The sequence below is a fragment of the Pelobates fuscus genome, chromosome 9, assembly GCF_036172605.1.
Source record: "Pelobates fuscus isolate aPelFus1 chromosome 9, aPelFus1.pri, whole genome shotgun sequence".
NCBI classification, from domain to species: Eukaryota; Metazoa; Chordata; class Amphibia; order Anura; family Pelobatidae; genus Pelobates; species Pelobates fuscus.
The window spans coordinates 10,067,261-10,132,283 of record NC_086325.1 but is presented as its reverse complement, the minus strand read 5'-3'; the positions used below and the strand labels follow the sequence as shown (position 1 = coordinate 10,132,283).

The 65,023-nt window shown below is 43.5% G+C and overlaps 1 protein-coding gene across 3 annotated transcripts; it reads left to right on the top strand.

Moving 5' to 3' along the window:
- Positions 1-7,169: 7,169 nt before the first annotated feature.
- Positions 7,170-51,622, top strand: LOC134572271 (cytochrome P450 2F2-like). 3 transcript variants are annotated; one of them, XM_063431138.1, is made up of 10 exons: positions 7,170-7,202; positions 10,063-10,246; positions 36,174-36,336; positions 37,111-37,260; positions 37,508-37,668; positions 48,520-48,696; positions 49,016-49,163; positions 49,265-49,452; positions 50,367-50,508; positions 51,322-51,622. In XM_063431138.1, exons 2-10 carry the CDS (start codon positions 10,070-10,072, stop codon positions 51,501-51,503), a joined length of 1,488 nt encoding a protein of 495 aa, XP_063287208.1. In that variant the 5' UTR covers positions 7,170-7,202; positions 10,063-10,069; the 3' UTR covers positions 51,504-51,622. The 3 variants fall into 3 exon arrangements, with proteins under 3 accessions (XP_063287208.1, XP_063287209.1, XP_063287207.1); XM_063431139.1 differs by lacking the exon at positions 7,170-7,202 and adding an exon at positions 8,447-8,468; XM_063431137.1 differs by lacking the exon at positions 7,170-7,202 and adding an exon at positions 9,740-9,793.
- Positions 51,623-65,023: the final 13,401 nt, after the last annotated feature.

Sequence of the window (65,023 nt, the reverse complement as noted above, 5' to 3'; positions counted from 1 at the left end):
ACCAATCCATCCATCTGGCCCATCAATACTCACTCTCATTTCATCAGTCCATAAAACCTTAGAAAAATCAGTCTTGAGATATTTCTTGGCCCAGTCTTGACGTTTCAGCTTGTGTGTCTTGTTCAGTGGTGGTCGTCTTTCAGCCTTTCTTACCTTGGCCATGTCTCTGAGTATTGCACACCTTGTGCTTTTGGGCACTCCAGTGATGTTGCACCTCTGAAATATGGCCAAACTGGTGGCAAGTGGCATCTTGGCAGCTGCACGCTTGACTTTTCTCAGTTCATGGGCAGTTATTTTGCGCCTTGGTTTCTCCACACGCTTCTTGCGACCCTGTTGACTATTTTGAATGAAACGCTTGATTGTTCGATGATCACGCTTCAGAAGCTTTGCAATTTTAAGAGTGCTGCATCCCTCTGCAAGATATCTCACTATTTTTGACTTTTCTGAGCCTGTCAAGTCCTTCTTTTGACCCATTTTGCCAAAGGAAAGGAGGTTGCCTAATAATTATGCACACCTGATATAGGGTGTTGATGTCATTAGACCACACCCCTTCTCATTACAGAGATGCACATCACCTAATATGCTTAACTGGTAGTAGGCTTTCGAGCCTATACAGCTTGGAGTAAGACAACATGCATAAAGAGGATGATGTGGTCAAAATACTCATTTGCCTAATAATTCTGCACGCAGTGTAAAGGAGAATGTATAAACTTGTACTGTTTTAGAATGAAGGAAACAGTATCACAAGATACTTCAATTAGAGAAAAAGATACATGTAACAAGTTGGATAGAGAGCAGGAATTATACAATAGTCTTACACTTCAACCGTGGCAGCAACGCTCTGATTGGCCTGATCTCGCGAGACACATGGTCTGCAGCAGCTCTGCACACTGCGGAGCTGCAGACAGTTATCCACGATTGGAGCTCTCCTCCTGGTAGACTGGAGGGGTCTCGCATCCTGCAGCATACAGAGCAAGCCGCCTTGCCTACTCTTGGTGTTGGGTCCTCGGTCACTGACACAGTCTGCCCTAAGGGGGTTTAGGCAGCCACGAGGCCCCAGACAGCGCAAGGCCTTAGATGGACACCTTAACTGCCTAATTAAAGAGCCACCCATGATTAGGGTGTGCCCTGGCACACCTGGCACACCCCGTGCGCCCGACTATACTTGTAGAGGTACAAAAAAGAAGAGAGGGGGTGGGGGGGTAGGTAAGGATGATGGATAATTCCAAACTATCCCCTACACACTCTCCTCCCATTGTACTCGTTCAAGGCAGTCCCCTTAATAAATCAGTCTAGCCTACTAAATTATCCCTTATGCTCACAGCAGTGAGACAAAATGCGTTCTAAATGTTAAGAAAAATCCCCCATTCCTAATCGTGCAAAATAAAGTCAAAGCGATAAGCCCATCGGCACAAAGGCTTGACACACATTTCGGCATTCTAGCACGCCTTTCTTAAGAGCATGTTTTAGATTTCAGTATCATCTATATGTCAATGAAATCAAAATATACCTATGTGGCCGAACCAGCCTCGCCACTGGGCATTGGAGAAGACTGATTGCCAGCCTCCTGCCATGTGACTATGGCCCCTGGGATGTATTGCCTGCTCTCCTGTACTGCTGAGGATTGCTACCAACTAGGTGGAATTGGCTTTGGAGCTTGTGTAGTGCCCTCTGTTGGTAGCAACAGTAATATGCACTACCTGAATAGCACGACTGGTAATTTGCATATTCGGGTAGATTTGCATATCGCTAATTCTGCATGCACCCATTTATAAAGATGTAATTATGTTATAATAAGTCACTGTATATTGCCTGCTATGATTTGACTGTTTGTAATTTTATTGAGTTTTCACAGCAATGTTACTGTAAGACCATATGGGCTAGCCCCAAGTAAAATAAAGTTTTAGATAGTTCTAATTCACTCTCAATCTGAGTCCTGTCTCTTATTGGGGGAATCTGCTACAAGGGATTGCTATGCTCTGCATACTCTCTTGATATAATCACTACTGAGCTCTTGTAAGAGCTTGTTCCTGTCTTGCTCTCTGGAGGAGTCTACGGTGGTTATGGTGTCTGCTGCAGTGCTTGGAGTCCTCAGGAAGCGCTATGAGCATCCTTCAATGGAGGTACCCAGTCGGGGTGCCAGGTGAGCCCTGATTTCTCTCCCTCCTGTCTGTGTGTCACCAGCTTCCTTTCTTCCATCTCCAAATGGTTGTCTTCTCTCTTGCTAAAACGCAATCTGTCTAAAATTGAGCTTTTTATCTTCCATCCATAAACACTAATCCCCCACTGTCGCTCTCCTTGCAAACTGATGGTATGTGCATCACCCCTAATTGGTCTCTCCATAAACCATACTGCCTCTCCATTGACCACAATGAATGCTGCCGCCAGATTTAATTTCCTTTTTTCGTTGCCCCTCTCACATCTCAGCCCTTTGCCAATTGTGACATTGCGGTATCTTTTCGTGGGCAGCTCCTAGAACAGCCTGCTTCCCCATCTGTCTTTCTCCTATTCTTCAATCTTTTAAGGCGTCCCTCGAAACCCATCTCTTTAGGCTAGACAAAGGCCTCCTTCAGTAATTTCCATTCCTTAAATCTGTCTGCCCCCTCTCTAACATGAGCCTTTATTTAATACATTTGTATACGAGTTTCAAATTATTTAATATTTTTGGATACACTTTTAAAATATTGTTTTTCAAAATATCAAAATATCAAAAAAATATAATTATATAAAAATAAATGCAATCACCAGAATGAATACATTAAGCTGTATACTCTATATTAAGCTGTAGTTGTTCTGGTGACTATAGTGTCCCTTTTAGTGGCAGCTGCCAGTAACTTCCTGGCGCTACTGGTAAAATGTTGTAGCCAATAAACCGTTGCCACTCACTAACAGTAGTTACAGATTGTGACGAGAGCAGTCTCGCCACATTGCATTGGAGGAGCCTGGTTGCCCGCCTGCTGCCTTTGGATTATGGACCGGCAGTTAAACAGTTAATTTTACTGTGCAGAAAGATTTATTCCTTCCTGCACAGCCGTTCGGTAGATTCTATCTACCGAACAAACAGCCTTCTATCAGCCTCCCCAGAGCCGTGGGAAGCCGGCCGGCGCCGTTAATTGGCCATCCAGAAGCTGGAGTGTGCCCTCAATTTACCTCCCTGAAGCTGCGGTTAACCGCAGCTTAATTGACTGTTACTGGGTGGCCGCGGTTACACGTAGCGGCCGCTAGGTGGCGGTGTTATGGAGCTCCCCGGACGGCCAGCGGTGCTCAGCCCGGAATCAGTGCACTAAAAGCAGACACTTTTACGTGCAGCCCCCTGGTTCCTATTCGGGACAATTTAGCCGAATACATGTTAATTCGGTAGTTTGTATATGTGAATGTTAACCCAGATAGCACAGCCATGGAGCCAATTAGTGTAATTAAAGACTTTAGCTCCATGGCAATTGAACTGTGCGAATAGGATATGAGCGCTATTCGGTAGTTATGTGTGCTCAGATCCCAGCTATCTGGGGATATGTGACATGTCTGTGTTTTATGTATAAAATGTGATTTTGTGTATTTTATGGTGTTTTACTGTCTTTGTGTCCCCACGTGTATAATGGCGATTTGCCTTTGTCCTGGGAGTTAATTGAATTACTTCTCAATTATCTCCAGGGCAGAGGAGAGGAAGCCAGGATGCATTGTGGGAAAGTATTGTGACTGTATGTCCTAAAATGATACATGTCTGTCTTTTGTTACAGTTTCCCATTTGGTCCCCTAGGGGACCAGGTGGGAGACCTGCATAAATACTGGGCGGGTAGCCCTCATTAAACAGACCACTGCTTGACCCACAACACGGAGGCTTGTCTCGTTATTAGGGGGATTCACTGTATGCTGTTAGAGACTGACTGCCAGGAGTGTAAGCCGATTGGGAGCTTTTCCTGTTCGTCTGCTAGCAGCTATTCGTGAGGTTCCAGTTCGTGAGTTTGGAGTGCTACCTTATTCCCTTGCATGCAGTTCGGGAGTTTGGTGCATTCACTTGTATTCAATTCGTGAGTTTTGGTGATTCTACAGTAGCTGTGCCTGTCTCTGAAAAGGGAATTATCGCCTAAACGATTTTAACCCCTTGTCTGCTGAAACGGTCCGTTACACAGATACTTTTAAAATAATGGCGAGCCAGTAAAAAGTAGTCACAACTTTGGAAGGGAGTCCTAAGTTCACGCTTTGTAAATGCTAATGATAATAAGAAGAATTGTGAATGTGAAGACATTAAAAAAAATAATAGTCTAAAGAGAGAAACAATGGTTGTAGGGGGAGTAGAATGGGGTCAGTTGATTTCGCAACATTTTAGATTATTTTGTGACCTTGTGATAACAATTTATAAACCGTAACAGAAAACAACTAGACCAAAGTATCTTATTTACACAAGTATGAAGAAATTACAGCAAACCTGGTCCTGCCAACTACATAACACGTGTAGGACGTCAACGTGACAAGCCATGCCAGTATTAACGGCTATGTGAGGATGAAATGTTGGGTTGTAACTCGATTATCACGATACACTTTTCATTCCAATTAAGGAGAATAAATATATTATTACATAGTTAGACTGATTTCTAAATACATTTATTGTAGTTTAACCCCTTAAGGACCAAACTTCTGGAATAAAAGGGAATCATCACATGTCATGTTGTGGAGCTCTGTGATATAATTATACACATTACTGGGAGTTTAATTGTCGGGGAGCTCTGTGATACATTCATACACACTGCATTTTTCTGGGAGTTTATTGATGCAGAGCTCTTAGATATAATCATACACACTGCACATTACTGAGAGTTTAATTGTCATGGAGCTCTGTGATATAGCCATACACACTGCACATTACTGGGAGTTTTACTGCTGTGGAGCTCTGTGATACATTCATACACACTGCACATTACGGGGAGTTTTACTGCTGTGGAGCTCTGTGTACAGTCATACACACTGCACATTACTGGGAGTTTTACTGCTGTGGAGCTCTGTGATATAGTCATACACTGCACATTACTGGGAGTTTTACTGCTGTGGAGCTCTGTGATATAGTCATACACTGCACATTACTGGGAGTTTTACTGCTGTGGAGCTCTGTGTACAGTCATACACACTGCACATTACTGGGAGTTTTACTGCTGTGGAGCTCTGTGATATAGTCATGCACTGCACATTACTGGGAGTTTTACTGCTGTGGAGCTCTGTGATACATTCATACACACTGCACATTACGGGGAGTTTTACTGCTGTGGAGCTCTGTGTACAGTCATACACACTGCACATTACTGGGAGTTTTACTGCTGTTGAGCTCTGTGATATAGTCATACACTGCACATTACTGGGAGTTTTACTGCTGTGGAGCTCTGTGTACAGTCATACACACTGCACATTACTGGGAGTTTTACTGCTGTGGAGCTCTGTGATATAGTCATGCACTGCACATTACTGGGAGTTTTACTGCTGTGGAGCTCTGTGATACAGTCATACACACTGCACATTACTGGGAGTTTTACTGCTGTGGAGCTCTGTGTACAGTCATACACACTGCACATTACTGGGAGTTTTACTGCTGTGGAGCTCTGTGATACATTCATACACACTGCACATTACTGGGAGTTTATTAGTGCAGAGCTCTGAGATTTACTCGATATACTCCTGTGGAGCACACCAGGGCATGTAATGAGGTCATAGAAACATACAGAGTAGCACAGAGTGATATTAGACATAACAATTCCCCTGAGTCTAATGAATTAAAATAAGGTAAAATGTCCATCTTGATCCCCACTAATGATGCAAGAGGGGAAAAAACCTAGAATTCTCCTACAGCCAGAATCCTATCCATATTTTTATCAATTTTCCAGATTTTTATAAAACATCCTCTCAGCATAGATTTCTATATTACTATTGCTCTTACTGTAAAGTTTGCTCTTACTGTAAAGTTTGCCTTAAATTTGCAATTTACTGTGATTTCCTGATCATTTTACTTTAGTATACACTGATCAGCTACACCATTAAAACCACCTGCCTAATATTGTGTTCACGTCACCTGTCAGTGGCTGATCAGTGTTTATAGATTTATAAATATACATATTTATTTTGTCCACTGTACCACTATAGAGAATGGGTGTCCGGGCACACACAGGATGTCCAAAATGCAGGCTTTATTAGACACACAGGATAGATATTTGAAGGAAGTGGTATGGGCTGTTCCTGTTTTGCATTTTGGGCCGTGGTACCACTGTGTGACACATTGAGGAATGGGTCCAAACAATGAAACTCAGTGAATGATAATGGTAGAGAAGTTTGAGGGTAAATGTAGGTACTGCCCCAACCAGTGACCTTAATGCCTCATTAAACAATGAACCACAAAGCTAATTAGTAGAAAAGGGGACTTCCATGTCCCTTTTATTTCATCACAATAATGAGTGAAGAAGGGGCTTGTAAACAAATTTAGTCGCGCTCCTTAATTACTCTAATGCCACAACTACCCCCTTAATAAGAAAGATCTATGGTTAAATGCCTCAGCTCTCAGGATGTCTATTGAAAAAAATAGACTAACTACGGTATGTTGACAAAGTTTGGATTTGGCGACCACTATGAAAGTTATTCAAATTGGAAATCGTTTAGCTTTGAAACAGGAATGCTTGACCTCGGTTTATGACCTATATCTGCGAATTGCATGTGAATATTGAAGGCATATAGAAGGCTTTGCTAGATCTCTACTAACTACTTAAAATTAGATCCAATTAAAGTTAAAATAAAATATTGAATTACAGACTGGCCCTGAATAAATATTGTTGGTTACGTTCTCCAAATGATTTCATATTTTTGGTTTAACTTTTAAAATGTTTCTTTTAACATATTAGAATACCAAAAAATATAACGTCTATAAAATTAAAAAATATTACAAAATATTTTTCATAAAATTAAACATTTTTAAAGGTTTATCCAAAAATATGAAATCATCTGGAAAGCGTGTCCAATATTAAATTGCAGACCTTAGATTTTATGTTGCATTGTGAAGCTATGCTGAAATGACACAAAGCGTCTCAAGTGCAATAAATATCACTGTTAAGAGTTAAATCTGGGTGGGACCTTGGGGCTGGAAAATGTAAAGAATAAAGAAACAAGGAGTTGGTTGTTCAAACAGCTATCTGATCCACATCGCAACTGGCAAAGATAAGCAGCTGCAGGTAGGATCTATTACAATGATTAAAATTTTTCAATATGAGCTGCCTTCAACACTGAGATAGCCTCCACTCGTCTAAACTTAGAAACCCACCATGCATCATCACTGAGAAACCCACCACTCACCTAAACTGAGAAACCCACCACTCATCTAAACTGATAAACCCACCACTCATCTAAACTGAGAAACCCACCACACATCATCACTGAGAAACCCACCACTCATCTAAACTGAGAAATCCACCACACATCATCACTGAGAAACCCACCACGCATCATCACTGAGAAACCCACCACTCACCTAAACTGAGAAACCCACCACTCATCTAAACTGATAAACCCACCACTCATCTAAACTGAGAAACCCACCACACATCATCACTGAGAAACCCACCACTCATCTAAACTGAGAAATCCACCACACATCATCACTGAGAAACCCACCACGCATCATCACTGAGAAACCCACCACACATCATCACTGAGAAACCCACCACTCATCTAAACTGAGAAATCCACCACACATCATCACTGAGAAACCCACCACACATCATCACTGAGAAACCCACCACTCCTCTAAACTAAGAAACCCACCACACATCATCACTGAGAAACTCACCACACATCATCATTGAGAAACCCACCACACATTATCACTGAGAAACACACCACGCATCATCACTGAGAAACCCCCACACATCATCACTGAGAAACCCACCATTCATCTAAACTAAGAAACCCACCACACATCATCACTGAGAAACTCACCACACATCATCATTGAGAAACCCACCACACATTATCACTGAGAAACTCACCACACATCATCACTGAGAAACCCCCACACATCATCACTGAGAAACCCACCACACATCATCACTGAGAAACCCACCATTCATCTAAACTAAGAAACCCACCACACATCATCACTGAGAAACCCACCACGCATCATCACTGAGAAACCCACCACACATCATCACTGAGAAACCCCCACACATCATCACTGAGAAACCCACCACTCATCTAAACTAAAAAAAAACACCACGCATCATCACTGAGAAACCCACCACTCATCTAAACTGAGAAACCCACCTCTCATCTAAACTGAGAAACCCACCACACATCATCACTGAGAAACTCACCACACATCATCATTGAGAAACCTACCACTCATCTAAACTGAGAATATTATTGGATTTCTAAGAAGGTGGATTGACCTTCCACATGTGGAAATTTTCAGGAATTTAAACATAAAATGTCAGGCTGTCTGAGTAAATGGGCAGATTCTCATTGTGAATGTATATTGTCACAGGCTCTCAACATGAATGAATGGGCAGATCCCCCAAGTGAATTCCCCAGGTTCTCAGGGTGATTGGACAGATTTGTAGGAACTCAGGATAAATAGGCAAATTCTCAGAGTGAATTGTCATATTGTCTGGGTCTAAGGGTGAATGGACAGATTCACAGGGTCTCAAGGTGAATGGCCAGATTCTAAGGTTCTCATAGTGAATGGGCAGATTCTAAGGTTCTGAGAGTGAATGGGCAGATTGTAAGGTTCTCAGAGTGAATGGGCAGATTTTAAGGTTCTGAGAGTGAATGGGCAGATTCTAAGATTCTCAGAGGGAATGGACATATTCTAAGGTTCTCAGAGTGAATGGGCAGATTTTAAGGTTCTGCGAGTGAATAGGCAGATTTTAAGATTCTCAAGGTAAGTGGACATATTCTAAGACTCTCAGAGTGAATAGAAAGACTCTAAGATTATATGAGTGAATGTGCAGATTCTAAGATTCTCAGAGTGAATGGGAGGATACTAAGATTATCTGTGTGAATGGGCAGAGTCTAAGATTCTCAAAGTGAATGGACATATTCTAAGAGTCTCTGAGTGAATGGGCAGATTCTGAGGTTTTCAGAGTAAATTGACATATTCTAAGAGTCTCTGAGTGAATGGGCAGATTCTGAGCTTTTCAGAGTCAATGGGCAGATTGTGTGGTTTCAGAGATGTGCCTTCTGATGCCATAACCCATTTTGATGTAAAACCTGGACAATTACTTCTGTGACAATAGATTATACCACAATGGTAAAAATAAAGGAAAGTCTTGGTGTGTCTCACTACAGTTGGAGTTGAGTAGTTGAGTAGTTTCCTTATTTTGTGGAAATTGAGGTGGGATGGAATAATAGGATGTAAATAGTGTCTGGTGAATGTAAAATAATTGGGCTATGGGGGCTTTTCTACAAAAATCAATCTACGGTGACAAAACTGTGGGTTTTTAAAATATAACTCAGGGATCCATACATTACTTTATTTCACAATTTGACTTATCCAATAATCTGCTAACAACTGTTTTACTATTTACTCTGTATAACAAATACCGGGTCATTACTAACTATGACTCTATCTGCAAACATTTCTTTAAAAATGATGATTAATGATTACATTAGATGTCTATGTTCCAGCCAAACAGTTCTCCCCTTTCCATTCGATGCCAATGATCTTCCACACTCTCCATATATCTACCTTGTGAGTTAGCAGTCCCAGTCGTTATTAGATTGCAAGCTATTGGGCCAGGCTCTCGTATGTTTCTGACTGTGATTGCTAGTGAGTAAATAGCAGGTTGAAAGAATAGATTTGAAAAAAACTAATATTTTTGTGATCTAGAAGGTTTTTTCCCAATTCAAAATTCATTTTTGACTGTTTTTAACAAGTCACTATTTAGTAAATAGACCCCTATGTTATATTCTCCCTTTCTCAAGTCATTACGAATATTTACTAAATATATCACACCAGAAATTACCCCCCCCTCTTGCTACATGTAACTTCCTGAGCTGTGATTTCAAACCAGGACATACGTTGTGACTCTCTGGCAGGTAAAGGATGGACGGATTCACTGTTACGCTTCTCTCAGCCTCGTTCTGTGTAGCCTACATTATAATGTGCTATGTGAAGATATTTAAAGAGAAGTCAACGCTTCCTCCCGGTCCCTTCCCCCTACCCCTCATCGGAAACCTTCTGCAAATCGATACCAACAATATTGTGACATCAATGAATAAGGTAAGAGAGAGGATCAGATACTCATAGAATCACAGTGACCAAATGACAGTGACATGTTTAATGGGTTAAAGGGACAGTCCCATGTAGGAGCAAAGTGACCTAATGACAGCGACATGTTTAATGGGTTAAAGGGACAGTCCCATGTCGGAACAAAGTGCCCTAATGACAGTGACATGTTTAATGGGTTAAAGGGACAGTCCCATGTAGGAGCAAAGTGACCTAATGACAGCGACATGTTTAATGGGTTAAAGGGACAGTCCCATGTCGGAACAAAGTGCCCTAATGACAGCGACATGTTTAATGGGTTATAGGGACAGTCCCATGTCGGAACAAAGTGCCCTAATGAAAGTGACATGTTTAATGGGTTAAAGGGACAGTCCCATGTAGGAGCAAAGTGACCTAATGACAGCGACATGTTTAATGGGTTAAAGAGACAGTCCCATGTAGGAGCAAAGTGACCTAATGACAGTGACATGTTTAATGGGTTAAAGGGACAGTCCCATGTAGGAGCAAAGTGACCTAATGACAGGGACATGTTTAATGGGTTAAAGGGACAGTCCCATGTAGGAACAAAGTGACCTAATGACAGTGACATGTTTAATGGGTTAAAGGGACAGTCCCATGTAGGAGCAAAGTGACCTAATGACAGGGACATGTTTAATGGGTTAAAGGGACAGTCCCATGTAGGAACAAAGTGACCTAATGACAGCGACATGTTTAATGGGTTAAAGGGACAGTCCCATGTAGGAACAAAGTGATCTAATGACAGCAACATGTTTAATGGGTTAAAGAGACAGTCCCATGTAGGAGCAAAGTGACCTAATGACAGTAAGATGTTTAATGGGATAAAGGGACAGTCCCAAGTAGGAACAAAGTGACCTAATGACAGTGACATGTTTAATGGGTTAAAGGGACAGTCCCATGTAGGAGCAAAGTGACCTAATGACAGCGACATGTTTAATGGGTTAAAGGGACAGTCCCATGTCGGAACAAAGTGCCCTAATGACAGCGACATGTTTAATGGGTTATAGGGACAGTCCCATGTCGGAACAAAGTGCCCTAATGAAAGTGACATGTTTAATGGGTTAAAGGGACAGTCCCATGTAGGAGCAAAGTGACCTAATGACAGCGACATGTTTAATGGGTTAAAGAGACAGTCCCATGTAGGAGCAAAGTGACCTAATGACAGTGACATGTTTAATGGGTTAAAGGGACAGTCCCATGTAGGAGCAAAGTGACCTAATGACAGGGACATGTTTAATGGGTTAAAGGGACAGTCCCATGTAGGAACAAAGTGACCTAATGACAGTGACATGTTTAATGGGTTAAAGGGACAGTCCCATGTAGGAGCAAAGTGACCTAATGACAGGGACATGTTTAATGGGTTAAAGGGACAGTCCCATGTAGGAACAAAGTGACCTAATGACAGCGACATGTTTAATGGGTTAAAGGGACAGTCCCATGTAGGAACAAAGTGATCTAATGACAGCAACATGTTTAATGGGTTAAAGAGACAGTCCCATGTAGGAGCAAAGTGACCTAATGACAGTGAGATGTTTAATGGGATAAAGGGACAGTCCCATGTAGGAACAAAGTGACCTAATGACAGTGACATTTTTAATGGGTTAAAGGGACAGTCCCATGTAGGAGCAAAGTGACCTAATGACAGTGACATGTTTAATGGGCTAAAGGGACAGTCCCATGTAGGAACAAAGTGACCTAATGACAGCGACATGTTTAATGGGTTAAAGGGACAGTCCCATGTAGGAACAAAGTGACCTAATGACAGGGACATGTTTAATGGGATAAAGGGACAGTCCCATGTAGGAACAAAGTGACCTAATGACAGTGACATGTTTAATGGGTTAAAGGGACAGTCCCATGTAGGAGCAAAGTGACCTAATGACTGTGACATGTTTAATGGGTTAAAGGGACAGTCCCATGTAGAAGTAAAGTGACCTAATGACAGTGACATGTTTAATGGGTTAAAGGGACAGTCCCATGTAGGAGCAAAGTGATCTAATGACAGCAAAATGTTTAATGGGTTAAAGAGACAGTCCCATGTAGGAACAAAGTGACCTAATGACAGTGACATGTTTAATGGGTTAAAGGGACAGTCCCATGTAGGAGCAAAGTGACCTAATGACAGCAACATGTTTAATGGGTTAAAGAGACAGTCCCATGTAGGAACAAAGTGACCTAATGACAGTAACATGTTTAATGGGTTAAAGGGACAGTCCCATGTAGGAACAAAGTGACCTAATGGCAGTGACATGTTTAATGGGTTAAACGGACAGTCCTATGTAGGAGCACAGTGACCTAATGACAGCGACATGTTTAATGGGTTAAAGGGACAGTCCCATATAGGAGCAAAGTGCCCTAATGACAGTGACATGTTTAATGGGTTAAACGGACAGTCCTATGTAGGAGCACAGTGACCTAATGACAGCGACATGTTTAATGGGTTAAAGGGACAGTTCCATATAGGAGCAAAGTGCCCTAATGACAGTGACATGTTTAATGGGTTAAATGGACAGTCCCATGTAGGAGCACAGTGACCTAATGACAGTAACATGTTTAATGGGTTAAAGGGACAGTCGCATGTAGGAACAAAGTGACCTAATGGCAGTGACATGTTTAATGGGTTAAAGGGACAGTCCCATGTAGGAGCACAGTGACCTAATGACAGTAACATGTTTAATGGGTTAAAGGGACAGTCCCATGTAGGAACAAAGTGACCTAATGGCAGTGACATGTTTAATGGGTTAAAGGGACAGTCCCATATAGGAGCAAAGTGCCCTAATGACAGTGACATGTTTAATGGGTTAAATGGACAGTCCCATGTAGGAGCACAGTGACCTAATGACAGCAACATGTTTAATGGGTTAAAGAGACAGTCCCATGTAGGAACAAAGTGACCTAATGACAGTGACATGTTTAATGGGTTAAAGGGACAGTCCCATGTAGGAACAAAGTGACCTAATGACAGTGACATGTTTAATGGGTTAAAGGGGCAGTCCCATGTATGAGTAAAGTGACCTAATGACAGTGACATGTTTAATGGGTTAAAGGGACAGTCCCATGTCGGAACAAAGTGCCCTAATGACAGTGACATGTTTAATGGGTTAAAGGGACAGTCCCATGTAGGAGCAAAGTGACCTAATGACAGCGACATGTTTAATGGGTTAAAGGGACAGTCCCATGTCGGAACAAAGTGCCCTAATGACAGCGACATGTTTAATGGGTTAAAGGGACAGTCCCATGTCGGAACAAAGTGCCCTAATGAAAGTGACATGTTTAATGGGTTAAAGGGACAGTCCCATGTAGGAGCAAAGTGACCTAATGACAGCGACATGTTTAATGGGTTAAAGAGACAGTCCCATGTAGGAGCAAAGTGACCTAATGACAGTGACATGTTTAATGGGTTAAAGGGACAGTCCCATGTAGGAGCAAAGTGACCTAATGACAGGGACATGTTTAATGGGTTAAAGGGACAGTCCCATGTAGGAACAAAGTGACCTAATGACAGTGACATGTTTAATGGGTTAAAGGGACAGTCCCATGTAGGAGCAAAGTGACCTAATGACAGCGACATGTTTAATGGGTTAAAGGGACAGTCCCATGTAGGAACAAAGTGACCTAATGACAGCGACATGTTTAATGGGTTAAAGGGACAGTCCCATGTAGGAACAAAGTGATCTAATGACAGCAACATGTTTAATGGGTTAAAGAGACAGTCCCATGTAGGAGCAAAGTGACCTAATGACAGTGAGATGTTTAATGGGATAAAGGGACAGTCCCATGTAGGAACAAAGTGACCTAATGACAGCGACATGTTTAATGGGTTAAAGGGACAGTCCCATGTAGGAACAAAGTGACCTAATGACAGGGACATGTTTAATGGGATAAAGGGACAGTCCCATGTAGGAACAAAGTGACCTAATGACAGTGACATGTTTAATGGGTTAAAGGGACAGTCCCATGTAGGAGCAAAGTGACCTAATGACTGTGACATGTTTAATGGGTTAAAGGGACAGTCCCATGTAGAAGCAAAGTGACCTAATGACAGTGACATGTTTAATGGGTTAAAGGGACAGTCCCATGTAGGAGCAAAGTGATCTAATGACAGCAAAATGTTTAATGGGTTAAAGAGACAGTCCCATGTAGGAACAAAGTGACCTAATGACAGTGACATGTTTAATGGGTTAAAGGGACAGTCCCATGTAGGAGCAAAGTGACCTAATGACAGCAACATGTTTAATGGGTTAAAGAGACAGTCCCATGTAGGAACAAAGTGACCTAATGACAGTAACATGTTTAATGGGTTAAAGGGACAGTCCCATGTAAGAACAAAGTGACCTAATGGCAGTGACATGTTTAATGGGTTAAACGGACAGTCCTATGTAGGAGCACAGTGACCTAATGACAGCGACATGTTTAATGGGTTAAAGGGACAGTCCCATATAGGAGCAAAGTGCCCTAATGACAGTGACATGTTTAATGGGTTAAACGGACAGTCCTATGTAGGAGCACAGTGACCTAATGACAGCGACATGTTTAATGGGTTAAAGGGACAGTCCCATATAGGAGCAAAGTGCCCTAATGACAGTGACATGTTTAATGGGTTAAATGGACAGTCCCATGTAGGAGCACAGTGACCTAATGACAGTAACATGTTTAATGGGTTAAAGGGACAGTCCCATGTAGGAACAAAGTGACCTAATGGCAGTGACATGTTTAATGGGTTAAACGGACAGTCCTATGTAGGAGCACAGTGACCTAATGACAGCGACATGTTTAATGGGTTAAAGGGACAGTCCCATGTAGGAACAAAGTGACCTAATGGCAGTGACATGTTTAATGGGTTAAACGGACAGTCCTATGTAGGAGCACAGTGACCTAATGACAGCGACATGTTTAATGGGTTAAAGGGACAGTCCCATGTAGGAACAAAGTGACCTAATGGCAGTGACATGTTTAATGGGTTAAACGGACAGTCCTATGTAGGAGCACAGTGACCTAATGACAGCGACATGTTTAATGGGTTAAAGGGGCAGTCCCATGTATGAGTAAAGTGACCTTATGACAGTGACATGTTTAATGGGTTAAAGGGACAGTCCCATGTAGGAGCAAAGTGACCTAATGACAGTGACATGTTTAATGGGATAAAGGGACAGTCCCATGTAGGAGCAAAGTGACCTAATGACAGTGACATGTTTAATGGGTTAAAGGGACAGTCCCATGTAGGAGCAAAGTGACCTAATGACAGTGACATGTTTAATGGGATAAAGGGACAGTCCCATGTAGGAACAAAGTGACCTAATGACAGTGACATGTTTAATGGGTTAAAGGGGCGGTCCCATGTATGAGCAAAGTGACCTAATGACAGTGACATGTTTAATGGGTTAAAGGGACAGTCCCATGTAGGAGCAAAGTGACCTAATGACAGTGACATGTTTAATGGGATAAAGGGACAGTCCCATGTAGGAGCAAAGTGACCTAATGACAGTGACATGTTTAATGGGATAAAGGGACAGTCCCATGTAGGAGCAAAGTGACCTAATGACAGTGACATGTTTAATGGGATAAAGGGAAAGTCCCATGTAGGAGCAAAGTGACCTAATGACAGTGACATGTTTAATGGGATAAAGGGAAAGTCCCATGTAGGAACAAAGTGACCTATTGACAGCAACATGTTTAAGGGGTTGAAGGGACAGTCCCATGTAGGAGCAAAGTGACCTAATGACAGTGGCATGTTTAATGGGTTAAAGGGACAGACCCATGTACGAGCAAAGTGACCTAATGACAGCAACATGTTTAAGGGGTTAAAGGGACAGTCCCATGTAGGAGCAAAGTGATCTAATGACAGTGACATGTTTAATGGGTTAAAGGGACAGTCCCATGTAGGAGCAAAGTGCCCTAATGACAGTGACATGTTTAATGGGTTAAAGGGACAGTCCCATGTAGGAGCAAAGTGACCTAATGACAGTGAGATGTTTAATGGGATAAAGGGACAGTCCCATGTAGGAACAAAGTGCCCTAATGACAGTGACATGTTTAATGGGCTAAAGGGACAGTCCCATGTAGGAGCAAAGTGACCTAATGACAGTGACATGTTTAATGGGATAAAGGGACAGTCCCATGTAGGAACAAAGTGACCTAATGACAGCGACATGTTTAATGGGTTAAAGGGACAGTCCCATGTAGGAACAAAGTGACCTAATGACAGTGACATGTTTAATGGGATAAAGGGACAGTCCCATGTAGGAACAAAGTGACCTAATGACAGTGACATGTTTAATGGGTTAAAGGGACAGTCCCATGTAGGAGCAAAGTGACCTAATGACAGTGACATGTTTAATGGGTTAAAGGGACAGTCCCATGTAGAAGCACAGTGACCTAATGACAGTGTCATGTTTAATGGGTTAAAGGGACAGTCCCATGTAGGAGCAAAGTGATCTAATGACAGCAAAATGTTTAATGGGTTAAAGAGACAGTCCAATGTAGGAACAAAGTGACCTAATGACAGTGACATGTTTAATGGGTTAAAGGGGCAGTCCCATGTATGAGCAAAGTGACCTAATGACAGTGACATGTTTAATGGGTTAAAGGGGCAGTCCCTTGTAGGAGCAAAGTGACCTAATGACAGCGACATGTTTAATGGGTTAAAGGGACAGACCCATGTAGGAGCAAAGTGACCTAATGACAGTGACATGTTTAATGGGTTAAAGGGACAGTCCCATGTAGGAACAAAGTGACCTAATGACAGTGACATGTTTAATGGGTTAAAGGGACAGTCCCATGTAGGAGCAAAGTGACCTAAAGACAGTGACATGTTTAATGGGTTAAAGGGGCAGTCCCATGTAGGAGCAAAGTGACCTAAAGACAGTGACATGTTTAATGGGTTAAAGGGACAGTCCCATGTAGGAGCAAAGTGCCCTAATGACAGTGACATGTTTAATGGGTTAAATGAACAGTCCCATGTACGAGCAAAGTGACCTAAAGACAGTGACATGTTTAATGGGTTAAAGGGGCAGTCCCATGTACGAGCAAAGTGACCTAATGACAGTGACATGTTTATTGGGTTAAAGGGGCAGTCCCATGTAGGAGCAAAGTGACCTAATGACAGCGACATGTTTAGTGGGTTAAAGGGACAGTCCCATGTAGGAACAAAGTGACCTAATGACAGTGACATGTTTAATGGGTTAAAGGGACAGTCCCATGTAGGAGCAAAGTGACCTAATTACAGCAACATGTTTAATGGGTTAAAGAGACAGTCCCATGTAGGAACAAAGTGACCTAATGACAGCAACATGTTTAATGGGTTAAAGGGACAGTCCCATGTAGGAACAAAGTGACCTAATGGCAGTGACATGTTTAATGGGTTAAATGGACAGTCCCATGTAGGAGCACAGTGACCTAATGACAGCAACATGTTTAATAGGTTAAAGAGACAGTCCCATGTAGGAGCAAAGTGACCTAATGACAGTGACATGTTTGATGGGTTAAAGTGACAGTCCCATGTAGGAGCAAAGTGACCTAATGACAGTGACATGTTTAATGGGTTAAACGGACAGTCCCATGTAGGAGCAAAGTGACCTAAAGACAGTGACATGTTTAATGGGTTAAAGGGACAGTCCCATGTAGGAACAAAGTGACCCAATGACAGTGACATGTTTAATGGGTTAAAGGGACAGTCCCATGTAGGGACAAAGTGACCTAATGACAGTGACATGTTTAATGGGTTAAAGGGACAGTCCCATGTAGGAGCAAAGTGACCTAATGACAGTGACATGTTTAATTGGTTAAAGGGACAGTCCCATGTAGGAGCAAAGTGACCTAATGACACTGGCATGTTTAATGGGATAAAGGGACAGTCCCATGTAGGCACAAAGTGACCTAATGACAGTGACATGTTTAATGGGATAAAGGGACAGTCCCATGTAGGAGCAAAGTGACCTAATGACAGTGACATGTTTAAGGGGATAAAGGGACAGTCCCATGTAGGAACAAAGTGACCTAATGACAGTGACATGTTTAATGCGTTAAAGGGGCAGTCCCATGTATGAGCAAAGTGACCTAATGACAGTGACATGTTTAATGGGTTAAAGGGACAGTCCCATGTAGGAGCAAAGTGACCTAATGACAGTGACATGTTTAATGGGATAAAGGGACAGTCCCATGTAGGAACAAAGTGACCTAATGACAGTGACATGTTTAATGGGTTAAAGGGGCAGTCCCATGTATGAGCAAAGTGACCTAATGACAGTGACATGTTTAATGGGTTAAAGGGGCAGTCCCATGTAGGAGCAAAGTGACCTAATGACAGCGACATGTTTAATGGGTTAAAGGGACAGACCCATGTAGGAGCAAAGTGACCTAAAGACAGTGACATGTTTAATGGGTTAAAGGGACAGTCCCATGTAGGAACAAAGTGACCTAATGACAGTGACATGTTTAATGGGTTAAAGGGACAGTCCCATGTAGGAGCAAAGTGACCTAATGACAGTGACATGTTTAATGGGATAAAGGGACAGTCCCATGTAGGAACAAAGTGACCTAATGACAGTGACATGTTTAATGCGTTAAAGGGGCAGTCCCATGTATGAGCAAAGTGACCTAATGACAGTGACATGTTTAATGGGTTAAAGGGACAGTCCCATGTAGGAGCAAAGTGACCTAATGACAGTGACATGTTTAATGGGATAAAGGGACAGTCCCATGTAGGAACAAAGTGACCTAATGACAGTGACATGTTTAATGGGTTAAAGGGGCAGTCCCATGTATGAGCAAAGTGACCTAATGACAGTGACATGTTTAATGGGTTAAAGGGGCAGTCCCATGTAGGAGCAAAGTGACCTAATGACAGCGACATGTTTAATGGGTTAAAGGGACAGACCCATGTAGGAGCAAAGTGACCTAAAGACAGTGACATGTTTAATGGGTTAAAGGGGCAGTCCCATGTACGAGCAAAGTGACCTAATGACAGTGACATGTTTATTGGGTTAAAGGGGCAGTCCCATGTAGGAGCAAAGTGACCTAATGACAGCGACATGTTTAGTGGGTTAAAGGGACAGTCCCATGTAGGAACAAAGTGACCTAATGACAGTGACATGTTTAATGGGTTAAAGGGACAGTCCCATGTAGGAGCAAAGTGACCTAATTACAGCAACATGTTTAATGGGTTAAAGAGACAGTCCCATGTAGGAACAAAGTGACCTAATGACAGCAACATGTTTAATGGGTTAAAGGGACAGTCCCATGTAGGAACAAAGTGACCTAATGGCAGTGACATGTTTAATGGGTTAAATGGACAGTCCCATGTAGGAGCACAGTGACCTAATGACAGCAACATGTTTAATAGGTTAAAGAGACAGTCCCATGTAGGAGCAAAGTGACCTAATGACAGTGACATGTTTGATGGGTTAAAGTGACAGTCCCATGTAGGAGCAAAGTGACCTAATGACAGTGACATGTTTAATGGGTTAAACGGACAGTCCCATGTAGGAGCAAAGTGACCTAAAGACAGTGACATGTTTAATGGGTTAAAGGGACAGTCCCATGTAGGAACAAAGTGACCCAATGACAGTGACATGTTTAATGGGTTAAAGGGACAGTCCCATGTAGGAACAAAGTGACCTAATGACAGTGACATGTTTAATGGGTTAAAGGGACAGTCCCATGTAGGAGCAAAGTGACCTAATGACAGTGACATGTTTAATTGGTTAAAGGGACAGTCCCATGTAGGAGCAAAGTGACCTAATGACACTGGCATGTTTAATGGGATAAAGGGACAGTCCCATGTAGGCACAAAGTGACCTAATGACAGTGACATGTTTAATGGGATAAAGGGACAGTCCCATGTAGGAGCAAAGTGACCTAATGACAGTGGCATGTTTAATGGGTTAAAGGGACAGTCCCATGTACGAGCAAAGTGACCTAATGACAGCAACATGTTTAAGGGGTTAAAGGGACAGTCCCATGTAGGAGCAAAGTGACCTAATGACAGTGACATGTTTAAGGGGATAAAGGGACAGTCCCATGTAGGAACAAAGTGACCTAATGACAGTGACATGTTTAATGCGTTAAAGGGGCAGTCCCATGTATGAGCAAAGTGACCTAATGACAGTGACATGTTTAATGGGTTAAAGGGACAGTCCCATGTAGGACCACAGTGGCCTAATGACAGTGACCTGTTTAATGGGTTAAAGGGACAGTCCCATGTAGGAGCAAAGTGACCTAATGACAGTGACATGTTTAATGGGTTAAAGGGACAGTCCCATGTAGGAACAAAGTGACCTAATGACAGTGACATGTTTAATGGGTTAAAGGGACAGTCCCATGTAGGACCACAGTGACCTAATGACAGTGACATGTTTAATGGGTTAAAGGGACAGTCCCATGTAGGAACAAAGTGACCTAATGACAGCAACATGTTTAAGGGGTTGAAGGGACAGTCCCATGTAGGAGCAAAGTGACCTAATGACAGCAACATGTTTAATGGGTTAAACGGACAGTCCCATGTAGGAGCAAAGTGACCTAAAGACAGTGACATGTTTAATGGGTTAAAGGGACAGTCCCATGTAGGAACAAAGTGACCCAATGACAGTGACATGTTTAATGGGTTAAAGGGACAGTCCCATGTAGGAACAAAGTGACCTAATGACAGTGACATGTTTAATGGGTTAAAGGGACAGTCCCATGTAGGAGCAAAGTGACCTAATGACAGTGACATGTTTAATTGGTTAAAGGGACAGTCCCATGTAGGAGCAAAGTGACCTAATGACACTGGCATGTTTAATGGGATAAAGGGACAGTCCCATGTAGGCACAAAGTGACCTAATGACAGTGACATGTTTAATGGGATAAAGGGACAGTCCCATGTAGGAGCAAAGTGACCTAATGACAGTGGCATGTTTAATGGGTTAAAGGGACAGTCCCATGTACGAGCAAAGTGACCTAATGACAGCAACATGTTTAAGGGGTTAAAGGGACAGTCCCATGTAGGAGCAAAGTGACCTAATGACAGTGACATGTTTAAGGGGATAAAGGGACAGTCCCATGTAGGAACAAAGTGACCTAATGACAGTGACATGTTTAATGCGTTAAAGGGGCAGTCCCATGTATGAGCAAAGTGACCTAATGACAGTGACATGTTTAATGGGTTAAAGGGACAGTCCCATGTAGGAGCAAAGTGACCTAATGACAGTGACATGTTTAATGGGATAAAGGGACAGTCCCATGTAGGAACAAAGTGACCTAATGACAGTGACATGTTTAATGGGTTAAAGGGGCAGTCCCATGTATGAGCAAAGTGACCTAATGACAGTGACATGTTTAATGGGTTAAAGGGGCAGTCCCATGTAGGAGCAAAGTGACCTAATGACAGCGACATGTTTAATGGGTTAAAGGGACAGACCCATGTAGGAGCAAAGTGACCTAAAGACAGTGACATGTTTAATGGGTTAAAGGGACAGTCCCATGTAGGAACAAAGTGACCTAATGACAGTGACATGTTTAATGGGTTAAAGGGACAGTCCCATGTAGGAGCAAAGTGACCTAATGACAGTGACATGTTTAATGGGATAAAGGGACAGTCCCATGTAGGAACAAAGTGACCTAATGACAGTGACATGTTTAATGGGTTAAAGGGGCAGTCCCATGTATGAGCAAAGTGACCTAATGACAGTGACATGTTTAATGGGTTAAAGGGACAGTCCCATGTAGGAGCAAAGTGACCTAATGACAGTGACATGTTTAATGGGATAAAGGGACAGTCCCATGTAGGAACAAAGTGACCTAATGACAGTGACATGTTTAATGGGTTAAAGGGGCAGTCCCATGTATGAGCAAAGTGACCTAATGACAGTGACATGTTTAATGGGTTAAAGGGGCAGTCCCATGTAGGAGCAAAGTGACCTAATGACAGCGACATGTTTAATGGGTTAAAGGGACAGACCCATGTAGGAGCAAAGTGACCTAAAGTTAGTGACATGTTTAATGGGTTAAAGGGACAGTCCCATGTAGGAACAAAGTGACCTAATGACAGTGACATGTTTAATGGGTTAAAGGGACAGTCCCATGTAGGAGCAAAGTGACCTAATGACAGTGACATGTTTAATGGGTTAAAGGGGCAGTCCCATGTACGATCAAAGTGACCTAAAGACAGTGACATGTTTAATGGGTTAAAGGGGCAGTCCCATGTACGAGCAAAGTGACCTAATGACAGTGACATGTTTATTGGGTTAAAGGGGTAGTCCCATGTAGGAGCAAAGTGACCTAATGACAGCGACATGTTTAATGGGTTAAAGGGACAGACCCATGTAGGAGCAAAGTGACCTAATGACAGTGACATGTTTAATGGGTTAAAGGGACAGTCCCATGTAGGAACAAAGTGACCTAATGACAGTGACATGTTTAATGGGTTAAAGGGACAGTCCCATGTAGGAGCAAAGTGACCTAAAGACAGTGACATGTTTAATGGGTTAAAGAGGCAGTCCCATGTACGAGCAAAGTGACCTAATGACAGTGACATGTTTAATGGGTTAAAGGGACAGTCCCATGTAGGAACAAAGTGACCCAATGACAGTGACATGTTTAATGGGTTAAAGGGACAGTCCCATGTAGGAACAAAGTGACCTAATGACAGTGACATGTTTAATGGGTTAAAGGGACAGTCCCATGTAGGAGCAAAGTGACCTAATGACAGTGACATGTTTAATTGGTTAAAGGGACAGTCCCATGTAGGAGCAAAGTGACCTAATGACACTGGCATGTTTAATGGGATAAAGGGACAGTCCCATGTAGGCACAAAGTGACCTAATGACAGTGACATGTTTAATGGGATAAAGGGACAGTCCCATGTAGGAGCAAAGTGACCTAATGACAGTGGCATGTTTAATGGGTTAAAGGGACAGTCCCATGTACGAGCAAAGTGACCTAATGACAGCAACATGTTTAAGGGGTTAAAGGGACAGTCCCATGTAGGAGCAAAGTGACCTAATGACAGTGACATGTTTAAGGGGATAAAGGGACAGTCCCATGTAGGAACAAAGTGACCTAATGACAGTGACATGTTTAATGCGTTAAAGGGGCAGTCCCATGTATGAGCAAAGTGACCTAATGACAGTGACATGTTTAATGGGTTAAAGGGACAGTCCCATGTAGGAGCAAAGTGACCTAATGACAGTGACATGTTTAATGGGATAAAGGGACAGTCCCATGTAGGAACAAAGTGACCTAATGACAGTGACATGTTTAATGGGTTAAAGGGGCAGTCCCATGTATGAGCAAAGTGACCTAATGACAGTGACATGTTTAATGGGTTAAAGGGGCAGTCCCATGTAGGAGCAAAGTGACCTAATGACAGCGACATGTTTAATGGGTTAAAGGGACAGACCCATGTAGGAGCAAAGTGACCTAAAGACAGTGACATGTTTAATGGGTTAAAGGGACAGTCCCATGTAGGAACAAAGTGACCTAATGACAGTGACATGTTTAATGGGTTAAAGGGACAGTCCCATGTAGGAGCAAAGTGACCTAATGACAGTGACATGTTTAATGGGATAAAGGGACAGTCCCATGTAGGAACAAAGTGACCTAATGACAGTGACATGTTTAATGCGTTAAACGGGCAGTCCCATGTATGAGCAAAGTGACCTAATGACAGTGACATGTTTAATGGGTTAAAGGGACAGTCCCATGTAGGAGCAAAGTGACCTAATGACAGTGACATGTTTAATGGGATAAAGGGACAGTCCCATGTAGGAACAAAGTGACCTAATGACAGTGACATGTTTAATGGGTTAAAGGGGCAGTCCCATGTATGAGCAAAGTGACCTAATGACAGTGACATGTTTAATGGGTTAAAGGGGCAGTCCCATGTAGGAGCAAAGTGACCTAATGACAGCGACATGTTTAATGGGTTAAAGGGACAGACCCATGTAGGAGCAAAGTGACCTAAAGACAGTGACATGTTTAATGGGTTAAAGGGACAGTCCCATGTAGGAACAAAGTGACCTAATGACAGTGACATGTTTAATGGGTTAAAGGGACAGTCCCATGTAGGAGCAAAGTGACCTAATGACAGTGACATGTTTAATGGGTTAAAGGGGCAGTCCCATGTACGATCAAAGTGACCTAAAGACAGTGACATGTTTAATGGGTTAAAGGGGCAGTCCCATGTACGAGCAAAGTGACCTAATGACAGTGACATGTTTATTGGGTTAAAGGGGTAGTCCCATGTAGGAGCAAAGTGACCTAATGACAGCGACATGTTTAATGGGTTAAAGGGACAGACCCATGTAGGAGCAAAGTGACCTAATGACAGTGACATGTTTAATGGGTTAAAGGGACAGTCCCATGTAGGAACAAAGTGACCTAATGACAGTGACATGTTTAATGGGTTAAAGGGACAGTCCCATGTAGGAGCAAAGTGACCTAAAGACAGTGACATGTTTAATGGGTTAAAGAGGCAGTCCCATGTACGAGCAAAGTGACCTAATGACAGTGACATGTTTAATGGGTTAAAGGGACAGTCCCATGTAGGAGCAAAGTGACCTAATGACAGTGACATGTTTAATGGGATAAAGGGACAGTCCCATGTAGGAACAAAGTGACCTACTGACAGCAACATGTTTAAGGGGTTGAAGGGACAGTCCCATGTAGGAGCAAAGTGACCTAATGACAGTGACATGTTTAATGGGTTAAAGGGACAGTCCCATGTAGGAGCAAAGTGACCTAATGACAGTGACATGTTTAATGGGATAAAGGGACAGTCCCATGTAGGAACATAGTGACCTAATGACAGCAACATGTTTAAGGGGTTGAAGGGACAGTCCCATGTAGGAACAAAGTGACCTAATGACAGTGACATGTTTAATGGGTTAAAGGGACAGTCCCATGTAGGAGCAAAGTGACCTAAAGACAGTGACATGTTTAATGGGTTAAAGGGGCAGTCCCATGTACGAGCAAAGTGACCTAATGGCAGCACATGTTTAATGGATTAAAGGGGCAGTCCCAGGGGCGGACTGACCGGTCGGGCACTTCGGACATGGTCCGAGGGCCCGGCCGGGAGGGGGGCCCGCCATCAGGGGGCCCGGCCGCCCCTTTAAATGCTGCAGCCGCCTGAGCGCTCTCTTAAGAGCCTCAGGCGACTGCAGCTTCTCACCTCCCCTCCCCTGTAGCTGTGCGGTCCGCGGTGCCCGGCCGGAGTGATAGGAAGGTGCTCAGTGTGCACCTTCCTGTCAGTCCGGCCGGGTACAGGAAACAGAAACGTCTGTTCCGCGCCGAACAGGAGTTTCTGTTTCCTGTACCCGGCCGGACTGACAGGAAGGTGCACACTCAGTGTGCACCTTCCTATCACTCCGGCCGGGCACCGCGGACCGCACAGCAGCTCGGCCCCGCTACTGGGGAGGGGGTAAAAAGAGAGTGGGGGGCGGGGTGTTAAAAAGAGAGTGGCAGGGGGGGTGTTAAAAAGAGAGTGGGAGGGGGGGGTAAAAAGAGAGTGGGAGGGGGGGTTAAAAAGAGAGTGGGAGAGTGGGTGTTAAAATGAGAGTGGGAGGGGGGGTTAAAAGAGAGTGGGAGGGGGGTTAAAAAGAGAGTGGGAGGGGGGTTAAAAAGAGAGTGGGAGGGGGGGTTAAAGGGGCAGTCCCATGTATGAGCAAAGTGACCTAATGACAGTGACATGTTTAATGGGTTAAAGGGACAGTCCCATGTAGGAGCAAAGTGACCTAATGACAGTGACATGTTTAATGGGTTAAAGGGACAGTCCCATGTAGGAACAAAGTGACCTAATGACAGTGACATGTTTAATGGGTTAAAGGGACAGTCCCATGTAGGAGCAAAGTGACCTAAAGACAGTGACATGTTTAATGGGATAAAGGGACAGTCCCATGTAGGAACAAAGTGACCTACTGACAGCAACATGTTTAAGGGGTTGAAGGGACAGTCCCATGTAGGAGCAAAGTGACCTAATGACAGTGACATGTTTAATGGGTTAAAGGGACAGTCCCATGTAGGAACAAAGTGACCTAATGACAGCAACATGTTTAAGGGGTTGAAGGGACAGTCCCATGTAGCAACAAAGTGACCTAATGACAGTGACATGTTTAATGGGTTAAAGGGACAGTCCCATGTAGGAGCAAAGTGACCTAAAGACAGTGACATGTTTAATGGGTTAAAGGGGCAGTCCCATGTACGAGCAAAGTGACCTAATGACAGCACATGTTTAATGGATTAAAGGGGCAGTCCCAGGGGCGGACTGACCGGTCGGGCACTTCGGACATGGTCCGAGGGCCCGGCCGGGAGGGGGGCCCGCCATCAGGGGGCCCGGCCGCCCCTTTAAATGCTGCAGCCGCCTGAGCGCTCTCTTAAGAGCCTCAGGCGGCTGCAGCTTCTCACCTCCCCTCCCCTGTAGCTGTGCGGTCCGCGGTGCCCGGCCGGAGTGATAGGAAGGTGCTCAGTGTGCACCTTCCTGTCAGTCCGGCCGGGTACAGGAAACAGAAACTTCTGTTTCTGTTTCTCCGGCCGGGCACTGCGGACCGCACAGCAGCTCGGCCACGCTACTGGGGAGGGGGTAAAAAGAGAGTGGGGGGCGGGGTGTTAAAAAGAGAGTGGCAGGGGGGGTGTTAAAAAGAGAGTGGGAGGGGGGGGTAAAAAGAGAGTGGGAGGGGGGGTTAAAAAGAGAGTGGGAGAGTGGGTGTTAAAATGAGAGTGGGAGGGGGGGTTAAAAGAGAGTGGGAGGGGGGTTAAAAAGAGAGTGGGAGGGGGGTTAAAAAGAGAGTGGGAGGGGGGGTTAAAGGGGCAGTCCCATGTATGAGCAAAGTGACCTAATGACAGTGACATGTTTAATGGGTTAAAGGGACAGTCCCATGTAGGAGCAAAGTGACCTAATGACAGTGACATGTTTAATGGGTTAAAGGGACAGTCCCATGTAGGAACAAAGTGACCTAATGACAGTGACATGTTTAATGGGTTAAAGGGACAGTCCCATGTAGGAGCAAAGTGACCTAAAGACAGTGACATGTTTAATGGGATAAAGGGACAGTCCCATGTAGGAACAAAGTGACCTACTGACAGCAACATGTTTAAGGGGTTGAAGGGACAGTCCCATGTAGGAGCAAAGTGACCTAATGACAGTGACATGTTTAATGGGTTAAAGGGACAGTCCCATGTAGGAACAAAGTGACCTAATGACAGCAACATGTTTAAGGGGTTGAAGGGACAGTCCCATGTAGCAACAAAGTGACCTAATGACAGTGACATGTTTAATGGGTTAAAGGGACAGTCCCATGTAGGAGCAAAGTGACCTAAAGACAGTGACATGTTTAATGGGTTAAAGGGGCAGTCCCATGTACGAGCAAAGTGACCTAATGACAGCACATGTTTAATGGATTAAAGGGGCAGTCCCAGGGGCGGACTGACCGGTCGGGCACTTCGGACATGGTCCGAGGGCCCGGCCGGGAGGGGGGCCCGCCATCAGGGGGCCCGGCCGCCCCTTTAAATGCTGCAGCCGCCTGAGCGCTCTCTTAAGAGCCTCAGGCGGCTGCAGCTTCTCACCTCCCCTCCCCTGTAGCTGTGCGGTCCGCGGTGCCCGGCCGGAGTGATAGGAAGGTGCTCAGTGTGCACCTTCCTGTCAGTCCGGCCGGGTACAGGAAACAGAAACTTCTGTTTCTGTTTCTCCGGCCGGGCACTGCGGACCGCACAGCAGCTCGGCCACGCTACTGGGGAGGGGGTAAAAAGAGAGTGGGGGGGAGGGGGGGTGTTAAAAAGAGAGTGGGAGGGGGGGTGTTAAAAAGAGAGTGGGAGGGGGGGGTTAAAAAGAGAGTGGGAGGGGGGGTTAAAAAGAGAGTGGGAGAGTGGGTGTTAAAATGAGAGTGGGAGGGGAGGTTAAAAGAGAGTGGGAGGGGGGTTAAAAAGAGAGTGGGAGGGGGGGTTAAAAAGAGAGTGGGAGGGGGGGTTAAAAAGAGACTGGGGGGGGTTAAAAAGAGAGTGGGAGGGGGGTTTAAAAAGAGAGTGGGGGGGTTAAAAAGAGAGTGGGAGGGGGGTTAAAAAGAGAGTGGGAGGGGGGGGTTAAAAAGAGAGTGGGAGGGGGGGTTAAAAAGAGAGTGGGAGAGTGGGTGTTAAAATGAGAGTGGGAGGGGGGGTTAAAAGAGAGTGGGAGGGGGGTTAAAAAGAGAGTGGGAGGGGGGGTTAAAAAGAGAGTGGGAGGGGGGGTTAAAAAGAGACTGGGGGGGTTAAAAAGAGAGTGGGAGGGGGGTTTAAAAAGAGAGTGGGGGGGTTAAAAAGAGAGTGGGAGGGGGGTTAAAAAGAGAGTGGGAGGGGGTTAAAAAGAGAGTGGGGGGGTTAAAAAGAGAGTGGGAGGGGGGTTAAAAAGAGAGTGGGGGGGTTAAAAAGAGAGTGGGAGGGGGGTTTAAAAAGAGAGTGGGGTGGGGGGTTAAAAAGAGAGTGGGAGGGGGGATAAAAAGAGAGTGGGAGGGGGGGATAAAAAGAGAGTGGGAGGGGGGTTACAAAGAGAGTGGGAGGGGGGTTACAAAGAGAGTGGGAGGGGGGTTAAAAAGAGAGTGGGAGGGGGGGTTAAAAAGAGAGTGGGGGGGGTAAAAAGAGAGTGGGAGGGGGGGTTGAAAAGAGAGTGGGGGGGTTGAAAAGAGAATGGGAGGGGGGTAAAAAGAGAGTGGGAGGGGGGTAAAAAGAGAGTGGGAGGGGGGTAAAAAGAGAGTGGGAGGGGGTAAAAAGAGAGAGGGGGTGTAAAAAGAGGGAGGGGGGTAAAAAGAGGGAGGGGGTAAAAAGAGAGAGGGAGGGGGGTAAAAAGAGAGAGAGGGGGGTAAAAAGAGAGTGGGAGGGGGTAAAAAGAGAGAGGGGGTGTAAAAAGAGAGAGGGAAGGGGGTAAAAGAGAGAGGGAGCGGGGTAAAAAGAGAGAGGGAGGGGGGTAAAAAGAGAGAGGGAGGGGGGTAAAAGAGAGAGGGGGGTAAAAAGAGAGAGGGGGGTAAAAAGAGAGGGGGGTAAAAAGAGGGGGGTAAGAAGAGAGGGGGGGAGTACGAAGGGGGAGAGAAGAGTAAGAAGAGGTGGGAGTAAGAAGAGGGGGAGGGGGGAGTAAGAAGAGGGGGAGAGTAAGAAGGGGGTAAGAAGAGAGTGAGTAAGAAGAGGGTGGGAGTAAGAAGGGGGGTAAGAAGAGGGGGAGGGGGGTAAGAAGAGGGGGAGGGGGGAGTAAGAGGAGGGCAATTGCCCCCTCCCCTGTCCGCAGGCACCGTGCGGGCAGCCGGCAGGGGAGGGAGGAAGAGAGGACCCGGGAGCTCAGCCTGCAGCTCCTCTGGGTCCTTCTTGCGCGAGCACAGATCGTTGCCGCGGTTACCACGGCAACGTTACGGCTCTTGCGAGAGTAAACTCTAGCCCTGGAGCTACGGGCTAGAGTTCACTCTCAACACTGTGACCACCAGGGATTCCTGGTGGTCGCAGTGGTGAGAGTGAACTCTAGCCCCATAAACACACTGCCCCCACACACCGTACACATTCACACACTGCCCCCATACACACACACACTGCCCCCACACACACCATACACATTGCCTCACACACATATACACTGCCCACCCATACACACACAGCCCCCCATACTAACATTGCCACACACATACACAGCCCCCTCATACACACATTGCCCCACACACCCTACACATTCACACACTACACCCACTCACACACACTGAACCTTTCACACACACTGCACCCCTTACACATTGCACCACTGCTCCTATACCCTACTACAGCCTCATATCCCAGCAGACCCCAGGTAAGTTGTCAAACTGTTCTTAAACGGTTTGACTACTTACTCTGGGAGGGGGGCCCGGCCCTCCTGGCACCATAACGACTACACAGAGCAGTAGTGGTTATTGTGCATGGATTATTTCTTTAAATAATCTACAAGTGCCCCAGTAGCCAGCAAGCCAGCCAGCCCACAGGCCGGCCAGCCAGCCAGCCCACAGGCTGGCCAGTAGCCAGCCAGCCAGCCCACAGGCCACCAGTTAGGCTTACAGCCAGCAAGCCCACAGCCTGCCAACCGCAGCCAGCAAGCCACAGCCTGCCAGCCAGCAAGCCACAGCCAGCAAGCCACAGCCTGCCAGCCGCAGCCAGCAAGCCCACAGCCTGCCAGTCGCAGCCAGCAAGCCCACAGCCTGCCGGCAGTAGCCAGCAAGCCCACAGCCTGCCGGCAGTAGCCAGCAAGCCCACAGCCTGCCAGCCGCAGCCAGTAAGCCCACAGCCTTCCAGCAAGCCCACAGACTGCCAGCCAGCAACAGTAATTAAGGTAAGAGGAGCCAACTTGGCCTAGGTATCAGCGAGCTATGTTGTGTTGCTATATTGTGAATAGGAACCAGAGTGTTGGAGACCCCCCTCCAGGCCCCATTAGACTCCATTGTAGTCTCTAATGGGACCTGGAGGAAATTCTATCACACTCTCTAAAGGACACTGAGATAGCCTCTGCTAGAATGCCCCCCCCCCCCTCCATGGCCCATTAGCCCTCAATTGTAGTCTCTACTGGGGCCTGGAGGCGACTGTTTCCAGCAGGGACACTGAGATGGCCTCTGTTAGAAAGACCCCCTTCCAAGCCTATTAGACTGCATTGTAGTCTCTAATAGGGCCTGGAGGGGATTCTTTCTAACACACTCTCTAAAGGACACTGAGATAGCCTCTGCTAGAAAGACCCCGCTCCATGGCCCATTAGCCCTCAATTGTAGTCTCTACTGGGGCCTTGAAGGGATTATTGCACTTTTGTTCCTTGTGTCTAAAGATTGTGTAGGGTGTGGCTGGAGGCGGTGCATGGAGGCGGGACATGGGTGGCGCTTGCTGCGGAGTATAGGTGGGCCTGTAAGGGGGCCCTTGATTTATTTTGCCCGGGGGCCCTGAGAGTTCTCAGTCCGCCCCTGGGCAGTCCCATGTAGGAGCAAAGTGACCTAAAGACAGTGACATGTTTAATGGGTTAAAGGGACAGTCCCATGTAGGAGCAAAGTGACATAATAACAGTGACATGTTTAATGGGTTAAAGGGACAGTCCCATGTAGGAACAAAGTGACCTAATGACAGTGACATGTTTAATGGGTTAAAGGGACAGTCCCATGTAGGACCACAGTGGCCTAATGACAGTGACCTGTTTAATGGGTTAAAGGGACAGTCCCATGTAGGAGCAAAGTGACCTAATGACAGTGACATGTTTAATGGGTTAAAGGGACAGTCCCATGTAGGAACAAAGTGACCTAATGACAGTGACATGTTTAATGGGTTAAAGGGACAGTCCCATGTAGGACCACAGTGACCTAATGACAGTGACATGTTTAATGGGTTAAAGGGACAGTCCCATGTAGGAACAAAGTGACCTAATGACAGCAACATGTTTAAGGGGTTGAAGGGACAGTCCCATGTAGGAGCAAAGTGACCTAATGACAGCAACATGTTTAATGGGTTAAAGGGGCAGTCCCATGTAGGAGCAAAGTGACCTAAAGACAGTGACATGTTTAATGGGTTAAAGGGACAGTCCCATGTAGGAGCAAAGTGACCTAATGACAGTGACATGTTTAATGGGTTAAAGGGACAGTCCCATGTAGGAACAAAGTGACCTAATGACAGTGACATGTTTAATGGGTTAAAGGGACAGTCCCATGTAGGACCACAGTGACCTAATGACAGTGACCTGTTTAATGGGTTAAAGGGACAGTCCCATGTAGGAGCAAAGTGACCTAAAGACAGTGACATGTTTAATGGGTTAAAGGGACAGTCCCATGTAGGAGCAAAGTGACCTAATGACAGTGACATGTTTAATGGGTTAAAGGAACAGTCCCATGTAGGAGCAAAGTGACCTAATGACAGTGACATGTTTAATGGGTTAAAGGGACAGTCCCATGTAGGAGTAAAGTGACCTAATGACAGCGACATGTGACTGACCCTTTAACACATTAGAAGATAACAGTCACATCCCTTGATTTTAAAATGTATTTGTCTAATATGTCTTTATAACTTGTGAAAAATAAAATTAAATGTAGAAATCAACACCTCTTTATCCTGAAACTGGCCGCCTCTATCTTAGCTCCCTGTCAATCATTGTTATGAGCTCCACCCATTGCATCTGACAGTCAGTACAGAGAGAGCATACAGAGCAGAGGAGAAATTTAACAATATTTCTATTTTTCCTCTTTATTTGCATTGTGTGCCCTGGCCTGGGAAAACAAATTTGGCACGGGGATTTTTTAGTCACAGCGTCCCACTGAGAAGGGGGCGGGGCCAGAGGGGGATGTTTTATCATCACCATTGATAAGCACGCCCCCTCTCACAGTGAGCATGTTAGTCCAATGCTCTTCCAGGGCAGACCATGCGCAGAGCTCTGCTGAAGAGCTCTAGCATGAGAACAAGGCCCTGTATTTGTTCTGCACAGTGCGAGGAAATGTAATAGCGTGCTTGTGCTGTGTATGCTTGCAACTTGTCTCTGGTGTCTCTATAAATGGATACCAGGAGACAAAAGGGCCAGGAAAGAGTATTGTGCATGTGTTTGTAGCCTGCTTGTGGGATTGCGTGTGTGTCGAGTGAGCTGATTGTGGTGTCATGTTGTGTAAATTGGTCGGTTTCAGTTGTGTTGTGTTTGTGGGGTAATGTGTGGCTAGGGGCTGTAGAGAATGAGAGTGTGTGTGTATAGGGAGCATAGTGTGTATAGAGGTTGTAGAGTGTGTGTGTTTAGGGAATGTAGTATGTAATTGATAACAATGAATCTAGTGTGTGTATATGGGATCCAGAGATTGTAGTGTGTGTGTGTGAAGGGGATCTATTGTGTGTTTTAAGGACCCAGTGTATGAATAGGAGATTTAGTGTGTGTTTGTGTGCATAGAGGATTCCGAGTGAATATAGGGATTTAGTGTGTGTAGATGATCCAGAGTTGTGTAAGGGATCTAGTGAATGTCTGGAATGAAATGTGTGTATGAGGGGTGCTGTGTGTGTGTGTGTGAGTGGTGCAGTGTATGAGGGTGCGGTTTGTGTGTGTGAGGGGGCGCTGTGTGTGAGGTTTCAGGTGCTGCGTGTGAGGGTGCTGCGTGTGAGGGGTGCTGCGTGTGCTGTGTGTGTGAGGGTGCTGTGTGTGTATGTGAAGGGTGCAGTGTATGAGGGGTGATGTGTGTGTGTATGTGAGAGGTGCAGTGTGTGAGGGTGCTGTGTGTGTGTGTGCGAGAGGGGTGCAGTGTGTGAGGGGTGCTATGTGTGTGTATGTGAGGGGTGCAGTGTGTGAGGGTGCTGCCTGTGTATATGTGAGGGGTGCAGTGTGTGTATGTGAGGGGTGCTGTGTGTGAGGGGTGCTGTGTGTGTGTGAGAGAGTGATGTGTGTGAGAGATGGTGCTGTGTGAGTGTGTGTGTATGTGAGCTGTGCTGTGTGTGTATGTGAGGGGTGCAGTGTGTGAGGGGGTGCTTTGTGTGGGGGGGGATGCTATGTGTGTGTGAGAGAGGGTGCTGTGTGTGAGGGTGCTGTGTGTGTTAGAGAGGATGATGTGTGTGTGTGAGAGAGGGTGGTGTGTGAGTGTGATTGTATGTGAGGGGTATAGTGTGTGAGGGTGCTGTGTGTGTGCATGTGAGGGGTGCAGTGTATGAGGGGTGATGTGTGTGTATGTGAGATGTGCTGTGTGTGTATGTGAGTGGTGCAGTGTGTGAGGGGTGCTGTATGTGTGTATGTGAGAGGTGCAGTGTGTGAGGGTGCTGTGTGTGTATGTGAGTGGTGCAGTGGTTGAGGGGTGCTGTATGTGTGTATGTGAGGGTGCTGTGTGAGGGGGGTTTGGGTGATGATGCTGTGTGTGGGGGTATGCTTTGTGTGAGGGAGCTGCGTGTGTGAGTGAGAGGGTGCTGTGTGTGTTTGTGAGGGGTGTTGTGTGTGTGAGAGAGTGTGCTGTGTGAATGTGTGTGTATGTGAGGAGTACAGTGTGTGAGGGTGCTGTGTGTGTGTGTGAAGGGTGCAGTCTGTGAGGGGTGCTGTGTGTGTATGTGAGGGGTGCAGTGTGTGAGGGGTGTGGTGTGTGAGGCTGCTGTGCGTGTGTGAGAGAGGGTGCTGTGTGTGTTTGTGAGGGGTGCTGTGTGTGTATGAGAGAGGGTGCTGTGTGAGTGTTCATGTGAGGGGTGCTTTGTGTGAGGGTGTTGTGTGTGTGGGTGTTCTGTGTGAGGCTGCAGTGTGTGTAAATATGTTTGGTGTTATTGTGTGTGTGGGAGGGAGATAGATTAATGTAACTATATATTTTTTTATTTTAATTTAAAAAGTACTGTATCCCTCCTCCCTTCTTACCTTTAGTCTGGGAGGGGGCTCTGTTGCAGTCCCTGGTGGTCCTAGTGGTGAGAGTGAACTCTAGCCAACAGGGCTAGAGTTCACTTTTGCGAGATCGGAGCGTTGCCATGGTAACAGTGGCAATGCTCCGACCTCGTAAGAGGAACCCGGCAGAGCTGCAAGTCAGAGCTCCCCAGGTCCTCATCTCCCTTCCTCCCTCCCTCCCCACCAGGAAGATCTTTGATCTTCCCACAGGCCCATGAAGGCACACAGCAGGGCCGGCACTCGGATAGCACCGGCTCTGCATGGGCCGGCAGGGGCCTCTGCCCATGGCCATTGCGGCCCACCGAGCATTTGCCCGGTTTGCCCGATGGCCAGTCCGTGCTTGGCCCTGGTTGTGCCTTGTCTGAACTAGATCATGATGTCATTTGTTAAATCTTTAAATTAAAAAAGAAAACAGAGCACAATGTATAGGTGATTCTTAGTGTTTCACTGAATGCTGTCATTTCCAGAGAAGTGACACTTCCCCTTTAAGTAAGTTGCTGTAAACTAATGACTTCATGCGTAGTTCTCAAAAATCCCAACTGCGAGATTCCCTGTAACATTGCCACAGACAGGAATACGTATGTGAGGACGTCAGTTTCAATGCCAGTGATAAACCAGGGTCATTTTGTGATCCGTTACCACGTTTATTGTTTTAATTCATGTGAAAACAGTATAAGCCTGGCAACACTTCTAACAACATGTCGGTGGTGTCTCATCATGAAGGGTTATCTTGCCTTGTGAGTGAATTACTTGAAGTCCTCGTTTTATTGTGACTTTGTGCAGTTATATCAGAATCACAATGTATAATAATATGCCTCCATCCACTCAGATCTGCTGTCAGCAGAGCACAGGGCAGCACTGTGCACAGCATCCTGAGATTCAGTATCTCCTCCCTCTGCATGCAGACACTGAACTTTCCTCATAGAGATTCATTGATTCAATTAATCTCTATGAGGAGATGCTGATTGGCCAGGGCTGTAATTGAATCATGCTGGCTCTGCCCCTGATCTGCCTCTTTGTCAGTCTCAGCCAATCATATGGGGAAGCACTGTGATTGGCTCAGACCACCACTTCTGATGATGTCAGCAGACTGCTTGTTTTTCTGAGTCTAACAGCATGCAGAGTTACAGCTTCAGGCTTGAATACAGTAAGATTTTTACTATATTTATGAAAGCATGAGGGTCCCAGGGGGGCTAGATGATGGTGTTAACACTATATGGTCAGGAATACATGTTTGTGTTCCTGACCCTGTAGTGATCCTTTAATTCCTGCTGTCTTAGATAAGTCAAAGAGAAAAAAATAAGGTTCGGGCACAAGATTACAGTGCAATCAATATTAAAATAATTACTATACATGTGCAAACATTTGCTAAAGTGCAAGAAATAGTGCAAGAAAGTGTTAATGTGACTTGTGTAGCAACCAAATAATAATGTGACAGAAACCAAATGAATAAATCCTGTAAAACACCTATACCATCTCGTGTCATTTATTGATTTAAAATAACCTAACAATGTTGGTTTAGGTAATTTGAATCTGCGCACTATTTTACAGGATTTATTAATTTAGATTAGTCAAACATTGATTTTTCTGATCATTTTCCAACAGCTAAAAGACAAGTATGGGCCAGTCTTTACCTTATACCTGGGGCCCAATCCAGGGCTTGTTATATGTGGCTATAACGCCGTAAAAGAGGCTCTGATTGACCAAGGTGACGCATTCGCAGACAGAGGAGACTATCCGGTGTTCTTGAACTACCTCGGCAAACACGGTACATTACATTCTATAAAATAATTAATAAACCCGTCTGTGAACCATGAAAATGTAACATTCACTAACAAAATATGAGGCACTTGAGAGCCCCTCTCCATGTATATTCCGTAATGGGCCGTAGGTGGATTTACTAATACGTCAACTTGTAAAGGTGGCATTGGAGGGGAATTTGAAATGATTTGTTTGAACTAACTAATAAGGAGCGCCTCCAACAGTATGGGCACCTAATTCGTAGACATACTAAAAATAATAAATTAATCATTTAAATAATGAAATATCAGTAAGTATTTGCTTTTTATCCATTAGCAGTAATTTCCTAATCACATACTAGAACTTTCTTTCATAAATTAGAACAAATTTAGCTTTTCAGGAAGTGTAGAACTCACTTTTTCGACTTGCCTTAACCTGCGTAAATTGTCCCAACCCCTCTATCTTCCCTTTTCCTCTTTTTTTCCCCAATGTATCCTGACTCACAATATGTCTAACTTTTTTACTGGTAATTAATTTTAAAATGCCCTGATGCCACTTCACTGGGGTCCATGGTAAACAAAACTAAAATATAATCATCATGATAACATTGTTCATCTCCATTAATATTTATAGAAAAATATTTACAAATATAGATTGCCTCATTGACATTCATGTGAAAACAGTTACGAGAGTTCGTTTTTCCCCATTGGTGTGCATGTAAGCACAGATAAAATAACTAGTTTGTTCCCTGGGGAATGCTTGTCCTGCTCTAATAACAAGCTACAATTTTTATTGCCCACAGATATTGGATTTACCAACGGGGAGAAATGGAAGAGTCTAAGACGCTTTGCTCTTATCACATTGAGAAACTTTGGGATGGGGAAGAAGAGCATAGAGGAGCGGATTCAAGAGGAGGCTTCCTTCCTTAGAGCAGAACTCTCCAAAACAAAGAGTGGGTCTTAGGGGACTGGTTATTAAATGACTGTTTGTACTCTGAAAAGTAAACTGGATGGATGGACTGATATATATATATGGACAGACAGACAGACAGACAGACAGATAGAAAGTCTAAATAAACTATCCTGACATTAGACATAAAGGGGTAGTGATGATGATCTATAAAGATATGGAACTGGATAGGACCCTTTAAAGATCGTAAAACACTCTTATTAAAAACCATCTTATTGATCTCTCAATAGGATCACCGACTGATCTTACCGCCTACTTTGCCAACACAGTGTCCAATGTAATCTGCTCCATTGTTTTTGGGAGTCGCTTTGACTACGAGGACAAGAGGCTGATGGCAATAACCAACAGCATTAACAACAATTTTCGTATAATGAGCAGCATGTGGGGCACGGTAAGTATGGAGAAATCAAATAAAGACAAGTGGAACTGAATCGATCGAGGTATGTCACAAATAAATGAAAGCAGATGTATAAAAGTATATGTAAACAATTTATCCATTGTTAGTCGGTAACTCCTGCAACGCTAAGCACTTAATAGATAATGAGCCCTAACTCGGCTCAAGTTGTAGCATCCAGTACTCAAAGCAGCATACAAATATGGAGAATTGCTTCTCCCACAGACATACCCCGCCACTGAAGGCAGCTTATGATGGACGAAGAGCAAAGGTTCTGTGGTTCAAGATAAAATGACCCAGGTATCGTAGAGACAATTTTAAGTCTGCTAGTTTAGCACATAAAACAAATAAAACACTTAAAACAAATATGAGTAAGGAAAGCAAAAAGCAACTGGAAGCTCAGAGTAGAGTATATTGATGGTAGCATATAAGGAATAAAGATCCGACCTCATGGCTATTTAATGTAATCTCCACAAACCTCCAGGTATGTCGCCTGAGATGCGTTTCGCAATACATGTGCTTTTTCCACTTTTGATGAGTTCTCTTCGTTACCCGGCCCAAATAGATACAGGGCCGGGATATCTTGCAATAGGTTGCCCCTTCAATACCTAACTTACATATTAAATGCAAATTGACAGAACATAATGGAAAAGCTCATTGTATACTGACAAAGAAATCTATAAGGACAAAAACATGACTACATATGTAACATCAATGCTTTGTACATGGAATAAAAAAAATATGTCTAAAAAAAATAACCAACTAATAATTAAAATTCTCCAAATGAATAAAATGATACCTGGCATACAGTTGCAAGAAAAAATATGTGAACCCTTTGGAATGATATGGATTTCTGCACAAATTGGTCATAAAATGTGATCTGATCATCATCTAAGTCACAACAATAGACAATCACTGTCTGCTTAAACTAATAACACAAAGAATTAAATGTTGCCATGTTTTTATTAAACACACCATGTAAACATTCACAGTGCAGGTGGAAAAAGTATGTGAACCCTTGGATTTAATAACTGGTTGAACCTCCTTTGGCAGCAATAACTTCAACCAAACGTTTCCTGTAGTTGCAGATCAGACGTGCATAACGGTCAGGAGTAATTCTTGACCATTCCTCTTTACAGAACTGTTTCAGCTCAGCAATATTCTTGGGATGTCTGGTGTGAATCGCTTTCTTGAGGTCATGCCACAGCATCTCAATCGGGTTGAGGTCAGGACTCTGACTGGGCCACTCCAGAAGGCGTATTTTCTTCTGTTTAAGCCATTCTGTTGTTGATTTACATGCTTTGGGTCATTTTCCTGTTGCAACACCCATCTTCAGCTGGTAGACAGATGGCCTTAAGTTCTCCTGCAAAATGTCTTGATAAACTTGGGAATTCATTTTTCCTTCGATGATAGCAATCCGTCCAGGCCCTGACGCAGCAAAGCAGCCCCAAACCATGATTCCCCCACCACCATACTTCACAGTTGGGATGAGGTTTTGATGTTGGTGTGCTGTGCCTCTTTTTCGCCACACATAGTGTTGTGTGTTTCTTCCAAACAACTCAACTTTGGTTTCATCTGTCCACAGAATATTTTGCCAGTGCTGCTGTGGAACATCCAGGTGCTCTTGTGCAAACTGTAAACGTGCAGCAATGTTTTGTTTGGACAGCAGTGGCTTCCTCTGTGGTATCCTCCAATGAAATCCATTCTTGTTTAGTGTTTTACGTATTGTAGATTCGCTAACAGGGATGTTGGCATTTGCCAGTGACTTTTGTAAGTCTTTAGCTGACACTCTAGGATTCTTCTTCACCTCATTGAGCAGTCTGCGCTGTGCTCTTGCAGTCATCTTTACAGGACGGCCACTCCTAGGGAGAGTAGCAGCAGTGCTGAACTTTCTCCATTTATAGACAATTTGTCTTACCGTGGACTGATGAACAGCAAGGCTTTTGGAGATACCTTTATAACCCTTTCCAGCTTTATGCAAGTCAACAATTCTTAATCATAGAGCTCTTTTGTGCGAGGCATCATTCACATCAGGCAATGCTTCTTGTGAAAAGCAAACCCAGAACTGGTGTGTGTTTTTTATAGGGCAGGGCAGCTGTAACCAACACCTCCAATCTCATCTCATTGATTGGACTCCAGTTGGCTGACATCTCACTCCAATTAGCTCTTGGAGATGTCATTAGTCTAGGGGTTCACATACTTTTTCCACCTGCACTGTGAATGTTTACATGGTGTGTTCAATAAAAACATGGCAACATTTCATTCTTTGTGTGTTATTAGTTTAAGCAGACTGTGATTGTCTATTGTTGTGACTTAGATCATGATCAGATCACATTTTATGACCAATTTGTGCAGAAATCCATATCATTCCAAAGGGTTCACATACTTTTTCTTGCAACTGTATATTAGTGAGACATTGTAAAGCCGCCTGCGGGTATGACGTATAAAGTCGGCCGCTGTGCACTTAGAATATTTAAGGGGATAGTGGGTCCTAATCTGGAAAATGATGCAGACGTGCCTGCTTCATCGTGCTTACGTCACGCACACAGGTACTGCACCCTGTCGTGATTTCTACTTGTGGTTATCAGAGAGCACATTCGTCTTCTTTTCCTTACTGGTATTTTGACTTTGACTTGTTTTTTGCTATTCTGTATTCTGGTATCCTTGACCTTTTGGCTTGTATCCTCATTATTGTCTCTTTCTGTGTCCCTAACCTCGGCTTGTTCCTGACCATTCTCTTTTATGTTAAATCCGGCCATTCTAAGGCCCGGTAATATGTTTCTTTGGTTTTCATTTATTTTATTTTTACTTAATGCTGCGTGTCGAGTCATACGTCATTCTGACAGACATCTTACATATCGATAATACGACCAAGGGAAGTGTATAATATGTATATACATTAAACATATGTCAGAATATTTTCACTGGCAGATAAAATTTAAATTAACAATGTATACTGTAAGTCACCACTTAGTAGATGTGACTCCATTTTGTAACAGAATACAAAAAGACAGGCACATTTCGTTTCACTCATGTTTAAGAGCTTTTCTGGGAAACACCCACCCTACCTGAGCAAAATGCTCTCCCCGGCTGTTCCTATCTCCTATTACAAACAATCCAGTACCAGCACTTTATTTAATCTACCTCAATACAAAAATAAAGCAGCCCGATCCTCCTTTTCCTACAGAGCGCCGCAATTGTGGAACGACCTCCCGCACACTTTAAATCTTCCCCAAGGTGGGTTTGCGGTGCGGGTGCCTATGCTACAACCCCATAATCATCAATGACCAGCATTAGCATTTGTTGCATCTGTTTCCTTACTGTAGGGCTTAGACAGGATTTGTTTCTGTACAGGGCACCTAGTTTTGGGTAAAGTTTTGAAGAGATTTTTTTCAATGTGAAGGCCAAAGGATAGGTTGGAGTCTAGCAACATACCTAGATATTTAAAAAAGCAGACTGCTGTCAGTGTGCTATTTGAATTTGTTCTGATACAAAGTTGTTGATTTTGTAGTTTACGTAATTTAGGTACAGTTCCGAAAAATCATTGTAACAGTTTTGTCAGTGTTTAGGAAGAGTTTGTTATCTGGTATCCACTTTTCTACCTCTGTGAATTGGTTTTGGAGCACAGTATCAAGCTGCAGTAGATTGGGTTTACTAGCGTAAAGTCCCGCAGACGGGATTAGCACGTCTGAATATACCTCCTTTCGTTTCTCTGCTGCAAGCCTCCCATGGATATTTTCCGTGAGGTAGATCATGATATGATCTAAGAGGGGAATTGTAGGATACGAATATCCATTTTGCTATCTATCCTAGCTGTTCATATAAGGGTTAATTTGAACCAAGAATAAATTTGGAATTGTATCTCCGATTCTCGCAAATGTTTTTAATCCTAAATTACGGGAAAAGTACTGATTTATAAATATTATATATAATATTATAAATATTCTTGTTAATTGTCCAAGATTTCGGTATTTGTAAATATCTGTTTTTTATTAAATATACATGAGTTATATAACGAAGGATATAATCAGAAACAGCTGTTCATAACTTGTGAAAAACAATCTATGTCATTAATGCTCATGGCCTCTACCTATGTGTAATAAATTTTGAATTGGTTATAGAACACATCTCTTGTCTTCTTGACTGATTCACAGGATCCTGTCTATCAAAGAGGGTGTGGCTCCGACAAAATATCCATCTAACAAAGAGTGTTTCGTGTATAGCTGATTTTATCCCCTATAACGTAGATTACAGTGTTGTCTGCATACATGTGTACAGTTGAGGATTTGCAGACATCAGGCAGATCATTTATAAATAATGTGAATAGCAGGGGGCAGAGTATGGAGCCTTGGGGAACACCACACGTGACTGGAAGATGGAGGGAAGCGCTATCAGAAATGGCCACATATTGCAATCAGTATGAAACATACGATCAAAATCAGGTTAGCGGACGATCACCAAAGTTTTTAAAATTTTGCAAAAGAATGCGATGGTGTACTGTGTCAAAGGCCTTGGCAAAATCCAGGAAAATAGCTCCAGTTAAGTCTACTTGTTCCATGCCAATTTGGATGTCATTGCAAAATTTGAAGAGGGCAGTCGAAGTTGAGTTATTAGGACGAAAGCCTGATTGATCAAGGGTCAGATAATTTGATTGTTGATAATATTCACATAGTTGCACGTGGGCGCATTTTCCAAGATTTTTGACAATACAGAGAGCAATGATATCGGACGATAGTTAGATACCAAAGTATTGTCACCACTTTTATGGATAGGTACAACTTTTGCAGTCTTCCAAAGTTTGGGTATGTATCCTGACATCCATATATACTAACTATAATTATGTTTAGTCATATATAAATAGTACCTATGTTAATACAATTAAATATTCATGGATAGAGTCCCAATTAAGTAAATTCATTATTATTAAACTAATATTAGCTAAATGTGTGTAAAAGGCATATATATATATAAATCACATGCTGCCACATTACTAAGTAATACATATAGTTTTACACGAGACAGCGTAACTAAAAAAAACAGACACAGGATTACCAGAAGAGATTATACTAAAGTAATTCCTTTTACTTTTTACATTTATTGGATTGCTACAAGCATCCATTGTAAGAGAAGGTGAAAGAGAGGCCAGTTACATCAAAATTATACTTTATTGCCCAAAAAGTAGTCGCTATGTCTGAGAAGTCGCTTTGAAGATTATTTGATGAATGGTAGCCATTAAAGATAAGACTTGTGACGTCAAACGCATCACAAAATTTAATTAACCCCTTATACAAAGTGGTAGTTGAAGTTCTGGATGAGAATTTCTTGTGGTGTTACAACGCCATCTATTGACCAAAGTCTATAAGGCAATCAATGGAAAGTACACCCACCTGGCTCGATTGGTAACTTTAAATTAGTGACGTAACAAAAGTTAAGGGAAGCTCTTCCTTAAAAATCGAGGATAGCCAGAGACAAGAGGTTTTTGACCATTAACCAAAAGCTAAAGAAAAGAAAATGTTACTTGCGCTTTCTCCTTAATCCCTATGAATATTTAGACAAATGGAGGTCATTTAGTTGCTCCAATGGCCATTGGAGGGATGCCCGCCTGCCAACGTCAAGGCAGACCCCCCTAAGCGGGTCCTAACACTGACCCTTCAGCCTGCTTCCTTGAGCTTCTGGCAAAGATATCTCTAATGAGACAGAAAGGGGTATTTTTTATATACACCCCTTTACTTATTAACCCTTAATAGGGAACACATGGGATGGGTAGCAGCATTGTAACCAGGCTGTGTGATACAAAGTAAATACAAATACAAAAAGAGAAGTCCTGCGCTTAAGCAGCAAGGACTACAACACACATCAGCCCCAATATATAGTAAAAACCAAAGAAAAGAAAATGTTACTTGCGCTTTCTCCTTAATCCCTATGAATATTTAGACAAATGGAGGTCATTTAGTTGCTCCAATGGCCATTGGAGGGATGCCCGCCTGCCAAGGTCAAGGCAGACCCCCCTAAGCGGGTCCTAACACTGACCCTTCAGCCTGCTTCCTTGAGCTTCTGGCAAAGATATCTCTAATGAGACAGAAAGGGGTATTTTTTATATACATCCCTTTACTTATTAACCCTTAATAGGGAACACATGGGATGGGTAGCAGCATTGTAACCAGGCTGTGTGATACAAAGTAAATACAAATACAAAAAGAGAAGTCCTGCGCTTAAGCAGCAAGGACTACAACACACATCAGCCCCAATATATAGTAAAAACCAAAGAAAAGAAAATGTTACTTGCGCTTTCTCCTTAATCCCTATGAATATTTAGACAAATGGAGGTCATTTAGTTGCTCCAATGGCCATTGGAGGGATGCCCGCCTGCCAAGGTCAAGGCAGACCCCCCTAAGCGGGTCCTAACACTGACCCTTCAGCCTGCTTCCTTGAGCTTCTGGCAAAGATATCTCTAATGAGACAGAAAGGGGTATTTTTTATATACACCCCTTTACTTATTAACCCTTAATAGGGAACACATGGGATGGGTAGCAGCATTGTAACCAGGCTGTGTGATACAAAGTAAATACAAATACAAAAAGAGAAGTCCTGCGCTTAAGCAGCAAGGACTACAACACACATCAGCCCCAATATATAGTAAAAACCAAAGAAAAGAAAATGTTACTTGCGCTTTCTCCTTAATCCCTATGAATATTTAGACAAATGGAGGTCATTTAGTTGCTCCAATGGCCATTGGAGGGATGCCCGCCTGCCAACGTCAAGGCAGACCCCCCTAAGCGGGTCCTAACACTGACCCTTCAGCCTGCTTCCTTGAGCTTCTGGCAAAGATATCTCTAATGAGACAGAAAGGGGTATTTTTTATATACACCCCTTTACTTATTAACCCTTAATAGGGAACACATGGGATGGGTAGCAGCATTGTAACCAGGCTGTGTGATACAAAGTAAATACAAATACAAAAAGAGAAGTCCTGCGCTTAAGCAGCAAGGACTACAACACACATCAGCCCCAATATATAGTAAAAACCAAAGAAAAGAAAATGTTACTTGCGCTTTCTCCTTAATCCCTATGAATATTTAGACAAATGGAGGTCATTTAGTTGCTCCAATGGCCATTGGAGGGATGCCCGCCTGCCAAGGTCAAGGCAGACCCCCTTAAGCGGGTCCTAACACTGACCCTTCAGCCTGCTTCCTTGAGCTTCTGGCAAAGATATCTCTAATGAGACAGAAAGGGGTATTTTTTATATACACCCCTTTACTTATTAACCCTTAATAGGGAACACATGGGATGGGTAGCAGCATTGTAACCAGGCTGTGTGATACAAAGTAAATACAAATACAAAAAGAGAAGTCCTGCGCTTAAGCAGCAAGGACTACAACACACATCAGCCCCAATATATAGTAAAAACCAAAGAAAAGAAAATGTTACTTGCGCTTTCTCCTTAATCCCTATGAATATTTAGACAAATGGAGGTTATTTAGTTGCTCCAATGGCCATTGGAGGGATGCCCGCCTGCCCGCCTGCGGGCATCCCTCCAATGGCCATTGGAGCAACTAAATGACCTCCATTTGTCTAAATATTCATAGGGATTAAGGAGAAAGCGCAAGTAACATTTTCTTTTCTTTGGTTTTTACTATATATTGGGGCTGATGTGTGTTGTAGTCCTTGCTGCTTAAGCGCAGGACTTCTCTTTTTGTATTTGTATTTACTTTGTATCACACAGCCTGGTTACAATGCTGCTACCCATCCCATGTGTTCCCTATTAAGGGTTAATAAGTAAAGGGGTGTATATAAAAAATACCCCTTTCTGTCTCATTAGAGATATCTTTGCCAGAAGCTCAAGGAAGCAGGCTGAAGGGTCAGTGTTAGGACCCGCTTAGGGGGGTCTGCCTTGACGTTGACAGGCGGGCATCCCTCCAATGGCCATTGGAGCAACTAAATGACCTCCATTTGTCTAAATATTCATAGGGATTAAGGAGAAAGCGCAAGTAACATTTTCTTTTCTTTGGTTTTTACTATATATTGGGGCTGATGTGTGTTGTAGTCCTTGCTGCTTAAGCGCAGGACTTCTCTTTTTGTATTTGTATTAACCAAAAGCTGGCCACATCTAACTCTCTGTATCTTTTCCAACTAAATTCTGGAACTTTGAAAGCCTAACACTCTGTCTTTTGCAACTGAATTTGGGTCTTAGTTTAAAATCCTTAAAGGACCACTATAGTGCCAGGGAAACATACTAGTTTTCCTGGCACTATAGGGTCTCTAGGTCCCCCCCACCCCCCCACCCTCTGGGCCCCCCTCCCGCCGGGCTCTAGGGGGTGGAAGGGGTTAAATCTTAACTGTTTTCCCCCGCCGGGCTCCCTCGGCGAGGGGAATTCTCCTCCTCCTTTTTGCCGTCATCGGCTGAATGTGCATGCGCGGCAAGAGCCGCGCGCATTCAGCCAGTCCAAAGGAAAGCATTCCCAGTGCTTTCCTATGGACACTGGCATCTTCTCACTGTGAAAGCGCCTCTAGCGGAAGCGCCTCTGGCGGCTGTCAATGAGACAGCCACTAGAGGTTGGATTAACCCATAGGTAAACATAGCAGTTTCTCTGAAACTGCTATGTTTACAGCAAAAAGGGTTAAACCTAGATGGACCTGGCACCCAGACCACTTCATTAAGCTGAAGTGGTCTGGGTGCCTATAGTGGTCCTTTAATAATCAGAACTCTTGATAACTTACTATTTTCCCAATCTCCATTTAAATATACTTATACCTGCACCCACCATTCATGGAATATATCTCCAAGCCTAAAGAATTTCTACCAGGAAAACTGATAAATATGCTGGTTGCATTTAATTTAATTCAAATTATTTTAGATTAAAAGCAGAAATATACCTGAATAAGCCTGGTCATATTTCAAACTTCTGATATCATAATTAGCTCAAGGAAATATATGGTTCCACATTTCATTCCTGCAGGTGGAATAAATTAACAATATACTGGTAATTTGCCAAGTTTAGCATATCACGCTATTATCCAGCGATATTGACTTATCTGAATTTAGTAATTTTATTCTTTTGACTTACTGGATGGAAGGAAAATAGTTAATTAACTTATTGGTGTGAGAAATATTGTATTTGTTAGCTGCAATATTAAAGGGTTTTTTCCTGTGAGAATTGTAGCCAGCAGTGAGTGAGTTAACTCAGTGTGATTTAAAACTGACAGCAAAAGTTTTGTGTTAAGGAATCTTTAGCTGAATTCTGAAGTTTTCTGTAGTAAATCTTGTTGAAAATAATTGCATCTATGTGGATGTACCTGTTGCTATTGAAATGCCATATTGTGCTATTGAGCTGCTGCCATATTGTATACTTTTGTTATTTCTAAATATTCCCTGATTACTGTCACGCATGTTACATATTTTTATTATTATTATTATTATTAATTATTTGTCACAATAAATTATATTTTTATAATCAGTTTGTGAATACTGTGTGACATACAAATTCTCTGAAAAACGTACCCCAGGGTCTGTAAGAGTTAAAATATTGGGTAACTCTTTGCTTTAAATCAGTCAAGGGGAACAGTGCCAATATATCAGTTTTTGATATAATAAAAATTATTCAATTATTTTTTGATAATTTTTATGAAAAAAAATTATTTTAATATTTACCACCCCATAAATAACCTCACACTTATCTGAAATAAAAAAGAAAGAAAGAAAAAAGAAACAAGACAATAGTCCAGTTTTTTGCTTGCTGCTTTGAGTACTGGGCGCAACAACTTGAGCAAAGATGGTCTTTACTTCTAGTGAGTGGTTAGCGTTGCTGGATTTGGGGAGAAACCCACTTACAACGAATGCATTGTTTACACATATTTTTATGCATAATGTTTAATTTTTTTGTGACATATTTCAATCTACATCTGTGAAATTTTTTATACAAATTTTAAAATGTATTTTTTTTTTCAATGCACACTTTAGTTGACATTCATAATTTTTTTTTATACCATAATTATTCACTTACCTTCACTAATGTAATGTGAGAGTTTTTTGTACATATTTTAGTAGGAGTTTAGTTTAGTAGGAGTTTTTATTCTCTAGTTCCACATTAAAACACTATAGGGTCAAGAACACGAACAAGTATTCCTGACCCTATAGTGTTACAACCACCATTTAGGTGGCTTGCCCCCTTAGCCCCCTTAAAAGGTAACAAAAATTAACCTTATTTACAGAGCCGCGTGGGTCTACTGGTGCTGGCCCAGCTTCCGATCCAGGCTCCTTGCTGACATCATCAGAATTTATGATTTCAGCCAATCCAATGCTTTCCCATAGGAAAAGCATTGGGTTGGCTGAAATGCGAAAGGAGAGGTGACAGGGCAGGGCAAAACGCCGGCTTGACCAATCTGCACCTCCTCATAGAGATACGTTGAATTAATACATCTCTATGAGGAAAGTTCAGTGTCTCCATGCACAGATTGAGAAGCTGAACGTCAGTGTTGCATACTGTGCAGCACTGCCCCAGGAAACACCTCCAGTGGCCATCTAAGAAGTGGCTGCTCGAGGTGAAATGGCAGGGTCTGCATGAAAACGCCTGCAGGGAATGATTATACACACCAGAACAATTAATCTTAAGTTGTTCTGGTGACTAAAGTGTCCCTTTAAATATCAATATTACAATACAATATAAATATCCGTTAATATCGCTGGGCGAGACTGCTAAACTTGGACACAGGTAGAAGAATGAAATTTGAAAGATTTATGTTAATGTAGAGTATATTAATGCTCATGATAAAACAGCTGAATCATGAAAATGGATGCCCAGTGGTGAAATGGTCAAATTCACAGAAAGCTTTAATTCTACTTATATCCAGCTCTACAACATGTACCCTGATCTCATGGACTATCTGCCCGGTCCTCACCAGAGAATGCGCAAAAATTATCAGGATATAACCGACATTGTCCTAGAAAGTATAAAATACCACGAGAAGACGTTGGACCCCAATTGTCCCCGAGACTACATTGACTGCTTCCTCATCAAGATCATGCAGGTAAAAGAAAACAAGTGTTGCACTTCCAATCTCATACTCTTAAAGTTTGAATAAGTTCATAAACACAAGATTCACAAAAGAAATCTAAAGAAAATTACTGATGGACTAGGGAACAACAGGAAAAACACACAATATTTTGGCACAAGGATATTCTGAGTATATCTGCTTAAAAATAACATCTAAAAATAATTTCAAAACAGTCAAGGGTCATGGTTATCAAACAATATACCTAACCCCCCATTCCCAATGTACCCTGAGAGTGTTCTATGTCTTGTAGCACCTTCTTTCTGTTAACCACCAACCCTGATTTTGATTTTAGGATTATGGCAAGGATCAACCTAATCCAGTCTTTTATAAAAAATCTCTTCTGATGAGTATTCACAATCTGCTGTTTGGTGGTACAGAGACTGTCAGCACCACTCTGAGATATGGTACTCTGATCCTCATGAAATATCCAGAGATAGCAGGTAATTTCACAACAATATAATCAATAATGTTACATCTCTTCATCTGTTCATCACAAATTTGTCCAAAAATACAACTGCTCCTTGTGTCTTACTTGATCCAGAGAGAATGCGAGAAGAGATTGACCAGGTAGTGGGCAGGAACCGCAGTCCATCAATGGAAGACAGAAGCAAGATGCCATTCACCGATGCCACCATTAATGAGATAATGAGATTTTGTGATGTCATTCCTCTCAGCTTGCCTCGAAGTACCTCACGGGACACTTTTTATAGAGGATACAACCTCCCAAAGGTTAGTGAATATAATAGACCAGCGGTAGGCAACTTTCGGCACTCCAGATGTTGTGAATTACATCTCCCCTAATGATTTGCCAGCATTATGGCTGTTAGAGCATATTGGGAGATATAGTCCATAACATATGGAGTGCAGAAGGTTGCCTACCCCTGAAATAGACAATTTAAAGTCAAATATAATGTTTAAAATGTATTTGTATGCAATAGAATTAACTAATTCTTGAGATATTGTCTACAGAATTATATGAACCACTAATAATATGCAGGGTGACACAGACAGAAAGAGCTATGGGACACGGAGTCTGTCCCTCCCACTGCAGCGTGACACAGACAGAAGGAGCTATGGGACACAGAGTCTGTCCCTCCCACTGCAGGGTGACACAGACAGAAAGAGCTATGGGACACGGAGTCTGTCCCTCCCACTGCAGGGTGACACAGACAGAAGGAGCTATGGGACACGGAGTCTGTCCCTCCCACTGCAGGGTGACAGACAGAAGGAGCTATGGGACACAGAGTCTGTCCCTCCCACTGCAGGGTGACACAGACAGAAGGAGCTATGGGACACGGAGTCTGTCCCTCCCACTGCAGGGTGACACAGACAGAAGGAGCTACGGGACACGGAGTCTGTCCCTCCCACTGCAGGGTGACACAGACTGAAGGAGCCATGGGACATGGAGTCTGTCCCTCCCACTGCAGGGTGACACAGACAGAAGGAGCTATGGGACACGGAGTCTGTCCCTCCCACTGCAGGGTGACACAGACAGAAGGAGCTATGGGACACGGAGTCTGTCCATCCCACTGCAGGGTAGCACTGCTCTCTGTCTGTGTCACATAACTCAATTACTGACATGTTTAAAGAATCAAAATCACTTTATTAACAATAATAACATTATACTTTGTTTATTTTAATAGGGCACCTATGTCACCCCCTTTTTGACTTCTGTCCACCGTGACCCCACACAGTTTGCGGAACCATCCAAGTTTAACCCCAAACATTTCCTGGATGACAAAGGTTGCTTTAAGAAGGAGGAGGCACTCATGCCTTTTGCTGCCGGTAAATAAATATAATTATATATCATTTCATCCTGCACTTCGTAACCCTTTCTGTACCACATAGAAGGTGGTCATGTTTCTAGCAGAATGATTAGAAAAATTCACACCTAAAATATGCAGCTTCTATTCAAATCATCAAGTAAAGAGTATCAGATTCCCTGTTACTAGTCATATCAATTTTACCTAAAATCTCCAACAGGACCGCACTCAGTGCCAAATGGTGACTTGGTGCTTAGCTGAAGAAGGACCAGCAAGTATTGTAACAGAACAGAAGATAATCTTCAGGCACTCGCCAGCTTGACAATGACCTTGTACAAGGTCGAAATGTTGCTCTGTCAGCTCTTTTGATTCATTAAACTTGTTTGCTGATTGAACACAGAGCGCCTGAAGATTATCTTTGTTCTACTATCCATATCATTGCCGTAATAATGCTCAGTATTTAATGTACAATGTTTGTGATATGAGGACAACAACTGGGAGAGTTTTAAAATAAGCTTTCATAGCTGCCCAAGTTCATGCATATGCTTTCACATTTATAGTGTTCTATCATCAGAAAAAAGGGCATTTTAGCAAAGCACTGTAGCAAAGAACACTTGGAGACTATTATCAGAGCCTGCCCACCAGGCCCAAATTAACTACTTTTACGTAAGCTCCACCTATTCCCTGCTCCATAACAATCTATTATAAGATTCCCTGCAATCGATGATCCCGCCCATGAGGTTCCCGAATGCTTTGCCAATGAATAAGCACCATTCCTATTTAGTTGGTCAAATATTTTGCTTTCTAACCAATATTTGCATCTCCCCCTCTGCAGGTAAGCGGATTTGTCCAGGAGAAACCCTGGCTCGAATGGAGCTGTTTATTTTCTTTACATCTCTTCTGCAAAACTTCAACTTCAATCCAACGATATCGAAAGAGGAGATAAAGCTCGAGCCCATCGCAACTGGCCTGGGCACGGTGCCCATGGATTACAAGTGCTGTGTTATACCTCGTTAGTCACCCGCCCAGATAATTAAATAACCCACACATTTACTGTAATATCTAGGGAAGGAACCTACCTACACCTGCTCCACATACGAAATATGAAAGGGGAGCTCTAGAAACAGCTTTAGTAAGTGTTTAGTAACAGCACATTAGAAACAAATAGAAAAACAAATATTAAACAGCACTAATCTGTAAAAAGGCATGAACAGCGCCCCCTACAGGAAATTGCTATTATTACCTGGAATTATTACAGATAATAAATGTTTCCTTTCATCTGGTACTGAGGATTTTAGATACATATGTCTGTCTGTCTGTCTGTCTCTGTCTCTCTGTCTGTCTCTCTGTCTGTCTGTCTGTCTCTGTCTGTCTGTCTGTCTCTGTCTGTCTCTCTGTCTGTCTATCTGTCTCTCTGTCTGTCTATCTGTCTCTGTTGATCTGTGTCTTTCTGTGTCTGGCTGTCTGTCTAGCTATCCGTGTGTGTGTGTGTGTCTGTCTGTCTGTGTCTGTCTATCTGTCTCTGTCAGTCTGTGTCTGTCTGTGTCTCTCTGTCTGTCTACCTGCCTACTTATGTATCTATCTTTCACCACTGACATCATGTCACCTCTCCACGCGTGTCATCTCACAGCTTTTCGTCCTCGTGTCTATATGTCACTAGGCTGAGTACTGGGAAGCTATTATTTAAATTAAGTAAAGATTGATACATAACTGATTGCAGCACCATTATAACAGCAGCAGCTTATTTTATAATAAATAAATGGGGGAAAAAAGGCATTTTATTTTGTGGCTTATTTTCAAAGCATTGATCTGGAGCTTGTGCTCCAACAGCCTCTATGTTAATATGGACCTGGATAGAATGAGAGAGTGACAGAGAGACAGAGAGAGAGAGGGGAGAGAATGAGAGAGTGACAGAGAGACAGAGAGAGAGAGAGAGGAGAGAATGAGAGAGTGACAGAGAGACATAGAGAGAGAGGAGAAAATGAGAGAGTGACAGAGAGACAGGGGGAGAGAGAGCGAGAGAGAGACAGAGAGAGAGAGAGAGAGAATGAGAGAGTGACAGAGGAGAGAATGAGAGAGTGACAGAGAGAGAGAGGAGAGAATGAGAGAGTGACAGAGAGACAGAGAGAGGAGAGAATGAGAGCATGACAGAGAGAGAGAGAGAGAGAGAGATGAAAGAATGAGAGAGTGACAGAGAGACAGGGAGAGAAAGGAGAGAATGAGAGAGTGACAGAGAGACAGGGAGAGAAAGGAGAGAATGAGAGAGTGACAGAGAGACAGGGAGAGAAAGGAGAGAATGAGAGAGTGACAGACAGGGAGAGAGGAGAGAATGAGAGAGTGACAGAGAGACAGGGAGAGAGAGGAGAGAATGAGAGAGTGACAGAGAGACATAGAGAGAGAGGAGAGAATAAGAGCGTGACAGAGAGAGAGAGAGGAGAGAATGAGAGAGCGACAGAGAGACAGGGAGAGAAAGGAGAGAATGAGAGAGTGACAGAGAGACAGGGGGAGAGAGAGAGAGAGAGAGAGAGAGAGAGAGAGAGAGCGAGAGAATGAGAGAGTGACAGAGGAGAGAATGAGAGAGTGACAGAGAGAGAGAGGAGAGAATGAGAGAGTGACAGAGAGACAGAGAGAGGAGAGAATGAGAGCATGACAGAGAGAGAGAGAGAGATGAGAGAATGAGAGAGTGACAGAGAGACAGGGAGAGAAAGGAGAGAATGAGAGAGTGACAGAGAGACAGAGGAGAGAGTGACAGAGAGACAGGGAGAGAGAGAGAATGAGAGAGAGACAGAGATAGAGAGGAGAGAATGACAGAGAGGCAGGGAGAGACGAAAGAATGAGAGAGTGACAGAGAGACAGGGAGAGAGAGGAGAGAATGAGAGAGTGACAGAGAGACAGGGAGAGAGAGGAGAGAATGAAAGAGTGACAGAGAGAGAGAGAATGAGAGAGTAACAGGGAGACAGAGAGAGGAGAGAATGAGAGAGTGACAGAGAGACAGGGAGAGAGGGGAGAGAATGAGAGAGTGACAGAGAGAGAGAGAATGAGAGAGTGACAGAGACGGGGAGAGAGGAGAGAATGAGAGAGTGACAGAGAGACAGGGGGAGAGAGAGAGAGAGAGAATGAGAGAGTGACAGAGAGACAGGGAGAGAGAGAGAGAGAGAGAGAGAGAGAGAGAGAGAATGAGAGAGTGACAGAGAGACAGAGAGTGAGAGGAGAGAATGAGAGAGTGACAGAGAGACATAGAGAGAGAGGAGAGAATGAAAGAGTGACAGAGAGAGAGAGAATGAGAGAGTAACAGGGAGACAGAGAGAGGAGAGAATGAGAGAGTGACAGAGAGACAGGGAGAGAGAGGAGAGAATGAAAGAGTGACAGAGAGAGAGAGAATGAGAGAGTAACAGGGAGACAGAGAGAGGAGAGAATGAGAGAGTGACAGAGAGACAGGGAGAGAGGGGAGAGAATGAGAGAGTGACAGAGAGAGAGAGAATGAGAGAGTGACAGAGACGGGGAGAGAGGAGAGAATGAGAGAGTGACAGAGAGACAGGGAGAGAGGGGAGAGAATGAGAGAGTGACAGAGAGAGAGAGAATGAGAGAGTGACAGAGAGACAGGGGGAGAGAGAGAGAGAGAATGAGAGAGTGACAGAGAGACAGGGAGAGAGAGAGAGAGAGAGAGAATGAGAGAGTGATAGAGAGACAGAGAGTGAGAGGAGAGAATGAGAGAGTGACAGAGAGACAGAGAGTGAGAGGAGAGAATGAGAGAGTGACAGAGAGACAGGGAGAGAGAGGGAATAAGAGAGTGACAGAGAGACAGAGAGACAGAGAGAATGAGAGAGTGATAGAGAGACAGAGAGAGAATGAGAGTGTGACAGAGAGACAGGGAGAGAGAGGAGAGAGTGACAGAGTGACAGAGACAGGGATAGAGAGGTGAGAAAGTGACACAAAAATAACACATCCTAGAATAAATGAATTAAATATTCTCCTGAAATACTTTGTTCTTTACAAAGTTTAATGTGCTGACAATAAAATCACACAAAAATGTTAAAATGGAAATCAAATTTTTCAACCCATGGAGGTTTGGATTTGGAGTCACACTCAAAGATACCTAATGGCAGTCAGGCTATCTCTGGCAAGCACATGGAGGGCTGTGCGTCCCCCCAAAGAAATGCCACCCCACGCCATTACTGACCCACTGCCAAACCGGTCATGCTGGAGGATGTTGAAGGCAGCAGAACGTTCTCCACGGCGTCTCCAGACTCTGTCACGTCTGTCACATGTGCTCAGTGTGAACCTGCTTTCATCTGTGAAGAGCACAGGGCGCCAGTGGCGAATTTGCCAATCTTGGTGTTGTCTGGCAAATGCCAAACGTCCTGCACGGTGTTGGTCTGTAAGCACAACCCCCACCTGTGGACGTCGGGCTCTCATACCACCCTCATGGAGTCTGTTTCTGACCGTTTGAGCAGACACATGCACATTTGTGGCCTGCTGGAGGTCATTTTGCAGGGAAGACAGCCACTAGAGGCTGGATTAACCCCAAATGTAAACATGCTTGCATCTGAAGGGTTAAAACCTGAGGGACCTGGCACCCAGACCACTTCATTGAGCTGAAGTGGTCTGGGTGACTATAGTGTCACTTTAATAAATATACTTTTTACTGATACCTGGTTCCTGAGTTCCGGTATACACTATCTAGTTCCTGAGTTACTGTATCCCCTATCTGGTTCCTGGGTTCCTGTATCCACTATCTAGTTCCTGAGTTCCTGTATCCACTATCTAGTTCCTGAGTTACTGTATCCACAATCTGGTTCCTGTATCCACTATCTGGTTCCTGGATTTCTGTATCCACTATCTGGTTCCTGGGTTCCTGTATCCACTATCTGGTTCCTGAGTTCCTGTATTCACTATCTGGTTCCTGAGTTCCTGTATTCACTATCTGGTTTCTGAGTTCCTGTATTCACTATCTGGTTCCTGGGTTCCTGTCTCCACTATCTGGTTCTTGAGTTCCTGTATCAACTATCTGGTTCCTGAGTTCCTGTATCCACTATCTAATTCCTGAGTTACTTTATCCACTATCTGGTTCCTGGGTTCCTGTATCCACTATCTGGTTCCTGAGTTCCTGTATTCACTATCTGGTTCCTGAGTTCCTGTATTCACTATCTGGTTTCTGAGTTCCTGTATTCACTATCTGGTTCCTGGGTTCCTGTATCCACTATCTGGTTCTTGAGTTCCTGTATCAACTATCTGGTTCCTGAGTTCCTGTATCCACTATCTAATTCCTGAGTTCCTGTATTCACTATCTGGTTCCTGAGTTCCTCTATCCACTACCTGGTTCCTAAGTTCCTCTATCCACTATCTGGTTCCTGAGTTCCTCTATCCGCTATCTGGTTTCTGAGATCCTGTATCCACTATGTGGTTCCTGTGTTCCTTTATCCACTATCTGGTTCCTGAGTTCCTGTATCCACTATCTGGTTCCTGAGTTCCTGTATCCACTATCTGGTTCTTGAGTTCCTGTATTCACTATCTGGTTCCTGTATCCACTGTCTGGTTCCTGAGTTCCTAGAGTAGTTGGGTACCCCTAGGGGTATACAACTGGGTGTGTGTTGAGGGGCGACCTAGAAACAGGGGATAACCCTCACATACATGTGTTAGTAGAAAAACATACTTGAACTGGTCAAGTGAGAAAGGACGCCCCCTAGTGCATAACTATATACATATGTACAATGAAGTTATAAAACATAACCTTTAATATTTGCTGTGATAAAAAAAAACTCCGATAAGGAGTAAGAACAAGAAAACAAGAGTAAACTTCCTGAGTTCCTGTATCCACTATCTGGTTCCTGTATCCACTGTCTGGTTCTTGAGTTCCTGTATTCACTATCTGGTTCCTGAGTTCCTCTATCCACTATCTGGTTCCTGAGTTCTTTTCTCCACTATGAAGTGTGTGTATTTCTTATTTTACAGGATGTACCTGTGACTGTACATTGTGAGACTTGTCTTACCAATTGATGCACAAACTACCTTTTAAAGCTAATTACCTGTATAATGTGTTCTGAGTGCAAACTGCAAGTTAAACGCTATATTATTGAGTTTAAATATGTGGCATAATTTGTATTTGTTGTCCCTGAGAGAAATGGTTTGGCCCCCTACAGCAGTACCCTGGGCTGTGGATCCTCTGACAAGATGCACAAATGACTGTAAACGATGTAATAATTAACACAGAGCGGATACCCCATCTGCAGAGATAGTTTAAAGAGAACAAGGTGTTGAGGTTGGAGAAAGGTTGGATTAAACCGCCCCAGGATTTCATCTTTCCCTCAGAAAATTAGATTTGTCGACATGAACCTTAAATGACTCCATCGTCACCACATGGCTTACTGTGTTCACCTTTAAACAGACATTTATAGGCCATAAAAGCACTCTCACATAAACACACTAAATGGTATTCTGTATAAATGTCACATATTCACTCTGCATAGGGGTGAGGCTACATGAGGGAGTCATGTGATATTTCCTGGGGTCACCGGGTCTATGCCCCTGCTGCTCTCTGCTATTACAGACAAGGGGCAAAGGATACCATGCCAACATGGAGGCAGCAGACATAGATTTGGGCACCGTCAGGTGATGCAGAGGATGTTAGCACCACGGATAACCTGCTTCCATACTGGATACCACCTTCTATCTTTTAGAAGGCTACACAAGCGGAGACACAGTAGAGACATGGTCATTGGAAGGGGGCAGGGGAGGGGGCACGTACACTTCACTTCTACATTACTACCTGCCACCTGCACAAATACAGAAGCCAAGGGGGTGACATTCACATTTATTTGCAATGTGATGGTTATATCTCCTGCAGTAAAAATGGGTTAACCCAATAAAAAAACGTTTTTTTTTAAATTCTGACATAAATTTTACTGTTTCATGAGTCCAAAATATAAGGAGATGGAGTTTCCAGAGAGAGGGGGTGAAGTCCAATGATGTGGGTGGAGTCTGGTGCCCCACCATCTTTAACCTTCACCATTACATGTGTATTTGCGATGACTAGTCAGGTTAATGACCGTCTTGTACAGAGAAATTAGGGTCGTTTTTTGACAGCATGTACATGACATATGCATAGTCACTTTCTTGGCATATGCTTTGCATAACCCAGACCCCTCCGAAAAGACTCAGACACCTTATTTTGTGAAATATTATCATTGCTTTTATAATGTAAAATGATAAACACATAACATTTTAAGCTCATTGTCAACATACTAAACATAACATATCAACCCCAACTCCTTTACCAATTCTACCCGAGACAATGATTCACATCAACAATAATAGATACCACATTATAACATAAACCATTGCCACCGAGGACATGATTTTCCAATTTTCACCATGTAGGGGTATACATACCGAGATAAACCCTACATACACCAAGTACCTAGCTACCAACAAGCTCGAACGTACCAATACCAATTCTAACTTAACTATTCTTAGCCAACTAAAACTATCCTACAGATGAAAAACAACCTGCCCCCCATCTTTTCTATCAATCCCCCTGCACCGTGACTTAACGGGAGCTAAAACAAAAGGAGGGAGGGTGAGAAAACAACAGGTAAGTGAGGATTAAATTAACATGGCCCCTAATCTGAAATGGGCCCTTTATACCCCTATAGCCAAAACCCCAACCCCCAATTTCTCTAGCAAATCACAAACACTACGAACATTCTATGGCTGTCTGCTAGCAATGTCAAGGCCCATTCCCCTTAGTTGCTCTGCTCCAGGGGCTACACACTGCGGGTCCTGGAGATTTACGAGAGTTTAAGGCAATTTGATTGTTATTGACTTATTCAATACTGAAATTGAACTGAAACAAGAATTTTTTTTAATTTTCCGGTTTATTTCGTTAATTGGGAGTAGCCAGAACTGACATGGCAAATTTGGGCCAAAAACAGCCGTGCTTTCTTTATTTTGCTTGATAGTTTTCCTTTACAGTTACATGTGGTTACTTACTCAATTCGGGACTGTAAAATCCCGACGTTGTTCATGGAATTTAGTCCATGTCCGGATTTTGTAAATCAGCCGGAAACTTAGACAGAACGCTGCTGGATGGCTGATATCCGATTAGAAGGCAGGAAATCCATTTCCAAATTTAAAGAAAGATCTGAACGGTCTGCCTGTTGGCAATGTTAGCAGCCAGTGAGCAAATAGTTAAAAGCATTCGGCGGTACGACAGTGGATTAAGTGGCGGCTGGCCAGGGCTCCCCAGGTAGCTGGCACATTAAAATAGCAAGTAAATAAATAAATAAAAATACTACGGGGGTGTCACAATAATAATCATGGGGATGAACTATTGTCACCGCTTAGCCTCCAGCCATGGATGATGGCCAGGGGCCATAATATTAATAATCAGTGCCCTCCCCAGCCCCACCAATTGGGAGTGCGTGAGACCCTCATTATTTGCAATAGGCATGTCCACCCCCTTGTGTTCACCCTCAACCCTTCCCTTCCTGGGTGGCTGGGGGTCCCCAAGCTTATTGACGCCCCATTTGATTTTTAGTTAATTATTTAACTTTTTTAGTGTGGTGGCTAGCTACCACATAATTAACCCTCACGCCACCAAGGTTTATTTTCTCACTATTTGCCCATTGGCTGCTAGTGCTGTCAATGGGAAAGAGAGTTCTTCAAATTATCAATTCAAAAAGCAGGAGAATAATATTGTATCAATGTGAATCCTGCTGGATGCATTCGGTTCATATTGGGTGGCCATGCGGTTATTGATAAATATCTGATTTCTATGCTTCATATTTGTTTGCCTGCAGATATGACTGATTCTCTGAACGCTTCCAAGCGAACAATACAGGGCTAGTCGGACGGCAAATGGCTTTAGTAAATCTACAAATGTATTATTATTGAATAACCCTTGTAGAGTTAAAGTGTACTTCCTTGCAAAAATAATGGGGAAAAGGTATGAATAAATGGGGGCCAATGGGGAAAGATAAATTGGGATAGAAGAGCAAATTTCAATTTTAGAATAGAAAAATTGGAAAGTAAAATAACTCTGAATGGGCCGATACTCTGCTTGTTTGGAAGTTGTACATAATCTGCTGATATACTTGGTAGTGAAAACTGAAAAAAGCCCACAAAAATATGCAAACTAATGTTTGAAGACTTAACAGCCACATACAGTAAGCAGAGATGACGGGCTGCAACGAGGCGTTTGTATTTTACAGGGCTTTGAAGGATGCTGTTACAACTTCAATGTACTCCTTGCACCATCTCTGCCTCCCCCCTCCGTGCATCAATTATTGATAAAATAGTAATATTTAAGGCGATTGCATGAAAAAAGTCAGCAATGTTTATAAAAGGTATTTTAACTGATAACAAAGAATATATTTGAAAGAGTTTGGAGACACACAGGGAGTTTTTTTTCTTTTTCTTTTTTGTCAATCTTTCTTTTGTTGACTGTTAAAGGATCAAACAGTTTAAATAAAGCTGGTATGAAACACAATTTTAAATAAAGTAGCAATATAACATATTGTGATCAACTGTCAAATATGCAAAGTGCTTAGACCGTGAAACAGGTAGCTAGACACAAAGTGTTCGTTACTTAGGATATTGGAAAATAAAAACAAGTCGCAGAGATTGCCTATGGGCAGGGTAGGGGGAAGGATCAGCATTGGAACACCTATAGGTACCCCATAATGCTTTCTGATATTGGTTTGTGGAAATGAAGAAAAGAAGGCACATACAGGAAAGAGGTTCTTCTGTAATAGTATAAAAACACATTTTTGGGGGCATCTCCAGGGCTTTGATGGCTTTGGTCCATATTGTCCAAAGAACCTAGTCCTGCTCAGCGTTACAATCAGTAGATTTATTTTTTAATGCATTAGGTTTTTGTGACATAAATATAAAATTGAATGCAATTAGCGAGCAATGAAGCACAGCTGGTAAGGGTATATTCTTTGGTACAACATGTCTAAGATCAACTCAGAGATTTTTTATTAATATTCAAGTCTGGGGATTGTGAAAGTCATTCTAGAAGTTTAATGTTTCATTTTGTCGGGCACTTCATGGCTGTTTTTTATTTTTTTATTTGAGTTTCAAATCATTGTCTTGTTGGAGTATTCAAACTCCTTTCAGTGTCAGTTTCTTTGCTGTCGGTGGACATTTGGACATTTGGATATTTAATGGGATTCGCCTTTACAATATACTTTGTGCTTAACGGCTGGCAAAGTGTCCTGTACCTAGAACGTACATTTGGTGATTGTAGCCAAAGAGCTCATTGTTTACTTTATGAGATCACCGCACTTGGCTAAACGAATGCCTTTGGAATGTTTTGTTTCATGTTACAAATGTCGAGTTTTTTTTGCGATGAGATCGCAGGAGAGATCCCTTCTTATGACCATCCCAAGCAAATCATGTTGGGTGGGTTTGTGCACAACTACCCCAGTGCCAGCCAACCTACCTACCTTTGTGGTGATATTGCGGTTGTTATTTTCTCCTGACCAGATGTAATTATAGTCTTATTTTTCAGCTCTTACAGATTATTACACAACTAAACAACTAACAGAGCAATCGTAATCAGGTTCAGGGAATATTTACAGTACAGAGATTGTGTCGGGGTGAATCATTAATCTTGGCTTGAGACTGTAAATTATAAATAGCAGAAGCGATGTTTACGCCAGAAAAGATATGATCTGTACACTCATTGAGAACTAGCGGAGGTTAAACGGGCTGCAGGTACATAGTTACATAGTTACATAGTTAGATAGCTGAAAAGAGACTTGCGTCCATCAAGTTCAGCCTTCCTCACACCTGTTTTTTGCTGTTGATCCAAAAGGCAAAAAAAAAAAACCCCAGTTTGAAGCACAATTTTGCAACAAGCTAGGACAAAAATTCCTTCTTGACCCCAGAATGGCAGTCAGATTTATCCTTGAATCAAGCAGTTACTACCCTACATTGAAAGATTATATCCTTGAATATTCTGTCTTTGCAAGTATGCATCTAGTAGCTGTTTGAACATCTGTATGGACTCTGATAAAACCACTTCTTCAGGCAGAGAATTCCACATCCTGATTGTTCTTACTGTAAAAAAACCTTTCCTTTGCCTTAGAGTAAGTGGACTTACTGTAATTACTGAACTATAGGATCACTACAGGCCTAAAATTGATGAATAGCTTTATGCTAATCCTCCCCATTAATCCAGATGTTATCATTTCCTCTATGAAAAGTAAGAACCTCTGTGTGTCCGGAACATTGAGTAAGCCCAGCATTTATTCCTGGGGAGACAGAAATCCACACTAATATGAGCATCTCAGGGAGAATGGACAGATTCTCAGAGTGCATGGGCAGATTCTCGGGGTGAGTGGGCAGATTCTCAAGGTTAATGGGCATAGTAAGACTGTATGGGAATAGTAAGACTGTAATTTGCATATTCATGTAGATTTGAATATTATGGTTTCTGCAGACAGGGAACATATAACTTGTCATCCCCACCCCTTTATTAATATTTTATTGTGTTATTATGAGTGCCTGTAAGATTCCCCATATGATTTGGTTATTTGAATTGAATTGAGTGCGTCGCCATAAGTTTAATGTAATGCGGATAAGGGCTAGTCCTCAGTAAAAATAAAGTAGTCTGTGTTAGTTCCATTGGGAAATGTGTGTACTGTCTGGTTTGTTCAGGTATCCCAGAAACAGAGTTTTCATACCTGATCCATGGGACGAGTTAAGATAGAGCTAGGCCTGAGAGACAGTGTAGAGAAAAGAACAGAAGAGGGAAAGGCAGAGGGGATGATATGTGCCTGGAGGGAGAGAGCTGCAGCATGGTCGGGTGGAAAAGGTCCTCAGCGACTTCAGTTAAGCTTCCGCAACTTGATCTGAAGCACTTCAGAGTCCCTGGTAGCAGAAAGGAATCTAACCTGGCGGAATTACTCAGTCTGCGTATGAGAGCTTCGCTGCAGTATGGACAAGCACACCACTCACTTTGAAGGACCTAAGATTCTTTAATAGAGAATCATAGTACTCAATGATTACCATGACTACCATGATGACACCGTGCATGCGTGTGACCTCACAGTATATTACGGTATGAGAGACGGGAAGTCTTTTACCCAGTCACGCTTTCAAGCCTTCTATTTAGTTTAACCCCTTAAGGACCAAAGTTCTAGAATAAAAGGGAATCATGACATGTCACACATGTCATGTGTCCTTAAGGGGTTAATAGTGAGTTTTGGTGGGTAGGACAGAGTGACCAGCACTGAAGGGACTACAAAAACTTCAATAAGATGAAGTTGTTAAAGTGCCTACACAGTGTTCCTTTAATACGTTTACTTTTCCCTGTCATTAACAAATATGTATTTTTATATAAATTTTATGAAGCTGAGCTCTAAAAAAATTTGCTACAGAAGCACATATATGTATGCATCAAATATACAGTGATATAGAATGTGTAGATAATGTGCAGTTACCCAAAAAAATATTTTGCTATACACCAGTACATATAAATCATCGAATACACAGGTTCTTACATAACTACATTGCATAACAATACACACTAGCATGTGTATGGATGATGTTCCATAATAACAACTCCAATATCATAAAATTGGAGTATACATATGTAACGGATCACCTGGCACCCCGACTGGGTACCTCCGTTAATGGATGCTCCTAGCGCTTCCTGAGGCCTCCAAGCACTCTGGCAGACACCACAATCACCGAATCAGAGAAGCGTATAAATCCTCTCAAGCATATGAATGCTGTAGACCATTGAATAGGAACCATACGAATAGGCTTGTACTCCTAGCAGTCAACTGGAACAGCATGCAATAAATCCTTCCCCCAATAATGAGACGACACATCACTTTGAGGGTAAAACAGGAACTCTGGACTGGCTCATCCAGCCTGGCTTTTATTTCCAACTCACACATACAGGCCACACCCAGGGGGAGGCATAAAAGAACCAATGACATAGATGCTACCTCCCACACATCCCCTCCCCTTAGTGTGACACATAATCCCATTATGCATACAGTGTAAAATATACTTTTACACAACTTTCATAACTTTAAAACCATACATCACATTCACATAAAAATACATATCCACAATCAATCCATTCAGGGGAACAACATATTAAAAAATGGCATGAATCCGACCAGGGGTTCAAAAGATACTAAAAGTATCTTTTGTTCCTTTCTGGCTGGCAGAAAAACATCCCCACAATGCACCCTGGTTTCCTCCCTTCTGCCCTGGAGTTAATTGGAGAAGTAATCCAATTACCCAGGACTAAAGCCAGACTCCATTAACCACATGGTTGCAAAACAACATAAAACACTTTAAAATACATAAAGTCACATTTACACATAGCACACAGACATTTCACTTATCCCCAGATAGCTGCGATCTGCACGCACAAAACTACCGAATAGCGCGCAGATCCTACTCACACAGTACAATTGCCATGGAGCTAAAGTCTTTCCCATAGTCTTTCATTATATGAATAGGCTCCATGGTATGGCTATCTGGGGTATCACATTCCCATAAAGTCTGGTCCATAGTCCAAAGGCAAGAGGCGGGCAATCAGCCCCCTCACAATAAACAGTTACTACACCTGGGTGAGGGAGAATCTTGTCCAGGTTCAGGTGCCTCACCACGGCTGTGTGGGGGACTGGTAGGCTGCCTTGGTAGGTTGCTGAGGGGGCAGAGACCAGCGGTACTCTGTCCTGTTGCCAGCACTACCACGGGAGTAGTCTGGTTGGAGCCTGGTTGCTGGAGACCGACTGTCTCCCCTTTAAATACACCGCTCTGCTGCTGGAGACCGACTGTCTCCCCTTGAGTTACACCGCTCTGCTGCTGGAGACCGACTGTCTCCCCTTGAGTTACACAGCTCTGCTGCTGGAGACAGATTGTCTCCCCTTTGGCTAAACAGCCCTGTCGTGGGGGGGCAGGACCGACCGTCCCTACCGACTGTGCTGGAAGTGCAGAGACCACTGTCCCATCTGCACAGGTGTAGGGCTTACAGTCTCCCCCTGGTACATTAAGCTGCCGCTGGGGAGAGGTGGTAACCAGCTCCTCTCCCATTAGAACACTCTGCCGCTGGGGAATGGAGACTGGGCTCTCTATTCCCTGTACATTAATGATCCGCCGCTGGGGAGAGGTGGTAACAATCTCCTCTCCCATACATACTTCCCGTCTCTGCGGAGGGAGACCGACTGTCTCTCCTCCTAGCACAGAGTCCTGCTGTGGGGGAAAGGGGGCTGGGCTCTCCATTCCCTGCTGGATACTCTGCCGCTGGGGAATGGAGACTGGGCTCCCAATTCCCAACAAATCACACTGCCGCTGGGGAGGGAGGACGGCCCCTTCAGCTCCCTGTAACTTGGGTGCAGAGACCACGGTCCCATCTGCGCTGGTGTGGGGCTTACTGTCTCCCCTTGGTGTGCTAAGCTGCCGCTGGGGAGAGGGGGTAACAAACTCCTCTCCCTTACACACTTTCAGCCGCTGGGGAGCAGGGCTGACCCTCTGTACTCCCTGTAGGCAGGGCGCAGAGACCACGG

Excerpts from the sequence above, each read along its gene's own strand:
- LOC134572271 (XM_063431138.1), top strand. The coding sequence starts at position 10,070 with ATGGACGGATTCACTGTTACGCTTCTCTCAGCCTCGTTCTGTGTAGCC. Across the intron at positions 10,247-36,173 it reads TTGTGACATCAATGAATAAG|CTAAAAGACAAGTATGGGCC; the intron begins GTAAGAGAGAGG and ends ATTTTCCAACAG. Across the intron at positions 49,164-49,264 it reads GAAATATCCAGAGATAGCAG|AGAGAATGCGAGAAGAGATT; the intron begins GTAATTTCACAA and ends TACTTGATCCAG.